The sequence below is a fragment of the Gossypium hirsutum genome, chromosome D01 (genome assembly GCF_007990345.1).
Source record: "Gossypium hirsutum isolate 1008001.06 chromosome D01, Gossypium_hirsutum_v2.1, whole genome shotgun sequence".
NCBI classification, from domain to species: domain Eukaryota; kingdom Viridiplantae; phylum Streptophyta; class Magnoliopsida; order Malvales; family Malvaceae; genus Gossypium; species Gossypium hirsutum.
Window position 1 is genome coordinate 11,031,422 of NC_053437.1, and position 69,584 is coordinate 11,101,005.

The 69,584-nt window shown below is 34.8% G+C and overlaps 8 protein-coding genes across 11 annotated transcripts; 4 read left to right on the forward strand and 4 right to left on the reverse strand.

The window, feature by feature from the left end:
• Positions 1-404: 404 nt before the first annotated feature.
• Positions 405-3,028, reverse strand: LOC107922084 (GDSL esterase/lipase At4g26790). Its single transcript, XM_016851919.2, has 3 exons — positions 2,386-3,028; positions 1,809-2,298; positions 405-1,598 (listed from the first exon to the last, which is right to left on the reverse strand). Exons 1-3 carry the CDS (start codon positions 2,749-2,751, stop codon positions 1,405-1,407), a joined length of 1,050 nt encoding a protein of 349 aa, XP_016707408.1. The 5' UTR covers positions 2,752-3,028; the 3' UTR covers positions 405-1,404.
• A 1,683-nt stretch (positions 3,029-4,711) lies between these two features.
• On the forward strand, positions 4,712-7,237 carry LOC107922085 (grpE protein homolog 2, mitochondrial). The gene is made up of 6 exons (XM_016851920.2): positions 4,712-4,900; positions 5,602-5,816; positions 5,901-6,112; positions 6,200-6,367; positions 6,707-6,835; positions 7,034-7,237. The coding sequence occupies exons 2-6, from the start codon at positions 5,612-5,614 to the stop codon at positions 7,145-7,147; spliced, it is 828 nt and encodes a 275-aa protein (XP_016707409.1). The 5' UTR covers positions 4,712-4,900; positions 5,602-5,611; the 3' UTR covers positions 7,148-7,237.
• An 81-nt stretch (positions 7,238-7,318) lies between these two features.
• On the reverse strand, positions 7,319-9,069 carry LOC107922086 (uncharacterized). Its single transcript, XM_016851922.2, has 3 exons — positions 8,592-9,069; positions 8,025-8,186; positions 7,319-7,725 (listed from the first exon to the last, which is right to left on the reverse strand). The coding sequence occupies exons 1-3, from the start codon at positions 8,868-8,870 to the stop codon at positions 7,597-7,599; spliced, it is 570 nt and encodes a 189-aa protein (XP_016707411.1). The 5' UTR covers positions 8,871-9,069; the 3' UTR covers positions 7,319-7,596.
• A 419-nt stretch (positions 9,070-9,488) lies between these two features.
• Positions 9,489-13,709, forward strand: LOC107922526 (trigger factor-like protein TIG, Chloroplastic). Its single transcript, XM_016852608.2, has 13 exons — positions 9,489-9,905; positions 10,045-10,128; positions 10,421-10,546; positions 10,656-10,744; positions 10,920-11,103; positions 11,288-11,378; positions 11,711-11,865; positions 12,021-12,113; positions 12,210-12,302; positions 12,401-12,481; positions 12,574-12,723; positions 13,106-13,201; positions 13,336-13,709. The coding sequence occupies exons 1-13, from the start codon at positions 9,597-9,599 to the stop codon at positions 13,411-13,413; spliced, it is 1,629 nt and encodes a 542-aa protein (XP_016708097.2). The 5' UTR covers positions 9,489-9,596; the 3' UTR covers positions 13,414-13,709.
• On the reverse strand, positions 13,586-17,825 carry LOC107922527 (phosphatidate cytidylyltransferase 1). Of its 2 annotated transcripts, XM_016852609.2 has the most exons (12): positions 17,630-17,823; positions 17,176-17,304; positions 16,544-16,797; positions 16,309-16,460; positions 15,866-16,007; positions 15,595-15,751; positions 15,169-15,216; positions 15,008-15,082; positions 14,547-14,675; positions 14,387-14,443; positions 14,141-14,224; positions 13,586-13,995 (listed from the first exon to the last, which is right to left on the reverse strand). In XM_016852609.2, exons 2-12 carry the CDS (start codon positions 17,245-17,247, stop codon positions 13,906-13,908), a joined length of 1,260 nt encoding a protein of 419 aa, XP_016708098.1. In that variant the 5' UTR covers positions 17,248-17,304; positions 17,630-17,823; the 3' UTR covers positions 13,586-13,905. The 2 variants fall into 2 exon arrangements, with proteins under 2 accessions (XP_016708098.1, XP_040942958.1); XM_041087024.1 differs by lacking the exons at positions 15,008-15,082; positions 15,169-15,216 and having other exon boundaries at positions 17,630-17,825.
• Positions 17,826-25,664: 7,839 nt separating this feature from the next.
• LOC107922245 (65-kDa microtubule-associated protein 1) lies at positions 25,665-30,433 on the forward strand. 3 transcript variants are annotated; one of them, XM_016852173.2, is made up of 11 exons: positions 25,665-25,820; positions 26,791-26,885; positions 26,985-27,188; positions 27,338-27,425; positions 27,504-27,589; positions 27,663-27,878; positions 28,116-28,271; positions 28,352-28,663; positions 29,033-29,120; positions 29,610-29,758; positions 29,944-30,433. In XM_016852173.2, the coding sequence occupies exons 2-11, from the start codon at positions 26,814-26,816 to the stop codon at positions 30,244-30,246; spliced, it is 1,674 nt and encodes a 557-aa protein (XP_016707662.1). In that variant the 5' UTR covers positions 25,665-25,820; positions 26,791-26,813; the 3' UTR covers positions 30,247-30,433. The 3 variants fall into 3 exon arrangements, with proteins under 3 accessions (XP_016707662.1, XP_016707661.1, XP_040942959.1); XM_016852172.2 differs by having other exon boundaries at positions 27,338-27,589; XM_041087025.1 differs by having other exon boundaries at positions 25,694-25,901; positions 27,338-27,589.
• A 1,001-nt stretch (positions 30,434-31,434) lies between these two features.
• On the forward strand, positions 31,435-33,945 carry LOC107920911 (protein HOMOLOG OF MAMMALIAN LYST-INTERACTING PROTEIN 5). Its single transcript, XM_016850743.2, has 6 exons — positions 31,435-31,594; positions 31,695-31,795; positions 32,219-32,328; positions 32,579-32,654; positions 32,776-32,916; positions 33,053-33,945. The coding sequence occupies exons 1-6, from the start codon at positions 31,501-31,503 to the stop codon at positions 33,791-33,793; spliced, it is 1,263 nt and encodes a 420-aa protein (XP_016706232.1). The 5' UTR covers positions 31,435-31,500; the 3' UTR covers positions 33,794-33,945.
• A 2,417-nt stretch (positions 33,946-36,362) lies between these two features.
• LOC107921728 (indole-3-acetate O-methyltransferase 1) lies at positions 36,363-39,951 on the reverse strand. Its single transcript, XM_041087026.1, has 4 exons — positions 39,794-39,951; positions 39,284-39,703; positions 38,041-38,316; positions 36,363-36,999 (listed from the first exon to the last, which is right to left on the reverse strand). Exons 1-4 carry the CDS (start codon positions 39,902-39,904, stop codon positions 36,646-36,648), a joined length of 1,161 nt encoding a protein of 386 aa, XP_040942960.1. The 5' UTR covers positions 39,905-39,951; the 3' UTR covers positions 36,363-36,645.
• Positions 39,952-69,584: the final 29,633 nt, after the last annotated feature.

Here is a 69,584-nt window from a genome sequence, read left to right on the forward strand (position 1 = left end):
TGCCTGAACAGGTGCAATCAACTAGCCGAGGTAGAGCTCTTTTTTTTGTTAAGGGCTACAAACTTTCAACAAGTTTAGTATGATTTTTAATTGGGGTTTTATCTTTCTACTTTACTGGAAGTTTCGTTGATTTTACAAAATGCTTAAATAGTTAGAATCATGTGCGTAGTAGACTTGTTGAGGGTCTAACCCTTCAATAAAGAAGAATATCCAATATGGATTTTCTCTCCTAATTCTATCGAGAGCCTTTACTAGTTTATAGAGCGAGAGCGTCTCAAAGTGCACAAACTCTTCAATTTATCATGATAAAATTTATTTAGATAATATAAGACTCTCATTTACGATAAAATCAAAAGTAAATCCACAATTATCAACTACACCTGTTGAGGCGATGTCAACAAATCTTACAACAAAGAGAATTCCATTAACTTTATTACTTTGCAAAGAACTTGAAGTGCACTTTAAAAGAAAAAAAAATCAAATCCTGGTCCTGATAAAAAACATACAAGTGAAAGGAAAACCAAGAATAAAAGGGTGAAATTTACATCTGTTTCTTATCAGTATCTCCCTTTCCATGATTCCCTCCACCATTGTTGCAACCGTTGATGTTATTGGCTTTGCTTCCACCATGATCATGACCACCTCCAACCTTCAACGAGAATGTTTTCATTTTGAATAAATTATTTGTCAATTGAGTCCTTTTCTCTGATGAAATACAAGCACAACATGACCTTTCCATAGGAGACTTCTTCTTGCTATTACTGCGCCCAGATTTTCCAATATACTTTTTGATCTTCAGCTTACATGCACACCTCTCTATCATATTCTTTACATAAAACAATGCCTTCTTTGCATACCCATCTCTTTTATTCCCCTTCGAACCATTAATGTTAGCTTCAACTCTTTCTGATGGCTTAGTTGATTTTTCCCTTTCCCCCAAACCGCTGCCATTTTTAACTCTCGGACTAGAGACCTTGGATCCCATTTATTTAACAAAACAGAAAATAAAAAGAAAAAAAAAACCCTGGAAATGAATAGAACTTCGAAATTTTCATTTTGAGCGGCAATAGAACGTGTATGACTTATAGGAGATGAATTTGCAAAGGAGATGAAATTTCAACGAAACTGTGAAGAAGGTTCAGAACTATTTCCCTTGTACATCCAGCCATATATACTATAAATATAATGGCATTTGGATCATAGGAATAAACATTACAAGGTATAGTTATTGTCAACTGAGGGTGTTTGATGGAGACAGGCGATGGAGGCTCCAGTCATTTTCAATCGATAATAATCTTACGTGGTTAAAAGCTTGACCCATTTCTTTGCAATGAAAATAATAATAGTATGTTGAATTCTACAACAATGAAACACTGCTTCTTCTTGTTTTGTGCTTTATAGTAATTATCGGAACACGGTAAGGGTAGTTTTGAAAGCATGATCAGCCAAAATGAAATTGGCTTTCTCTGTTGGGTGAAAGGAGTCCCAGAATATGTATTTATTGGCATCCGAACATGTAAATGGGTTCATCCTATCACACATGTAACTCATCTCGAAGTATCCTGTCCCACAGCATGCTGTTGCCACATTCTCAAATCCTGTCATGTCGTAGAAATTTCATCAGTCGAGAAACACATGCAGGTTTAACTATGATTTCATGTTTCAGACAAATATGGTTGTGTAATTTATGTTGTCCTTCTATGTCTTTACCATTTTAATGCATGAAGTTCAATTAGTAGACATATATCTCCTTGTCCTATGACTTTCCTTTTCTATGCAAGTACTATGAACTATTGCTAAGGACTAACCGAACAGAATTGGATTTTGGATCATTTCTAAGAGCTTATAGTAGGGGTTCGACATCACGAGTTGGATTCCACCGAGCTCCCGGTTCAGCTCCGTGACAGAATCCTGCAACTTTTGATTGAAATCTTTAGCCACGTCGTTATACTCTTCGATACATGCACTTCCGTGCATGATATTCGTCGTTCTTTCCAACGGTAAACATCCCATCGGAGGAAGGCCGCTTATTGCTATCTTCCGAGCTCCCAGATTGTAAAGCTCCCTGATGAAATTGTTGGCAATTCCTATTAGAAAAATCTCGTATTTATCGACAGGGTACACCGAAGATCGGGTTGGAAAAGGATAGTAGTTCTCTAGGAAGTCATTGGTTCCTATGCTTATCAGGTGCAGTGATTCACTCAAGTGATGATTAGCTATATCATTGCCTAGATACCCTCTTAGTTTGTCCTGAAATTCTTTGTAGTACACCATTTCCTTCCAAAATGGTATCACTGACTGCAAAATCAATGGGAAAAAAAAATGAGAAAGTAGCTGAAGAAACCGATAATTTTATAACTATCAGCCATCCATGGCTTGACTTACTAGGACATCAGAAGTTGCTTTGTCGTAACCGGTTCCAGCCGAAGCAAACGAGACTCCGGTAGCGAAATCTCTTATGTCAAACTTGGGATCCAAGTATGCTGGTATGGCTGGCTTGATACCATATGCTTCCGAAATGAAGTCCGTGGCAATCCTACCATTGGAGAAACGTCCGGTTGGCTGACCACCGAAGTAATCCCGACCATAAGGCGCAAAATTGCTCTTCAAAACAGTGGATATCTGGTTGTTGTTCCCTGGATCCACCGTAGAATCTCCGAAGACTATAACAGCAGGCACCATTGCACTTATTTCATGCATTTCCACAAGTAGATAAACAAAGAAGAAGAATGAGAAGACCTTAATTGCCATATTTAATTTCTTTCCAAAATTGCAGGTTTGTATATATAAATAGGCAACAAGGGTTTGGTGAAGCTGGTGCGATATTGATGAAAGTGAAGAGTGAGAGGAAGTTAATAGACAATTAGACAGATGAAGTTTGTTGAGACTTTAAATTTTGCTCAAAGTAGGTGAAAGAGCTTTGTATTATTTAAGACAATGATCATTCATGACAATAACAATGTTTTATTGGCTGGAATGAACCAACTTGTTTTTGAGTTCCCTACATAGTATTTATACCAATTATAATGATGGGTTTGAAGCAAAATTTCTTAATGAAATAAATTGTGATTTTTATTCGGTAATTAATAAATTGGGAAATATTTATATGAAATATTTGGCCTATTTTTTTGTTGATGGTCGGATTCTCTCTGAGTTTGGTATTATTCTTGATCAAATTTTGTTTTTTCTTTTGTAGTGGAGAGTTTTGGTAAATTGATAGATTAGAAATTTTTTTAATCTTTAAACAAACGAAAACTATCGTAAACTAAAGCATTCGCTAATACTCTTTTATTTTTTTGTTGATGTACTTCAGCACACATTTCACAAATCGAATATTGTCTTCTGTTTAAGTTTTGTCTTTCAAATTTATTGAAAACCCTAACAGATTTACATAATGAGAGTATCTCATAGTGCTTGAATAGTGAAGTGATATGCTCCCTCGTCACTGACATAAATGCCAAAGGTCATGAAATCGAGCTAAACCGTATATAAACTCTTTAATTTATTATGGTTTTGCTGGTTCAAGTATTTCAAAATACTTCCATTTTGTAAACCCATCAAAATTCTTGACAAATATCAAAAGGAAAAATACTAATTAAGAAAAATACGAACTTGTTTAAAGTGCGTAGCCCTAAAAAATAAGTGATGAATTTTGAGGGATTAAAATTCAAATGAGCAGTTGAGCCTGCCTACCCACATGAGGAGAGGTAGTGATGAAAAACTTGAAGGGAGGGCCAATTGCTTTAGAAACGTTGCTTCTATAAGGGGATAAGAATCCATGCAGTTATAAGTTTGTAACGCCTACAAGAAACCCAGAAGAAATGATGTTGTTTCTGGTTATTTTGCTTGTAGGATTTAAGAAAGTTGGCATTGCAACGCAACCCTTGAGTCACATGTCAAATGTGACTTCCCATTTCTTTACTTTCCATCTTTCCCAAACTAACTATGTGGTTTTAGGATTCAATCTTAAAATAAGTTATAAAAAAATGTCATCTTTTTTTTATTATTTAATATTTTACTATATTTTTATAAGATGAAAAATTATATTATAGACCCTTCCCATTACATTATTCATGGTTTATTTTCAATTATTTAATGATATTTCAGTAATTTTTTCATATAATTTATACATCATTTTGACATTCTTTTACCTCGAACCATTAGCCCTAAATCCCAAACTTTGAATCTTAAATTTGAACTTGAGTTTAAGGTTCAAAGTTTAGGATTTGAGATTCAAAATTTAATGTTCGAGTTTGGAGTTAAGAATGAAAAAACTATTTAAATTATGTGTCAATGATATAAAAAAATTAGTGAAATATCATTAAATAATTAAAAATAAAGCATAAATAATGTAATGGAAAAGACTCGTAAAATAAAATTTCCCAATACTTGTCAACTTTTACTCTTCCTTCTAAGTAGAGTTTAAAAACTTCGACAGTATAACAAATACTATTTCAAATGTTAATTAAAAATTAAAAACTTGACAAGGCAAAAACATAACATAGGAAATGTCGAAATTCACCAATTCACATATCAAAACAAGGTTGATTTATTTTTACTAAGAGATGATTAAGTCCGGCAACAAAAAACACTTCTCAAAAGTAATAAAGAACTGGCCCAAAATCAACTTCCATCTCTTCACGCGCCTTCTTTGCCTCTAATTCCTTTCGCCCTTGTTTTTTTATTCTCTCTCTAAAAACCCCTCATTTGTCTTTTCATTTCCAAATTTGACCCTCTAAAACCGTCATCCTTCATCTTCAGAGACTTGATGTCTAGGGCTTTGTCACGCGTTTCAAAGAGCGTCGGTGCACGCTCCTTGCTTGTCTCTGCTCCGCAGAAGCTTCAAACGCCAAGCTTTCCCACCCAGTTTCACTCTCTTGTTTGTCAATCTTCGAATAAGGTACTAAACATTTTCAGCAAATGAAGTAAAAAAAGATAAAACCCTTGTATTTTTATGGTTAATTCTGAGAGGGTTTTGATAGGGTTTAGGGTTTCGTTCAATTAGCTCAATTTTGATGATTTTTTTATTATTTTTTTCATAGGGGCATTGGCTTTTTATTGTATATTATTTGTTTTATCATGTTGAAATTCGCTGGTTTTGTTTGCAAGTTAAAAGGTTTAATTTCTTATGCAACTAAGTTCCTTTTAGGATCTTAAGATTCACAGTTCACAGTATCTTTATTTTCCACTTTTCTTTGGTCTTTTTGATCGATTTTGCTGCCTTCTTATTTAAATTGTATGTTTTGATTGTGTAGAAGTTTAACACAAAGGAGTAAAAGATATAATTTTTGTTGTTGCTATGGATGAAACATAACAAAGGAGCAATTTTACTAATTGCCTTAATGCAGTTATTTCATTAGTGATTTAGAACTTGTAAACTCATTCTTCATATGCTTTTGATTAAGATCTTGTTTAGTTTTAAGGTTCTCATGTTTTTTAAGTAATTGAGTGATCATATAGGAATTAGGATCCTAAACCCATATTTTTGGTTCTTGCAAAACATAATCACCCTTACATATTGACATAATTTTTCATTATATTGCTTTTTCTTTGAGGGTTGATGCACTATTATAGGCTGTATGTGCTTTCTTCTCTGTGCAGTTGGTTACAAATGATGTGTTTCTGCTGCATCATTCAAGCCTTAATTTCTCTGCATTCCAACAAAATGGAATCTCTTCGTCTGCCTCGCCGCCTGAGCCTCCAAAAAGGGAGCATGAGAATTCTGCACAAAGTAATGGTGAAGAGCCTGCAAGGCGAAGTGGGGGGGGGGACAAATCCTGGAGGGGCTGAAGTTACCGATCAAACAAAAGAATCAGGTTTTAACCCAGGTTTCCAAGATACAATGCCTTAATCTGATAAAAGAAGAAGAGCTGCTAAACGGACTGTATTTTCTGATTCAGATTCAAGTTCAGATTCTCATTCTGAGAGTGATGGTGACTTATCATTGGCTGACATGATCAAACTTGTGGAGGAAAAAGATGGACTCTTGGAGGAAAAACAAAAGGAGATTGAACAAATGAAGGAAAAAATTGTTCGAACCCTCGCAGAAATGGAGAATGTTATGGCCAGAACACGACGTGAAGCAGACAACTCAAAAAAGTTTGCTGTACAGGTATTGTTGGTGACTCAACATCTCTTGATTTCTATTGTATTCGGGATCCTATGAAAGTGATGAGAATTATTTGTCAATGTGCTGCAGAATTTTGCGAAGGACCTATTAGATGTTGCAGACAATTTAGGAAGGGCTTCTGCCCATGTTAAAGGTAGTTTCTCTAAGATTGACGAATCCAATGATACTGCCGGAGCTGTACCACTCCTTGAGACACTCCTCGAAGGAGTTGAAATGACTGAGAAACAGCTTGGAGAGGTAATTTTTGTGACTCTTAACCAAAACTCAGTAGTTTGTTTCACAGCTTCCTATGGTGTTGTGAGTTCTCGTCCATCCAAGCTAGAGTTGGTAATTTTCTATACTTGAATTAGTAGGTTTGATTTCGGCATTTGTTCTTAGAAAGAGAGCAAAATTAGCAAACTAAAATCAATTCAACCATTGCAGCTTCATCCGAAAGTTTGTTATACACAGCCATTTGTGAAGTTAATTTTGCAACAATTTGTCTCTTTTGTCACTCTTGACAATGTTTGTACTCAACATGTGTTCCATAACATGTTAGAATTGTTACTGACCAGTCAGAAATGTTTTTGCTTTCAGGTGTTTAGAAAGTACGGGGTCAAAAAATTCGACCCTACAAATGAACCATTTGATCCAAACATGCACAATGCAGTATTCCAAGTTCCTGATAACTCCAAGCCTCCGGGCACTGTTGCTCATGTGTTGAAGGTATCTCTTTCTAATCCAGTTTTATTGAAACCATTCCATTTACGTGTCTGTTAGAGTCGATTCAACATTAAATCTGGGTGAAGAAATATGATTGATAACCAAGAAGATTATTCAAGTATAATAATCTTTTACCAGATAGAATTTAACCATGTGCTGCTATTCAAACAGCCTTAAGTGATCTTGCCTCCTTTGTTGCAGGCAGGATACATGCTCTACGATCGAGTTATTCGACCAGCAGAGGTCAGTGTTACTCAAGCACCGGATCCTGATGCAGACAAGAATAACACAAGTAACAAAGACTCTGATGCTTGATGATAAACATGGTAGAGTTGCCATTGGCAAATTTTCAAAAACTTCGCCTATGTCATAAGAATTTATATATCATAGTGAGGTTTTCACTTATGTTAAAGATTCATCTTTGAAAACTTGTTTCCTTATCAAAATTTTTGCCCATCAATATCTTGTTTCACTGCCCAATAAAGATGTCACAATAGGCTAAGCTTTTATGTAATACTTCTGCCTTAGAGCATAATCCACATGATGACAGGAGATATATATATCAAATCTAGGGGTTCTATTCTATGTATAATAGCTACAATGACAAGGTCTGATAAGTTGCAAACGACTGCTAAGGCTTGAATATACACCACACACTGATTATACGATCAAGCATATGTATGTACCTACTACAACTATATGGAGTGACCAAATATACGGATTCTTTTCAGCACATGAACCCTATCCCTTGAACTAATTACAAGTCAACCGATTGCCCAAAATCCTGTCGAGCTTGCTGGCTTCACCTGATCCACCTTCTCGCCAACAGAATTGTGGCTGCCGTCATGGCCTTTCAGACACAAACCTAAGTCCAAATTACCCATGCTTGAATCCTGCAAACCAGGTAGGTCTTTATCTTAATCCAGTCTTGAAAGGGAATTCAATGCTTCATTTTCAACTTTGAGCAACTCAACTATTATTTTAACAATACCAACTACGGGACAAGAATGTTCCTCCATAAACCATGACAAATTTAAGAGGTGCTGTTAGCTCTTGTCATAGTCAAATTTTCCGGACAAGAATTGTCAACCACCATTTTTAATTCTTACTTCCATTTAAAAAGGTCATATTACAGTTAAGTTCAACTTTCAAACGCAATTAAGACAGTTCAAATAAGAATTAAAGGTGATACCTGAGTTTCTTTCTTCAAAATGTTATTCATGTTCAGCTCGTTATCAGTCTTGGAAGACAGCCAATCTGGGGATCGCTTGGTCTTATTCTCATCTGTCTTAGCTTCATTTTCAACCTGTTTCGCAGCAGCTGCCCTTCTACGCTCTTCCTCTAACACAGCAACCTGCAAAAATGACGATCAACAACCATTTTTATGATTACTACTGTTTTTTTTTTAAAGAACAGAAGCCAAAACACCGTGTCAGAATAAAATAAGTACAAATATTCAAGCAGAATAAACAAATTAGTGGAATAACTACAGTGGGGAAAAAAACCCATTTTTAACAATAAAATATATTGGAAATTCAAAGTCTTATGTTTGATTCCATGAAAAAAGGGGTAAACAGGTTATCATTTACTAAAGAAAAGTTAATGGTTTAGCTCCAAATTGAATCAAAAACAAGAAATTTTAAATAACAGTAAGCAAAACCCTAGCTAAAACCACCACAAAAAGGACACGAAGCTTTATACACGGACAGATACGTGTACTTACAAGCATACATACGTATATTCATACACACACACTTACAGGGGTATAGCGGTACTTGCGCTTTGGGGGTTGCTCCTCGTCCTCGCCATCGACGGCGGAGGACCCGGAATCAGCAAAGGAGAGTGGGGTCCACCTACAAAGAAGGATGCTGGAGGCGGCGGAACCGTTCCCGTTGGACTGAGAGAGTTTAGCGGTGGATGAAGGCGACACGTGAACCCACTTCTTCTTCCACTTCCTCACCGGTCCATTGAACACCGCCGTTGAACCACCGTACCTAGCGGAAGCTCGGCCCAGCCTGGTGGAGCCCACTCCTTCCATTTCTATATTCCAAAATTTGAAGATAATTATCAGGAGTTGTAAGCAGAGAGAAGAATTTTTTTTCGAGTGAAAGCGGAAGTGTGTAAAAGTGTTAAGTTCGTTTTGTACAGTTGTAGGTGTTGGGTTCGGTTCAGTAATTAAAAACAGACAGACAAGAGATTAATAAAGACAATAATCAAGCCTGTAAGAGAACAGCTTCGGTTCAGTTTGTACTTGTGGTTAGGCCTGTAATAAATTAATTAAGTCCACGTGTTAAGCAAACATAAAATAAAGTTTAATGAAAAAGGGATAATTTTCAAAATTGTCCATAAACTTTGATCTAATGTGCAATTTTATACATAAAATTTTGATTTGATCCAATTCTCACAAATCATTAACATAATTATTAATATATATATTTATTTATCTAAATATGTATGATTGAGTCAAAATTAAAATTTCATGCATATATTTAAACAGAAATCAAAATTTTATGTGTGTAATTACATCAAATTGTAGTTTATGTATCAAATTATACATTGAATCAAAATTAATATATAATTTTGAAATTTACCCCCAACCGAAAACGACGGAAGGCAATTTATTTGTTCATAATCAAATGGTTAATGAAACGCACCGTTTACTTCAATTGAAAATCCTATCAAAAATAAATATCACACAACAAAGTTGTCAAGTCTTTTTATCTTCAACAGCCAAAGCTTCAAGCTTTACCACAGAGCAGCCACAATGGAGGTCTGTGTGAACTCCACAAAACTCCTCAATTTGAACCAAAACACCCGTCTTTTCGTTCCCAGATACTCCATTTCTCATTCTTTCAAAAACCCAATTCTCCAATTCAATAACAATGTCCAAAAAAGACCCTTAAATTATCCTCTTAACCAACGCTCTTGTTTTTCCCGCCAAATTCGATCGCTTCAACGGCCAATCTCATCTCGGATTAAGGCTTCACCAGCTTCTTCAGGGACTTCTGGAGCCGAGACAGATAAGCTTCCAGCTGATATAATGGTCACTGAGACTCAAGAGCCTAATTCAAGAGTAAGATTTTAGCGGTCTGTTCTATTGATATTTTCATAATTTGAAGTTTGTGTTTCTTAATATTATTTCTTTTTATTTTTATTTTTTTACTGAGACATTTAATAGTTGTTTTCTTTATTTTATTTGACTTCTTTTGTAGGTAAGGTTGAGTGTAGAAGTTCCGGCTGCAGTAGGTGAGGATTGTTACAAAAGGGTCCTAAAGGAGTTTATGAAGCAAGCGAAGGTAATTTCTTGGCCAAAGTTCAGTTTTAAGTAGTGCTGTAGTTTTGTAATTTGTAAGGTCATCTGGTTCATAATAAAGCCTTCTTCGTTTACAGCTTCTTGATCTCATGCCTCAAACTTTTATGGGATTATATGATAATGTCCATAGTTTTGTTGTTTAATTCTCCCCCACTTTGCTATATGTAGTACTAGAACATTCTTTGTTAGTATGCTGAGATGTTCTTATGTTAGCTGTTTGCTTTGTTAGATTCATTTTGAATGCTGAAATTCATTTCCTTTTTAACATGAACCAGATACCCGGATTTCGCCCAGGGAAGATCCCGGAGAGTGTTCTTCTTAATTATGTAGGTGAGGAAAGTGTTCAGAAGGCCACAGTAGAATCCATTCTGAAAAGAACCCTCCCTCATGCGATGTCTACGGTATGTTTACTAATGATTGGGCCGGTCTGGTCTGGTTTTTGTTCCCGAGCTTCGGCCTATACATTGTTAAGAATCAACTTGCTGATATTTGGTTGATCTTATTCTATAGGTAACCGGAAGAGCTCTGAGAGATTCGGTTCGAATAATCACCAAATTTTCCGATATGGAAAAAAGCTATTCTTCTCTTAGCTCTCTTAGGTTGGTAAATATTACATCCATAAATATCACTTTCATATGCTCAAAATCATTCCTGTTAGATACTTGAGAGAGACAGGGAGAGGCTTTTAATAGGTGGCAAGACTTGCATTATTAGTATGCATATGCCTCTACCAGCAATGATACAAATCGATATTAATTTGATTTGTTTTTGCAGTTACGATGTGATTGTAGATGTGGCACCTGAAGTAAAATGGATATCCGAGAATGGATACAAAAGCATGAAGATTGTTGTCGAAATAGACCATGACATAGAAGCTGAAAAAGCCTGTGAACAGGAAATAAAACGCCGCCACAAGTCCTTAGGCACACTGAAAATTGTAACTGATAGAGGACTACAGGTTACTCATTTTTTAGAAAAAACCCTTTCTTTGTTCAAAATAGTATTAACCGTTGACGCTTTAACTTTCCTTGCAATCGATGTTTTCGGTTTCGATTGTCTCATATTTGTTTAGAATACGAGTACGAAAATTAGATGGTTATCATAGAGGTCTTATAACTTATGGAAGGTTCAAATATTTTCAGGTTGGTGATCTTGCAGTCCTTGATATATCAGCAACAACTATTGAGCAAGATGAGTCTAATGTTCAAAAAGTTCCAGCTGCAGAGAGTAAAGGTCTGCCAATACGAGTCCAACTGCCCATTTTTTTCGTTTTTGCTGCACAAAGCATGTTTATGCCTACCCTAGTTTTATTTTATTCAATTCTCTCCAGAATGTCAAAATATATCGATGGTCGGAATTGATATTAGAATGAATATTTGAAAAGAAAAATGCCATTTCTTTCGATTTACAAAGACTTGTTGAAAATTTAGAAAAATGCCATTTCTTTCGATTTACAAAGACTTGTTGAAAATTTCTGGCATTCGATCTCATTATGTCTCTATGTTTCCAATACTGTTTCTGCATATTGCATATCTGTTTACCAGCTGTTTTTCTTCTTTTTTTAGGTTTTCAGTTTGATACAGAAGATGATGATAAAGTACTTCCCGGTTTCCTTGATTCAATAATCGGTATTCGACAAGGTGAAACCAAGTCCTTTCCGTATGTATTTCCAGAAACATGGCAACAAGAAAATCTTCGGGGTGTTGAAGCTCAATTTACTGTGAGTTCCATTTTGTTTTTTGGTTTCCAAGTTGTCATAGATTTTCTCATTTGCTAAGTTTAACGAAAAAGATCAGTTAAAGGAAATTGACACGCAATGGTAATTGATTTGATGTTATATGCAATGGTTTGATACCTTTCTTGGTTTTCTTATAGGTTGAATGCAAAGAACTATTCTACAGGGATTTACCCGAGTTAAATGACTCTATTGCCGATAAGCTTTTTCCTGGTTGCACCGACTTAAACCAGGTTATCGATATGATATGAACTCACTCACCATTATTTTCCAATTCTAAATCCGACAAATGCATTTACACAAACTTTTTCCGCCGCACAAATCTGCAGGTCAAGGAGTCGTTATTGCAAAAGTGCCAAGAAATGGAGCAAGCTGCGAAAGACCAAGCAACGGATAATGCAATTCTAGACCAGCTTTGCAAGGTTATTGATATACCGACGATTATTAGTTTAATGTAATTTGAGGTCTCTTTTTGTCTTTTCCTAGAATACTAAACTTTTACACCATGATGTTGAATCAGATGGTTGAGATCGATATTCCCCAATCCTTGTTTGAGGAACAAGGTAGGCAGCTTTATGGAGCTAGACTTCTAGAGATTCAGGTAAAATACAAAATAAAAATAAAAACCATTTACCTGTTTATGTTCGTCTCTTATCTGCTTTTTTCATTTGTTCATTATTTTGGCATTGGCAGGCGAATGTAAAGCTAAATGAACAACAGTTGGCTACTCTGTCAAGTCCTAAGGCGGTGAATGAGTTTCTGGAGAACCAGAGAGAGAACATAATAAACTTGATAAAGCAGAATCTCGCAGTAGGAGATATTTTCAAACGTGAAAATTTGCAGGTAATGTATATTGCTTCCAACTTTTGATATAATCGATATGTTTGAATGACAATTGAACATCAAAATTCCTTTTCAATATGTTCCTTCTGAAAGTTGTCAAGAGAGCATTTAATAAAACTGGTCTATATTTTATTGACTAAACAACTGAATTTAAATAAAGAAAAGAGTCATAACCTAATTGTGAAAATAATTCCCTTATTCTGATAAACTACTAAAAGATAAGGAAAATAATTCCCTTATTCTAATAAACTACTAAAAGATAAAATAAAATATTCTTAGAATATCTCAAATGATTTATTCTAAGATTTATCTACCTAAATAACTTTAAAATATATCCCAAAGGTTTCATATATTTCAACACCTTCTTGGGTTTTCTATGTAGTTTTCAACTGACGAGCTTGTGAAAGAGGTACAGAATTCGGTTGCCGAATTCAAACGACACAAGCAAGAATACGACGAGGAACGCGTGAGGGAACAGGTCCAGTATTCACTTCTTTTCTTTTACCTCCCTACACATTTTAAACTCAGCGAAACATGCTTCACTCTTCCTTGTTTTCGACTAGAAGATTATTTAGTGCAGTGATGATATGATGTCCTTTTGAAATTGTTTAGGTACAAGATGTGCTAGAGGGTGCAAAAGTGCTTGAATGGCTTAAAGAACATGCAGATATTCAGTATGTAACTAGATAAACATAAAAGAAAGAAGAAAATTCTGCCCTGGACCGAATCAGAGGCACATTTGGATTAGGGGTAACTGTCAAATTGCAGACAAAAAGTAATATCTTCATTTATGCAGAATAGAATCTGCATTTGGTTGAGAGACTATGAGATGTAGGTTCTTTTAAAAGATTAAGCAGTTCAATTTGTGATCAACCTTGTATTAGAACAAACATCTTTCGAAACATCGAGTTTTCCCGAGTACTAAGTTTGCTTAGGTCCTATATTTTTATATTCTTTTTCATCATAAACATGAATATGTAATCCTACTCTTTGGTGTCATAAGACTAAGTTCACCAACTGTACAAGTTTACCTTGTTGAAGATGGAAGGATCATGCAGGAGACATCCGAAGACTGTAATCAAGTCCAACCATAACTGGAGAAGCAAAAAGTGTTAACACTATTCCCCTTCATCCACAAGAAATTTTGATTGCAATCACCTTCAAAATGCATTTGAATAAACTTCAGTTCCGTCCGAACATTCTCTCCTGCAATATCTGTCCTAACTTCATATACAGTATTTGCTGCTCTTCCAAAGTAAGGCTGCTTAATATCTAGAGCAGGGGGGGTGAAAGCAAGACAAACATAAGATCATACTCGGTTCTTGTATGAAAAGACACCTCATTTGTCAGAAACTAGATAGAAAAAGAGAAGAACTGAATCTTTTAATTTCCATATATGATGAGAATAAGTGGTTACCTCGCTCATAATCGTCTCAACTGTATAATCTTGGGGAACAACAAATGATTGATGATAGATGTATGCAAAAACAGCCATTACCATCTGGAATACAACACATTAACCATATTTAACTGAAGCAAAGATACAGAAAACTAGCCAGAGACAATAGAACAGGGAGATAAGTTCAAAAACATGATAATTGATATGTAGAATACAAGGATGCCGTTATGTTTTAGAAATCAAGTCATGCAACTAGCAGCTTGCCTGGCAGTCCATTCGGTCGGTAAGTCCACCATGTCCAGGTATACTATCTCCAAAATCCTGTGTAACCCAACAAGAAGTTGGTCAATGAGGTCGGCAGGGGCATGAAAAAAGTTCTTCAGTTTTACTATTTAGACAGCGCAATAGTAAACAACATGTTCACCTTAATCTTAAAAGCTCTCTTGAAACCACTTGCGAAAAAGCCTCCAAATGGTGCAATAATTGATGCAAATAGGCCCAGCCATAAAGCATGCCACTGAACTGGCAGAATTGCTATCTCTGTCGATGGCAACTGCAACATATTACCGAAAGTAAATTACTGAGCAGCTCATATTTTGTTAGACAGATTAAAAATCATAATTCTAACGTCAAGAACTCGGCCATGGATAGCATTGACTATACTGGGCTATTACAACAAGCGGGGCTTGTTAGTCCATTTTGTTCTTCTACATGCAAATCGTTAGGTATAGATGTTGCTAGTGCCATGTATTGTAACCAGTGAGACAACATCCCGCAGTCAAGGAAAATTTATCAATGACGTAAACATATTTGAAGGGCTTGTTTCATTTTGGTTGCTTATCTAATTTGACCATTCATATCACTGTTTCTAGATGGCTCACTCACCCATGGTAACAACGGATAATACTCTGGCTTAAAAAGTGGACCAGGATCACAGTGAAGCCAACCGGTTGATAAATCCTGCATGCGTTTAAGTCATATTATCATTATCAGAATAGTACGACTTTTTTCTTGATTAAAGATGAATTTGTTCCATGATGTGTTACCTTCCTAGGACATGTCAGCCACTGAAAGCTACCATAGATATTTGCGAGCTGCATAAATGATTGTGAAGAATCTATGTCACCAATACATCACGGAACGTAAGGTTGTTGAGAGATTCAACCCGGTTCCCATTGATAAATTAGATGTTGACAACATTTATTACTAGTTCTATTTTCAACACAATTCAGATAAACGGTTTCCCCCAGATGATAAAAAGCACTTTGTGATTAGACTCAATTGATAGATTTATAAACACCTATTTCAAGCACACACTGCATATCGTTTGCAGCATAAAAGGCTTATATCTCAAGAATCAAACTAACATCAATGGAACAAAAACGAACCAGGAATTAGGAATCTTTTTTTTTTTCAGTTCTATCCAAAACAAGTTGAAGACTTTGTCACACTGGACAAGTAAAAATTCTTACCACAAATGCTGAGATTGTAGTTGCAACCGATGCACCAATGAAACCCTCCCACGTTTTCTTAGGAGATATCTTGATCAAAGGAGTTTTCCCAAAAAAGAAACCGAAGAAATATGCTGCAACATCATTGACAGCAATTAGTGATGCTGGGAGAAGGAACCTGCATAAATGAAACAAATCAATTAATCAGCAATTAATTATGGCCCGTATTATATATGGGAGTGCAAATAAAATTTATTGAGCAACTAAAATGTTATTTCGGTTTGCAAATTACCAGAAGATGCCTTCAAAAATGTTGGCCACAGTAAATGCAGACTGAGTGAAAACAACAATGAGAATCATGTGTGTCCATGCAAATTGCCCAAATTGATACTTGTACATCTTCTTCTTTAGTGTAAGAATGAACCACATGAAACCTGAATCCGAAACAAATTGAAACCCTTTCAATTCCGAAGGGAATATAAGTTCAGTAGTTCACAGATTGTTAAGATAATCAAGGAAATGGAGATAACAAGGGAATGCAGGTTACTATTCTGATTGACTCAAATTCCAGAAAACTGAAAAGCAACACAAGACCTAAATTTCTAGACAGCCAGGCAAGTTAATATACACTATTATAATTAAAAAAAAACAAGCACAGACATCAAGATGAAATTGTTCAGGGGCTTATATGCACAGGGAACGGGTGTTTTGCTCAAAATCGAAATAAATACAAACCTGCTATGTATGAGAAATAACAAATAACCATCTGATACTTGATGAGCCTACTCACAAGCCTGTAGAAAATTTTATCTGAAGTTACAGTATTCACGAGCCGGTGACTAAGAATGCGACCATATACAAAGAGCATAGCCGTAAAGTAAAAGTGCCTGCAAGGACATAAAACGCAACCAGATATCAGTCTTTTTAGGTGCTTACCACAACAAGAAACTTGCATCATAATCATTCTTACCAATTCAAGAGCCTGAACCCCGGCAGGTGTTTATCTTCATGAGCTTTTCTGAGTAGATTGAAGAGCTCCCTTGCCATGAATATTTGGATAATAACAACCATGGCCAATACATAAAGATGACCCAAATAGATAACCAGGAGGAAGAACCCCAGCATCCACAGAGATGAAAAAGCTCGAATCCACATTGACCGGTATTTGTTGTGATCATTTACTAGTAAAAGATGTCCGTTTGTTTTGCTCTCATCAGCCGGAAACTGCTTGCAAAGAACACAATCATCAATCATCATGACACTTTCACCACTCAAGGAGAAAACAGAAAGAAAATGGATCTTAGCACTTAAAAAAGCACAAAAGAAAAAGGGATCTTAGCACTTAAAAAAGCACAAATGGCACAACATAACATGCATCCGAACTCGCCACAGATGTTCAGTTCCCAACCAAGTTCTGAAATTCATGATACGAATAGCACAACACCGTCCAAACTCTGCTTCTAACTTATATGTTTCATTCACTCATTCATATGCAAATCCATACGAAAAGCACCTACAAACATGCCTGAACTATGCCAAGCAACAAAGAGAGAGACAGGACATGAAAATAAGCATATATTTCTGTTGTAATAGAGTACGAACCTCATTGGACCGTCTTCGGTGCCGAGCTCGAGCACTAGTAGGTGTAGATGGTGCACTGTTATCCTTTTGCATGTTTCTTTTATTATTATATAGGCTTATGATAACCTTTGAGACAATATAAACAGACCCCTGCATACCAATCAGGCAAAGAAATGTGAAGCAAACATACACACGAAAGAAACCACTGCAAGAATGCAATTTTTAGGAATAAAATTAGAGTAGCAGGTATTGACCCAGTTACATATTTATTTGATTAGATTTCTTCCTTTGTTTCTTAAAAAACCTGAAAGGGAAATTCAACTCACTGCTCTTTCTTATATCTGTGTTTTCAACTTTCTTTCAAGAATCTCAAAAACGTATACTACTGAAACACAACATCTTCAAGATAATAGAAAATGGAAACAATAAAATGCAAATCGATTACAATACACAAAGAATCAAGGTGAAGCCTTACGGTTGTGATGAATGTGAAAGGTTTAGACGTCCTTGATTGCAGACCCAGAAATTGTGAGGGATCAAAATGGAAAAGAGAAAAAGAAAGAAGGAAGTGAAAGAATGTTATTATGGATTTTGGTTGTTCCACCGATTCATGGGACAGGAAACAAAAGAGAGTGAAGGAAGAAACATGAACAAATTCTACTCTTCTTTACGGGACCCAGATGATTTGCAACTCCCTCCGTTAGACTGCCACGTAGATTCCTCCATTCTAGTGGCCACGTGTAATTTCATCTCTAAACTGTTCTGGCCCAACATCATTCAAATGGGCTCAAATCACCGATCAAGTCTGAAGCTAAATAATATGATTTTTGACTAATCAGAATAGCTTCGTTTTTAAAGGTTCCTTTCGATTGGTGTTTATCTCTAGTGTGATGCGTTACTTTTTTTTATTTTACTTTATAATATTGTTATAGTATTAAATCTCATTATTACCACTACTTTTATATTAACAATAAATAAACACACAACCCATCCAAAAACAACCTACATTTGAATTGTGGGTCCAAAACTTTCTCTTTCTTTGGATTTGAAGAGATGGTGATTCATTGCTTCAACTTTAATAGCCTTATCTTATGTGCCATTATCTGAACTTTGATATTTTGTTGCATTTCCTTTTTGCTTATATATATATATATATATGAATATGATAATTACCGTCCAAATTGAAAGAAAAACAAAAGGGAAAAGCTTCAAACTTTCAAACATATTCGACCATAAATAGGTAAGTAAAATTAGTTTTTTTTTTCTTTAATTTTTATAGATTTGAGTTCATAAGAGTTTGATTTAGCTAGTTTATGTACTAATTTGTAAAAGTGTTAAAGTTTTGAAAAGTTATCATTATTGATTTCTTGAAGAATTAGGTGTGAAATTGATATATTTTAAGCTTGGATTATGAAAATGACTAGATTGTAAATTAATCTAGCTTAATTATTAACTTTGTTACATTAGGGGCCAAATTGAATAAATTAAAATCTATCATGAAATTATGTTAGAAATAGAAAGTATAAAGTCCCTAATGAAAGTATGTGAAATCGGATTCTAATTCGAAGCTAGGAATTAGAAGTTATGGCTATTTCGAATTCAGAGACTAAATTGAATAAAATATAAAATTTTAGGAGTATCATAAAATGAGTTTGTATAGGTTCATTCATGTCATGGCATAATATGAAAAATAGTTAGTATTGATTGAATGTATAAAATAATTGTATAGATCAAGAATCAAATCAAAGCGGAGTTAATTGAGGAAAAACTAAAATTGTTGATTAGTCCCTGAAGAATCAACTTGTTGATGTTTTGATCACGTAAATTCATATGGAACTTACTATTTCACTTTGTATTATATGTGTATGCTTGTGTTTAATTTAGTAAATGAATATTTGTATATAATTTAAATATCATGGAATTTGATATAGCTGACTAATAATGGACTGAATTGGACTACTTGTAATGTCGGTTATTATTTAATAATACAGGATATAAATGTGTAAACATGGATGATTACATGATATGGAAACATCTTATGTGACCCCTTTATAGGGTATGTTATATAAATATAAATGATTACAAGGTTGATATTGAAATATGTGGAAACTTGATGCCCGTGTGAACTTAGTAAAAGTTAGGATACGATTGACATGTCAATAAGGTTTTGTGTGCGCTTGTACGGGATATATCACAGATGTTAATAAGATCCAACATTCATTGTGGATTCTTGGATATTATGTGACACAAGTTTAGCTCGGATGAGTAACCTAATATGTTGTGATATAGGTTTAGCTCGAACGGGTAATCTGATATATATACTCAGCTCAGACGAGCAATTGATATGGTGTATTTTACCCGTGTATCTGAGTCTATTTACTAGGTTTCATAGGGCAAAATGGTATAAATGAGATTGAAAATTGGAAATGTGACTAAATGGACTTGATATTCAAATTGAAAAGTCATTGAATGGATTGAATTATAAATTATATATTCTTATGGTTGCTGATAGCAAAGGTGATTGAATTGAATCATGTAAACTTGATATAATCTTATGATTTATTGAATGAAATTGTCATTTTGATAGGTTACATGAAAGTAACATAAATTGGTATGTTAAGTTACATGTAGCATCTAAAGTCCATGTTATAAATATTTGCTCATCTTGTTGATGTTTTTAGTGCCATGTTCTAACCAAATTTAGGTCAAACTAAGGTAGCTTTAATGCTTTTTGTAAAAATAAAGTGAGCGTAGTATTTTCCATTTGAACTTACTAAGTATTCTAAATGCTTACTCTTGTTGTTTCCTTCCCTTGTAGATTGTCACATTGTGGAACTTGTCAAGCCGAATCAACGAAGAAGTATGCACTGTCAACAGACAGTAGATTTGTGTCTGTTTTGAGTTTAGACATTGCGATATGTATATAGTAGTATCTTCTTGAGTAAATGGTCACAATTGATGCCTTTGTGATTAATGATCATAAGTTTTTGGTGTGGTTTTGAATGCCAAAGGTTTTAGTTGGAATATTTAGTTGGATGAATGAACTTATAAATGGTATATTTATAGTTAAGCATGTTATATAGTTTGGTATGTGCTTGATCATTTCAAGTCAAGTTTATTAAGTTGCTTGGTTCTTAATTGCATATTGAACAGGTTTGAGATGGTAAATGAAATGATTAATGCATGAATGATTGAATTGGAAATTCAATTAGGTCTAAATGATGAATGTGTATTGAATGTCATGTTAAATGATTGATTGAAATTGTAATGAACTTGTTTGGCATGTTTTGGTTAGGTAGGATTGCTAGTTGGTTGTTAATGTTGAAAGGTTTTGGTTTGAAGCTATGGAATAGGTACCAAAATGTGCATTTTCACGTCTCGACAACTAACATCCCACGTCGTAATGTCCGCTAACAGTGAAATGACATCGCGACGTCGATATGCATGAAGTTACGGCATGACTTACTGTGTTGAAGACATCACAACGTGAAAATTGTGAGGTCGTGACATCAGCCCGAGATTTTTCAAATTTTACAATTTGGTGTTATTTAACAAAAGAGCTCTAGTAAGCTCGTATAAGACCCGAAAATGATTGTATAGCATAAATTGAATGTGATTGATACTTAATTACATGTGTAAATGATTAAATATTACCTAAATGACTTAAAACCTTATAAATAAATAAAAATTAAAATGAACTATTTAAATGAGTAATTAAACTAAAAGTACATTAAAACAAAATAAATAAAATCAAAAAATCAAAACTAACACCAATATTTAAAAGGGTAAACTGCATCATAGGTCACCCAACTATTGCTACATTTAAAAATGGAATAATAACAAATTTAGCCCTCAACTCTTACATATTATATCGGTTTAGTCATAATTTTAAAAAATTAACCCTCAAAATTTACAAACAGTCTCAATTTAATCCCCAAAGTTTACCTTCCTCTTATGTTTCTCCCACCACCACTACCATTGTTGCCTCCACCTCCACCCTTCTCCAAAAGAAAAAAAACTTCCTTTTCTCTTTCTATTTAAACCTAATTTATCGTTAAATTTTGAAGAACTAAAGTTTTTTGTGCTCAATATATGTGCTACTATTTAACGATAAATTAAGTTCAAATAGAAAGAAAAAAGAGAAGTATTTTTTTTTTTTGAGAAAGGTGGAGGAACTAGAGGTGGAGGTAACGATGGTAGTGGTGGTGGGAGAAGCGGGAGAAGAAGGTAAATTTTGAGGATCAAATTGAGACAATTTGTAAATTTTTGAGGGTTAACTTTTTAAAATTATAACTAAATCGATATTAGATGTAAAAGTTGAGGGCTAAATTTATTATTATATCGATTTTTTTAACTGTTATGTCACCCTCCCATCAAAGATTTAACGACACTTAATGGAAATGATTAGTTGGGTGACCAAATTAAAAAAATTGATATTTGGTTGACCAAAAAAGAAAATGAACAATAGTTGGATGAGCTGTAATGTAGTTTATCTTTTATGTAAATTTAAAAAGTAAAAACACCTTTCATTGGAGATTGTTTTTATCCACTAAAGCTGAAAGTAACTGGAGCCAAGTTTTCTTCTTTTTGCTTTTTGGATATTTTTGTGTAGGTAATTCAAGAGTATTTTTTAAGCCAATAATGTTGTCCATGCAATTTTGTTTTATTTTTATATATGATTTAATTCTTTGTAACTATATATTACACCATATTAATTTCTTGAAATATGAAAATACCAATTATTGACAACTCTTTTAATTATGATGTAGAAAGAAAATTAGATGGATGCGATGTTTAAAATTATAATTGAAAGAGTTGGTTCAAATAAAAGTTGTGTTGTATGTTATTAAATGTAAAGAGATAGAAATAAGATGTTATTACGTAGGACATCTCTAATCCTATGGCAAAAATATTTGCATCCAAAAAGTTGATAGTTGATTGAAGTTTTGAAAGTGAATTTCATCTCCCAGTAGAAACAATCAATACAAGTCCTGCAAAAATTGACACTAGAGTAACATTTGTTGATTGATTGATTGATTTTTAATATTTAATATTTCATTTTCATTTTATTTACTTTAAATTTATTTTGTTGTTGTTCCTTTTTATCGTCGATAAATCTAATTGTTATCCCTTACTAAAAATTAGATCACGTGGACGAATCAATGATAAAAATTGCTACAAATAGAAAAGTATACTAATGTAAACATGAACGTATATTTAACAATAAATTACTTAAATGAAATTATTTGATATTTAATAATAAATTTTAGAATTCATACGAAATTTAAATTTTAAATAACATTCTTAATATTTTTATTGAAAAATATTTATATTTATATTTTAATAATAAAAATAGAAAGTCTAATATATAAATATTCAGTAACAAATATTTTATAATATAAAGTATGAATATTTTAACAATAGAATCGAATCAAATATAAATATTTTTCAAATGCTGCTTTAATCCCTCTTTAACTTCTATGTGCCACTATAACTCACATACATACGATTAAGTTTTTAATTAGGCATTAAATATCGACATATGTAAGGTAAGATAATTATTATAAAATAAATTTCAATTTACAAAATACAATGTTTTATAATATTTTGTTCTAACAAATATAATTTAAGCCAAGTTTGTTTTATTGAAAATAATTTTTCACAAATGATTTTTAAAAAAAATTATCAAAACAATATAAATAATTACGTAAAACCAACCAAATACTAAAAAGATATCAATTTTATTTTTTGGAAATCAAAATATTTTTCAGAAATTATTTTTAATAAACCCAACTAAAATTTATTGGGAACGTTTGAAAATAATCCAAAATACTCAATTAAACCATCAACTTTATTCATTTTCTTAAATTTTTATTTTTTTAAGTTAAAAAAATAGAATTATAATATAATTATAAAATAGAATTAAATTAATATAAAATAGACGGATAAAATTGGTACATAAGACTAAAAACCGCCTAATAAATGCAAGTACTGAAATCAAATCTTCAACTTTTGCGAATATTATCCGAAGAAGTCATTAAAATGTTAAACGATGGATATATTTGTAATTTTGAGCTGATGTAAACAAGGACAAAAGTCATGTGAGGGATTTGAGTGGTGAAAAATGTCCCCAAAACATTACTCCATCCAAACATCATAGGGTAAACCGTATAAATAATCACTTAATTATGTTTATATTTTTGTTTTAGTTATCTAAATTTTAAATTTTTTTAGTTTGGGCATTAATGTTTAAACTTATTCATTTTTTATCATCTACCGTTAAATTGATAATGAAAAATCTTTTTTTAACTGGTATAATAACACATTATAGTTCTTATTACTTATATATTCTATCAATTTGATTCAATAAATGTAACCCTTCACATTAACAAATTCTATCAATTTGATTCCCAAGCTTTTTAATCAAAGCCTTTAGCTTTTAAAACAAATGCATTTCACGCCTATAATTTTGTGAAACCCAAAAAAGAAAAATACCTTTTTCGATAAAAAAAACTATGATATATGTTTATGTTTTACATTGAACCAAGTATTGAGTGGACATATGACGCTTACGTTTTGGACCAGTAGCTTTTCGGTTTTGAATTTAATGGACTTATATTTGTCTTCGGTTTTAATCTTTAAAGAAGTATAAGCATAATATATATCAGTTAAATTTGTTGTATTTATAGTATAATTTATGTATTATCATTAAATTATACGATAATACATCATTTAGTATTTTCAAAAATAAATTAGTTTACAATTACTTAATTTTATTTTGATTGATGTGTCATCATTTGATTCGTTAGTAATGGATAAAAATAAAATTATATACCCTCGGTGTACCACCGAGTATAAATAAACATATGTAGAAAAATTATTAAAATCATTTAATAAAAAATCCAATTACCCTTGTGGTTTGAAAAATACCAAATCACTCTCCTAAGATTTGATGAAAAATCCACTAGCCCCTAATATATTTATTAAATGAGTTTGAAATAAAAGAACAGTTTTACCCTTTATTAATTAATCATTATTCTATTTATTTTTGCTATCTTCCATCTTTATCTTCAATAATATTCAATTAAAAATTTAATTAGTTACAAAAAATATTTTAATTATTATTAAATTAAAATATAAGATGCACACTATATCCTAACCATTTGTTTTATTGGAGAATGTTTTTTTTTTTGAGTTTTACAAATTGGTAGAATATCTAAGTATTGAGGACTAAATGTATTATTATACCAATTAGACCAAAATAAGAACGAATTCACACGTTAATGCCTAAATTGAAAATTTTAAAAGTTAAGTGACCATCTCTACAATTTACCTAAAGCAAATAACAAAGAAAATAAAGAATCTCTTTTCTCATTTGTCCCCATCTTTTTTTTATATTATAGATTTTTGAGGACAAAACATGATAATGGGTGAAAGATATATATTAAAATATAGTCCACATGTTTTTGAGTCAATCAAATGCTGAACATCCAAAACATGAGTCAAACTTTCATTTCCATTGCTTTTGGTATGGGATTTTCTAAGCACCACTTAATTGATCAAATCATTCTTTTTAAATCTCTAAAATGCACAAGTTTTTCCATTATAAAATGGAAATTATTTAGTCACAAGAAAGTTTAACAATGATTTTATTGTCATTACACAAATTAAATAATGACCAAACAATTCACATGACACATCTTATGTGAATATTTTGTTATTCTAAATAAATCAAAAAAAAAAGAATGTAATATATAGTTTGTCCTCTTTTTTATAATTATAATTTATAAATCCCACTTATTTAACATAATTATAGAGAGGAAGATGTAAAAAAAAATTATAATAATAAAAAAAGTGCATGGATATGTTTGGGAAAATCTAACAACCAAAGCAAAAACACAAAGTAATAATAATCTAAAAGAAGAAACAAGAAAAAAGACCCGTGCAAGAGTTTTAATTATGACAGCAATATGTAGAGCTACTAATAAATACCGATCTCAGCTTTTTGCATGTTAATGATTTATATGTGTAAGCTAGCGGTTAGAGACATCAACTGTCAGTGTTGGATTCGTGATGCCACCTATGCAACTATCACCCTTCTTTGTCCCCTTTCAATGCCCACCCATTTCTTTATTAAACCTTGAAATCAACTTAATTCTAGCTGGAGCTTACTTGTAATGTATAACCAGGATTTTATTTACGACAATTTATTTTATGGATGTTTCTTAGTATATCATTTCTAATTTATTTTTAATTATTTAATAATACTTTAATAAACTTTTTATTATCATTAACACATATTTTTAATAACCTGAAATTCGAAGTAAAATAATTTCACTTCATTAACACTCCTCGTTATCTCTTCTTATTAAAAAACAAAATCCTCAATAGGGGGGCAAACAAGTAAATTCATTACGATAGACATTGATGTAGTGCCATCATCGTAAATAATCCAGAAAACACGGGTACTTATCCATCAAAAGAATTTGTCTGGACATTGGATATATTAGTGGGTCCCACACTCTGCATTTTCCACTCCTCCCCTCTGTATCTAATTCTAAGCTTCTCTCACTCTCACAAACTTGCTCTCTGCAAATATCAAAGCTTTAGATCTGAAGGAGAAAAAAAAAAAACACCCAGAAATCTTTGCTGAAAGGAAGATCTGGGTATGCCTTAATTTTTCTTCTTTCGGCTTCTTTGTTGCCTTTGCTGCATTTTCAGCTGTTCTGATCTTGATGTTAAACAAAGTATGCTTTTTGTTGGTAGCATTAAGGGAGATCTAGAGTGTTTTTGGAGTTGTTCTTGCACTTGTTATTCCTAAATGTGTGTTGTTTTATTTGGAAAATTTTAAGTTTTGGAGCTTGGATTTTGTTAGGTGAATAATGAGAAATGAGTGAATTTGTGAGGTTGGGTTTTTATTGTTTAAGCTGATTGTTTGGTTTTAGTGAATCAAAGTAAGGATTTCTTTGATTGTTGATCGAGGAATGTGGGGATGAAGGAGTTCAACACTTTTTCTAATGCTGAGTTGTTGATGATTTTGCTACAAGTTATTAAAGATTTATTTCTCCACTTTTGTAAATTTTTCAGTGTTTGAGAAGCCAAATTTTCTGAGAAGCCAAATTTGCTACAATGGTTGCACCTTTGTGCAATTTATGTCACTGATTAAGTCTTTTCTTTTAACTTCTTTAGTGTTACCTGAATTGAAAAATACTTCCTATTAGTCAGCTTGTTGCAGTTCCTAAAAAACAATAAATAAGAGGCATTATCTAGTCTGTTTGCTAGATGCCATAGTTGCACCATACGTTGTATACTCCTTTGAGGTTCTTTTATACCAATGCAATATGTCAATGCCTTAGCAATTGATGTCTTTATACATTGTAGATTTAAATCTTTTATTGCCATGATATTCTTTAGTTACTACTGTAATTCTTGAAGCTTCTCCTAACTTAATGGTTTGCCATTCTTTCGATTTTTTCTATTAGGTATTCATGTCATTTAATTTTGTACAGTACTGTTTCTAGCTGGTCAGTGAGATGTACATATTGTTCTTTAGTCCTGGTTTGTTATTTTCACGTGTGCCTCCAGATTCAAAGGAAAATTGTGTTAAATGTCTATTAAATGGTTCCCCTGGTGCAGGCTAGTTTGACGTGGTAGGGTCAATGGCAGTAACGGAGGCAGAAAATCCTCTTGTAGGAGAAATCACTTGCGGTTCTTTACTGCAGAAATTGCAGGTAATGTGGCTTTTAAGTTGGTTCCCTCCCTTCAAATCTTTGTTTCTAGTACTCGTCTGTAGAATATAACTGTTAAAATGTTCTGCAAATTGATTGTAGGAAATTTGGGATGAAGTTGGTGAAAGTGACGAAGAGAGAGACAAGATGCTTCTTCAGATAGAACAAGAATGCTTGGATGTATACAAGAGGAAGGTTGAACAGGCTGCAAAATCAAGAGCGCAACTTCTTCAGGCCTTGTCAGATGCTAAGCTTGAGCTTTCTACTCTTGTATCAGCTCTTGGGGACAAAAGTTTCATTAGCATTGTGAGTGCTCATTTATTTCACCCTATATTCAAAGTTTCTATAGATAATAGGATGTCGTTACTCCTTTATATGCAAATTAATGCTGTTTACAAGTTTCGCATAAAATACTGTTTGCTGCATTCTCATTAGTGCTTTGGGTTTGATTACAGCCTGAGACGACATTGGGAACAATCAATGAACAACTTGCTGCTATTGCACCAGCACTCGAACAGCTGTTGAAACAGAAAGAGGAGAGAGTTAAGGAGTTTTCTGATGTACAGTCTCAGATTCAGAAGATATGTGGGGAAATTGCTGGGAATGCCAGTGAGCAGACAGGTGCTCCAGCAGTGGATGAGTCTGACTTGTCCCTGAAGAAGTTGAATGAATATCAAGTAAAGCTTCAAGAACTTCAAAAGGAGAAGGTACATCTATTTCCCTGGATATCCTGGTTTCTAGTCTTTACATGGATCACTCACTAACTTATTTGCATTGCAGAGTGATCGACTGCATAAAGTCCTTGAATTTGTCAGCACTGTGCATGATCTCTGTGCTGTCCTTGGAATGGACTTCTTTAGTACTGTAACTGAAGTTCATCCGAGCTTAGATGACACTACCGGTGTGCAGTCCAAAAGCATCAGCAATGACACGCTATTGAGGTTGGCCGAGACAGTCTCAGTTCTAAACGAAGATAAGAAACAGAGGCTTCATAAGGTATCTTTGTTGTATGTAGCAGTTCTTTTCATTCCCCTTTTTTTTCCCTGTTCAAAAATGTACTATCCATTTTTCTTCTTGATGCTTTGCTACTTGAACCATTGCACATTGATATAAGGCGTTATGGAATCATCTTTATATTGGACATGGATATATGAGTTAATATATTCTTCTTCACTTCATGCTTTTGTTCCAATAAATGAAATTACAAGGTTAACGTTTTTCCCCTTTTGACAGCTTCAAGAGTTAGCAACTCAGCTAATTGATCTTTGGAATTTGATGGACACTCCTGAAGAAGAAAGAATATTATTTGACCATGTCACCTGCCACACCTCTGCATCAGTTGATGGAGTGACTGTTCCTGGTGCTCTTGCTCTGGATCTGATTGAGCAGGTAAATCAAGTTTCTCAATTGGTGTCCAAGTTTGATAGAGAACAGTTGCTTACTTATTCTCATTTCCTTTTGTACTGAAGGCGGAGGTTGAAGTTGAAAGGCTTGATCAGCTAAAAGCAAGCAGGATGAAGGAAATTGCCTTCAAAAAACAAGTGGAGCTTGAGGAGATATTTGCCCGTGCTCATATAGAGATAGATCCAGAGGCCGCTAGGGAGAAAATTATGGCTCTGATTGATTCTGGGAATGTTGAGCCTACTGAGTTACTAGCTGACATGGATAATCAGATAGCTAAAGCAAAAGAAGAAGTCCTTAGTAGAAAAGAAATATTGGATAGGGTTGAAAAATGGATGTCAGCTTGTGAAGAAGAAAGTTGGCTTGAAGACTACAATCGGGTATTTTTAATCTCTCCTCAACATTTCTCTCTCTGGCTTCTCTTTCCCACCCCTATCTCCCTTGTTGGTGGATTTATCGATTTGGGTTTAAGATTAGGAAATAGAAAAGAATAATCTGGCCATAATATTGTTGTCCAACCTGTTATACTAACATGATACCTTTAAGAATCTTGGCCTGAGTGCTGTGGCCTGAGCCTTAATGCTGATCCTTGAATCCCTCGTCTTATTCCAATGTCCCCTGATAAATGTTTTGGACTCTTAAAATATTAGTGACTGCATGCTCGTCAGCATTCCTAATATTGCTCATATCTTACTACCTCTAATGACATTGAGTGTTACGTTTCTACTGATATTTTCTTGCTGAGACAGGACGAGAACAGGTACAATTCAAGCAGGGGCGCACACTTAAATCTCAAGCGTGCCGAGAAAGCTCGCATTCTGGTCAACAAAATTCCAGGTAGGGCCATCTAGAATCATATTTACAGGATGATGATTCATATGCCATTGGTAGATATTGTTTGCATCTGCATGTGCATTTCACCTTGAACCATCGTTAGCAGTTCATTTTCTGGTCTTAAAGTTTCTTCTAATCTATTTTTGATTAGGTTCAATAGAAAGTATTCCCTACATTTTTCTTTTTACCAATCTAGAATGTGGTAATCAAATAAAAAAAAAGAATCTCAAAGATGAAGGTTCTATTGAGGATAAAATTAATGTGAATTTAGGCGTTCAAAATACAGCAATTGCATGGGATTCCAATATTAAGAGATGAAATTTTCCCTGAAGTCTATAATTCCTAGTTTCCATCCATTGATGGTATGTTTGCCTTAACATTTATGAGATAGGGGAGAATTGCTATAATGCTACCACATTAGATCTGCATATCATGCATGTATGGCCTGAGTTCTTATTTTCCTCTCTAATCGGTTTTATCGGCCTTTGGTAGGTATGGTTGACACTTTGGTTGCCAAAACTCGGGCTTGGGAAGAAGATCGCGGCATATCGTTTTCGTATGACGGTGTTCCCCTCCTTGCTATGCTAGATGAATATGCCATGCTCAGGCAAGAAAGAGAAGAAGAAAAGCGAAGGCTTAGGGTAAGGTTTTGATTCATTTTAGTTCTAACTATATAACTTAAAGCATGACCTAGATCTAAATAGGAAGAAGGTAAACTCAAAAAAGAGATTTCAGCTAAATGTCTCTTGCTTTGCCTGTAGACAGTGTCCTTTTTCTTTTTTTCCTTTTACTCCTGCTAAATATGGTTTAACTTGTGGACTTGCAGGATCAGAAGAAGTACGGTGAGCAGCAAAACACGGAACAAGAAGCCATCTTCGGTTCAAAGCCAAGCCCTGCTCGACCATCTGGTCCAAAGAAGGTGGTGGGTCCTCGAGCAAATGGAGGAACCAATGGAACCCCTAGCAGACGGTTGTCTCTAAATGCTACTCAAAATGGAAGCAGGTCTGCAACTAAAGATGGGAAGAGGGACAGCATGAAACTCGCAGCTCCTGCCAATTTCGTAGCGATATCAAAAGAGGACGCTGCCTCCCATGTATCGGGAACTGATCCAGTTCCAGCATCACCCTAAGAATAAATTGATAGATTTTACACCCTTGTCTTGTTTTTAGTGTTATTACCGGATATTATTAGTGAATTGGCCTGAATCGAAGAGCTGTCGTTGTAGTAGAGGGATATAGTCAGTGACTGGAGAGTATAATGTTATTAGCTGTGTAATATTTGTGATATTTAGCATTTGGAAGGTGGTTTTTGATTCATGTTGTTACCTTTGCATTAGTCAGATCTGTTATTATATTTTCTAATATGAAAGAGGTGAAATGGCAACAAGGTACAAGTTTCTTCCCTATAAATCAGTTTTGGCATTGAAAACCTTTCAAGCACTCACTCAAATCATTCAACTTGAACCTGTTTTTATTCTAATTCAGGATCAACATGCTGTACATTAAAACTCATATTCTCTATTGGAGCGGTTATGTATTGATATTAGAGTTATTATTATTATTATTATTATTTTATTCTCAAATATTGATAGTAGAGTTGCTAATTGAGTTTTTAAATTATCGATATTGTTCTATCAACTTTGTCATTGACATTAAATGTCAACTTAAATATAGTGTGGAACATATTTAAATTATGTAGATTGAGTTGCAAATAGGTGTATATATATCTTATGAACTACTTGGTTTTGACATATTAAAAGGGAAAAGAAATAACTCTCGTGCTTAATACATCATATTCAAGTGGTCTATACTAAGACTTTTAGAACAATGGTTAGAGTTCTTCTTTGACACTTAGATGATAGAGGTTCATGCTTTCTCATCTCTCATTTCCTTTCTCAATATTGAATTGATAAAAATAAATTCAAACTATCTATATATTATGTACACATATATTTACAATTTGATTCATAGGTTTTAAATGCTCCACCTCATGTCAAAACTGAAGACTAGGTCGACGGAGGGAGTTGATTAATATAATACTAATACTCTTAAGGATTTGATTGTAACATTTTCAAATGTAGAGATGTGTAATGCAATTAACCCTTAATATTCGTGGAACATAATTTTGCCTATTTTCCATTAAAACTTCAACAACAATAACAATTGCACTATTATTGTTTGCAAATTATGGAAAAAAGAAAAGTTATTGGGTGTTTTGTTAAAGTCCTCAATCTAAAGAGGCTAAACTAGCAATTCTTCCAACAACTTCCACAGTTGTCATCTAATCTTCAAAAACTTAGCTAAGAAGAGTTGTAACATTATAAACGACGTCATTTCCTCTTAAACTTCTCCACATTGAAAACCATTTCTCCTTCTCAAAGGCAATGGCAAACGAGAATGAGCCAGCAAAACTGCTCTTACCGTACCTTCAACGAGCCGATGAGCTTCAAAAACAAGAGCCTCTTGTCGCTTATTACTGTAAATAAAAATTACATCTTAAACCTTCTTCTTTTTTTTTTTCTCTTTTTAATCTTTTTTGTAGATGCTAATTAGAAATTTTCTTTTTTCTTTTGTAAAGGTCGGTTGTATGCAATGGAAAAAGGATTGAAGATACCCGTCAGTGAGAGAACCAAAACTACCATTGCTCTTCTTGTTTCTCTCATGAAACAGCTTGAAAAGGTCTGTTCTTCTCTCTCTCTCTCTCTCTCTCTTTAATGATTAGCTGATTTTGAATTATGAGTTGTGTTATTTGAGCTGTTTAATGAGTTGGGTCTACTTTACTTTCCTAGAAAATTTAATGGATATGTTGAATTAGATATTGTTATTGATTGATTGATGTGATTTTACAAGAAAATATTTAAATTTAACACCTTGGTATTTCTCTACTGGGTCTAACTTGGATACTGAGAGTTGCTGTTATTTTGTGTATTTGCTCTAGTACTGAAGCTCCAGATTACTAGTTAAACAATCCTCATTAACTAGAATCATATAGTTATTTATTGATCATTGCCATGGCATTGTTTGTTGTATGATATATATGGAGCTTATAGATAAACTATGAATCAACTCTCATCAGTGTCTAAGGGTATTGGTACTTTGCAGGATAAGAAGTCATTGACGTTGGGATCTGAGGATAACTTGTATCTAGAGGGATTTGCCTTGAATGTCTTTGCAAAGGCGGACAAACAAGATCGTGCTGGACGAGCAGACTTGTAAGCAAATCTTCTTTCTCATATATCCATGTTGCACTAAATTGTATTTTGTCTGGAAGATGCAAAAGCAGTTCATTTGATAACCTGAATGGCATGTTTGTAGTTTTAGTTAGTGTGTATTGTGTTACCCTCTAAATTATGAGAAAGTTCTGTTAATTGCTACATTACATGATTACAACCTTTTACTTACCTTAGTACTTTGATATTTCTATAAATGACTTAAGATTTAACTTTTGGGTGCTTGGTACAGGAATACAGCAAAGACATTTTATGCTGCGAGCATTTTCTTTGAGATTATTAGCCAGTTTGGTCCTCTTCAGCCTGATGTGAGTTTCTAGTTGTTATAGAGTCGCATTAAAATTTTGCGCTAATAATGTTGATTTCTTCCTTTTTTGATGCATTACTCAGTTAGTTTTGCTTTGAACTTCTTATGGTTTTATTATACAGCTTGAGCAGAAACAGAAGTATGCCGCCTGGAAAGCTGCTGATATTAGGAAAGCTTTGAAAGAAGGAAGAAAGCCCACCTGTGGCCCTCCTAATGGTGATGAAGATTTGTCTGTTCTATCAAGTACACATAGCGGTTCATATGTATGTTTCTTATCAGAACAGTGCTTTAGTCATTAGCAATATAGGGACAATGGCAATGGCCTTGATTAAATAAACAGAATGGTGTTGATGCATAACTAAAATTCTGGATAACCTTCATCTATGTTTATCCTTGCAGGATCATGGACCTGGTGAACTTCCAGTTACCAGTCCCAGGCAAGATTCTGATCCGTCACCACAGTTCCATGATGAAATAAATAACCAGCACCAAGCTAATATTCCACCGTCAACTCAGTTCCATGATAAGATTGACCGGCAGCATTCTTTCGATATTTTAGCATCACATCCTTCATTTCCTCCTCGCAGTTACCCTTCTCATGGACAATCCTTTCCACAAGATCCCCAAAGACGCTTCCCTTCACCACCTCCCACAAGCAAGTCCGAAGATCCTACATATCCCCATGCATACCACCATCAACCCTATTCACAAGAACCGCAACAACATTTGCCACATAATTTCCCATCCGTTGACATTCCCCCATATTTATATCCTAATTTTCAGTCTTATCCAAGTTTCTCTGAGAGTAGTTTACCCTCTGCCCCATCTCACTATCCTTCTTACTATCAAGGTGCTGAGATTTCTTACACTCCCCAGTCTGCTCCTCCAACAACAAGCTATTCATCAACATCCCAATACTCTTCAACTAGCAGAAATGAGACAGTCTCAGAACCTGCACCAACTATGTCTCAAGAACACCAATATGACATCAATTACCAGCCACCACCGGAGAAAATTGCTGAGGCACACAAGGCTGCACGGTTTGCGGTTGGAGCCTTAGCATTTGATGATGTGTCAGTTGCAATAGATTACTTAAAGAAATCGCTTGAATTGCTGACTAATCCATCAGCCGGTCAGTAAGCTTGTTACCCCTAGTGGACAGATTCACATGGTTTTTCTTTTGAATCATACGATTTGATTTGTATAGGTTTTATTGGAGATTGTGAACATCTGTTACCTGCCATGTAATTTTCATTTGAGGATCAAAATATTTCATGTGGTTTTCCATTAAAGATTCAGCAGGGTTTTGCTTTTTCCTCCCATTTCCTTTCCAGTAAGAAATCAACAAGGTAAATCCAAAAACATAGGAAAAACATAAACAACTCAGATATCAATCACTACACAAATATGATTGCCAGAAATCAATCCTTAATCATATATCTGTTATAAACAAGTTATTCAAACAGATATTAAAAGCTTTAAGAACTTGATTAACTGGAAATAAGCAACACTGCAACAAATGCAGAAGCAAGATGCATGCATGCTTGCTTGCTACTATATCCTGATCATACTAAGTCAATATTGGATACTTATGGGCTTTTTTTTAAAAGTATTTTGGCCTTCATTTACATATATTTATAATCTATTTTTTTTTTCAGAACTAGGGAAAGAAATATCCAAATTCTTAGTTCTTGGCAACTTGGAGATAAATGCAAAGGATCTCTGAACTGCTCCATCACATGGAGCTAACCAGTAATATATTGCTCTTATTATTCAAATCACTCCTTATTTGGGTGTATTGACAACTTTTCTAGCTACTTATGTTGGTTTTCTTGCCTTCTTCACCAAATTTAACAAAGAAAGTTTTTGGCAGCATATACGTGAAGGTGGTTAAGTCAAAGACAGTGCGTTCTAACCTGTTTGTTTTATTGATGGCATTTAAGAGAAAACTTAACTATTACCAAAAATGACAGTTCTGCCCATGGAAATATGGAATCAAATGGTTTTAGCAAGGGGGTTTTGGTCATTTGACAAGGAAATAAGATTCAGATTCCATAATCCTACAACAAAAGTGTAACGCAGACACAAACAAGTTTAAGCTTGGAGCAATCAACTAGTGGATATCGATAAGAATAAAGCTGTTAATTGATGAAAATTCTTATCCTAATCCCTTGGAGAATCCATCTTGGAATCCTCTATATATAACCTTATTGTACCAAGAAGAAATATGACAATTTTTTTATTGGTATCACCCTAGAGGAAAGGAAAAAAATGGGTTCTAGATGCTCTTGTTTGGGACAATCAAGCCCCCAGAGATTGTCTGATCAACAGGAAACAGAACATGAGAATGAGCATAAAGCAAGTTCTTGGTCGGTATTGTCTTTGCTGATGTTGGTTTGCATGTGGAAAAACGAAGCAAAAGAGAGGCAATTGTTGCAGGTGAAAGAGAAACAGCAACAAAAGCAGGTAAACAAGGCAAAAAAGGAACCAACACTGGAGGATTGGCTCATTGCTTCACCAGGGTTGCAAAAGATAAATGGGACCACATCAGGGGGTGAATACCATGTTTTCAAGCATTATTCATCCAAGAGGGTATTCCCATCTTGTGTGGGAGAAAATGAAAATGGAAGCAGCAGCAGCAGAAGCAGCTCTAAAGCAAGGGGGAGCTTCTCAAAGGAGAGGCTTTTGAAAGGTGAAGAAAGTGAGGTTTCATTCAGCATGACCCGAAGTGGGAAGTCAAAGAAAAGGGTGAGCTTTAGGCTACCTGAAGAAGATGATATTTTCATATTTCATTCATCTTCACCAGAAGCAGCAGCACCTGAATAGAAGGAGCTTAAATTATTAATATATAAATTTGTTGCTTGTTATGATCAGTTTGGGTAGTATATGCTTACTGGTTTGTTACATTACATGCTTTTGGTTGTGCAGTTTGGAAAGAATAGATCGAGTGGTTGCTTAAACATCAATTGAACTATCAGATATGTATCAGAATTCTATAATTACCAAAAGGGTAATTTGATTATTTCAAGAATTTGATTCCTGGTGTAAAAATCCTGTCCTTACTTAACAGGCAATGTTGAAAGAATTTGACTGGAGGCCATCTGGTTGCACTCTTGGCTCTCGGTTCGAAGTGGACGGTTTAACTACTCTACAAAGTAAAAAGAATAAATTAATAATAATTAAAAAATCATAAAAATATTATAAATTACATTTAAAAAATCAACTAAAACATAATGAAGAAATTAAAAAAATTCAAACTTGATTAGAAGGATTAAAGGAATGTTTTGGTAGTCAAAGAATAAAAAGAGGGATACAAGGCGTATGCAAGAGCCACAATGGTCTTAAAGTACTTTAGACAAGAATAATATTTGGAAAAATTACTCTGTAATAACATTACAACCAAATTAACTACCATTGAACCCCACCCCTCTTAAAAAGAAAGGGCAAAAAAATATTTTTTTAAGTGAGTTTAATAAGAATTTCAATATTTATTTTTTTTGTTATTGATTTAACTCGAGATCCGACTCAAAATATCCATGATTTAAATAACTCAAAACACTCCATTTAAGGGAGGGTGACAGAAAAAGATCCCATCTTGATTTTCTTTTTCTTCTCTTTTCTTAAATCAACACACTTTTCTTTTTAGATTACTACCGTTGATATTGTGTATCAACCCTTGTTGATTTTATTTGTACCAAAAACCAAAAATAATAAGAACAAGGAATTTATGTGGCTTCATTTAAATAGTTTGGATTCAAGGGAACACAGAGTATTAATATTTATTAACTGTAATCACACACCAAAAAAAAAACACACACACAAAACAAAGTTAACAAGAAAGAAAAAAACAAAAGAAACCCTTTCCCCTCTCTCTTTTGTGTGTGAATTAGTTAATACTATATCCCTTTTCATTACAATGGGAAATGAAATAACACACAAAAGGGAAAGGGGAAAAAAGGATATGAAAGCCTTTTTCATTTTTTCTTTTTACTTTAAGCAAAAGAAAGAGACGCAACAATGTGAAAGAATTGCAACTGTTCTAGCAACTCCTTAGCATGGCTCGTGCCTCGGCTTTCCACCCGTAAGAACAGCTCCTCGCTGAGCTTGTCCCCGATGTGAGCATCGACTAGCACCCCGGAAACAGTCCGGCAGCTGTTGGCTAGCGCTCGACCTACCTCCGATGCATCATCTGGCCGGCTAACGACCAAAGGGCTGCCTCCTTTGAATACCTCAAGCTTGTTTATGGTGAATGAACCATCAGCTTCAACCACTTCCTTGAAGTCTTGTAGGCTTGGGGCATACACTGGGATGTTGAAATTGTCACGCTTCTCGGCACTTATAAGACCCTGTTGCACCATTACAATCAATTATGTATTGGAAATAAATAAAATTATTATTAACTTATGACGATAATCGTTGTGGCAGCTTGAATAGAACAGTTGATTAAAGGAGAGGATGATACGTAAATGTACTATCATCTACTGCATCAATTTTTGCTGCAACAGAATGTTTGGTCCCACGAAACATTTTATGATTAATTTCATCAACAATGATCAAATGTACCCAAATCACTGTTATTGTCGTCTTGTTAAATGCCATGATTATGTCAAACATCCATTTTTTTAAAAGAAATTTGATCCAACGGTGGTGGTCAGTTCGCATATGTGGACCCCCCCAGGACCGCTGCCTTGCGGTTATCATATTGCTGCCGACATGGCAATGGGAGACAAGTGGAGGGCTAGAGCGGATTCTCTTAACCAAGACCATCCAACGGCTGGCGTTAGAACAACTTAATCATGATCAGTGACAATCCATCATAAAGCTCTCACTAAGCCTCAACACACCTAATCATTTCCCCTTTTGCATGGTGTTTCCCTTTGCTTTTTGGTCTGCCAAATTGCAGTAACAGACCATAGGCACAAATTATTATTCCTTATTCTTGGCCAAATATGCCGAAAAAGACTTTAATTGATAAAATAAATTAATTATTTTAAAAAAATAGGTTATTTAAAAAAAAAGTACAAATACGTATCCAATTGAATACATTTTCGTTGATATATTAGCAGGAAAGTACTTTTATGCTACCTAGAACAACTTTTCTGCCAATAATTCTTTAAGATGAATTCTGATATGACGTGTAAATTCTTATGTTAGATTTTTCTTAACTTTAAAATTATATTATATTTTATTGTAAATACCTTAAACCAGAACCGACCAAAAGATAATGCTATGGTGAAATGTAAATAATGGAAAGGATGTGATTGAAAGAATCTAATAATGTGAGATATAATTTAGGGACAATTGGAGAGCACTGTTGACACATGTAAAAATGAAGAGCTTTAAGTAAAGATGGGTGATTAGTGTGAACATTAGTGTTGTGAAGGTACCTCTTGGACAAGATCATCCCAAGCATCCTGAAAGTGGGTCCCAAAGAGGAGACCGGCCCCACCTTGGTCTGTGGGGTCCACGGAAGTCCTGCCTAAGCAGACAAGGAACATGGACCCACCCCTCTTCATCTCTATGGATCTTGCCCTCAGGAACTTAGCCAGGTCTGTCTGGAACTGTTTCTTGTAAGCATTGGCTGAGCTGTCGCTTGCACCGTGGATGAACACCCTCCCTTTGTTGTAAGCCGTTGATCTTCTGTCTAACACACTTTCAGGCATCTGGGTCCCATGTTACATACCACAACAACATTTGTCTGGTCTTAATTTTGTGTTGCACATTCAAATATATATAATAGAATTGAAGCCAGACTGTAACAGTACTTTTGGATTTCCTTATGTTCTATATAAATAGTCTTTTTTAAAAAAAAAAAAGATAGACTAACCCAAGTCTAGAATGGGAAAAGTTAAAGATACATCTCTCAACTAACCACTACAAATGACTGGAAATTCAAATTTCGGTTCTCTAGAAACCACCTTATTTAATGCATTATTTTATCAGATTCACAAGACAACACATTAATTATTTAAAGCAAAATCATACGAGTCACTAACAATATTCTAGGCCCAATTAGAAAAACAGCACAATCTAGTTCCAATCTAAACATATAGTCAAAACATCTTGAAGGAAATTAGGGTTCCAATTGTTTTCAAGTTTCGAAAAGAGGGAATAGGACAAATATATATGTATATATGTATACGCACCTACTATTATCATTTTGTGCACTCACTTTTGACCGACTCAATGCCGGCCAAAATGGGATGGTTAAAGATCATTCAAAATCACTTCAACTTTTGTATCATGAAATGACATTAACTTGAAGATTATGTTTTTTCTCCTATTGTTTTCACCTTAGAAATCATCCTCGGGAATAAACTCTCTCTCTCTTATATGTGCAATAGTTTAGAGACAGGCAATGCTAGAAAACCTTTTAGAATTATAATTTTTACAATAATAAAAATATAATTTTATTTTCTAATTTTAAAAAATTAAATTAAATTTTTATTTTTTTAAGAGCTAAAATGTAATTCAACTTTTATTAATAAGAAATTTTAAAATGACTAAATAAGAAATTTTCATTTACGGGCTGGATACGCGCCTGCTTAGAGACTTGGTATTATACAGCGGCATGACCAACAAACTAGTACAGTTGAAAGTAGAAGGAATGAGAGAAGAAAAATAATAAACCTGTGATAGCCAGTGCAATGAAAACGCGGAATGGAAGACATCGATGGATCTAGCCGGAAAAAGGCGTCGGTAAAAGGATCCAGGAACTCCGGCAGCGAAATAGGAGCGGTGTCCATTCGAGGCTAAGCACTCTTCCATGCTACTACCGCCGTTATTTGCTAACGGAGGTAGGAGTTGGAAAAGGGTGTTGAAATCATTGCTAGGAAGATCGGAGAAAAACGCAGAGAATTCCGGCGGTTCGTACCCCGACGACTCGTACCGCTTCACCATGTGCTTGATAATGACGTCGACGATGTAGATGGTGTTGCTGCCGCAGGAACACCCCAAATCGACCACCACGAAGGGTACCTCTGGGGAGCTTAAATGAACACTGTCTAGGGCTTCTTCAAGAAGGTGAAGCATCGAACGAGCATGTAAAGCCTGCATGGATAATATTAAACACATAGTTTAAGTGTTTTAAGTTTCAGTAATCAAAAAAAGAAAAAAGAAAAAGGAGAAGAAGAAGAAGACCTGAGCTTGGGAATTATTGGCGTAGCTGGCTTCACCTTGGCCTCCTTTCATGCTAAGAAGCTTCTCAAGGTTTACGTTAGAAACAACAACATTGTCTCCCATGGGAGCCATTTTTGAATGCCCTGTAGCTTTCTTGGTGGAAAGTTTTGAGTGAAGGTATGTATATATAGAGAAAAACCAAATTGCCTAGGATTGGAAGGACAAAATTGGACTAAAAATGTAAATTACGGGTATGGTAAATCAAATAAATATTTATATATTAGATAATGCCAGGCCATGTAAATACATGATTTAAATTAATTAATATTTCATGTGATGGCATGATAGTTAAGAGTGTTTACTGTCCCAGATGGATTTAGGTTTGAATTCCGTGTTTGTTATTTGAGTTTTACCATTGTTATTCACCAAAAAGAGGAAATAGGTTTTAAATTAATTTTGAGTTGGTATTACTTGGTACATTAACACCAAATTTTAATAGGGGTTTCAAAAAGTAAAGATAATAATGTATATAATAAAAATATTTAAATTAAGATTTTTTATTTTTTTATTTACTTCCTTTCATATGAGTGAAGCATCACGATTTTTAATTTTTATTTTTTTGATAAAATGTTTAGAGTTACCTATAGCCCCTCCCCAATCCTTAAAGAAGAGTATAATGTGTTTTAGTAAACTCAAACCCATTACACTGACAACAATATCAATGCCAGCTGAATTAAGACTCAATTAGCATATAAATTAAAAATTTTGAATTAGTATTAATTTTTCAAAAATTTAAAATGATTTTGAATTTAAAACTTGAACCATGCAAATCCTATATTAGAATCAAATTACTGATTACAAAATAATAAAGGAGGTGAAATTGTATGGAAATAAAATCCACACTTACGGGACTCACATGCAAGTAATAGCGAGGGTGTATAAGTAGCCCAAGATTGTCGCCGGATTTTCTTGTTTCCGGTCTCCGATGCCGGCGAATTCAACTCAAGGTATAGCACTAATTAAGCTATATATGGATTTAGCGGTAATAATATACTATGAAATACGAACCTGTTATATATTTGTCTTTATTCATTAATAAAAAAGATCATTCTAATAAAATAATTGGAAACAAAATCATATTATTAGATGAATAAATCATGAATTTTTCCATAAGGACCTTTTCTTTCTAATTCTATAATTACTATTCATATAAATTATTCATGAAATAAAATTATTCCAAACTAATAAGGTAAGAAAAAGTATTATTTCATACCTTGTTAATAATTCTAATAAATTTTTAAAAATTATAGTTTTCCCTTTTTTTTAAAAAAAATTAACTTTCCCTTAATTAAGGGCCATTAATTAAGTCGTGGGTATAAGGAAAAAAAATGCGTTGACTGCAAAGTTATCAATTCACAGTAAGTACAAATATTCCAAGTGGAAATTAAATTACCTAGATAATTAAGTAAACATTTTGAAATATATACAAACCGAACATATACATATATAAATACTTATTCTTTTTGACACAATACTTAGAATTATTTATAACATTTTCTTAACTTATAAATAGGAGGATAATATGCTTCAACGAACTCGAACACACGTTCTCCTGTATTGACAACAATGCTCACACTAATCGAATTATTTTTTTAAAGGATAGAAATAGTCTACTAAAAGTAAAACTTATATATATATATATTTGCTTTTCGTTTTTTACCTTTAATCTTTAGGGCAGAGTTTTATTTTGTTTTTCATATTTTCCTCCACTTGTTATAATCAATATGGATAAGGTTAAAACCTTAAAGCCATTAATTGGGTAAATAATAATAATAATAACAACAACAGTAATTAAGCTGCTCCCACTATGAATTGTATTGTCATTTTTAGCATGCTTTTGAGTACATTCTGTTCCCCTTTTAAGAAAGAAAAGGTTAGATATATATACATGCAAAAGTTTTTTATGTGTAGACGACACAACTCAGCTGGTATAGAAAAGTAGAAATTATTATTTATATAAACCAGGATTAGATTAAAATGAAGAAATTATTGAGTAATAATCTGATTAGGATGCAAACCGATAAGTAAAACACAACATACAATTATGTTCTTTAATCCATTCTCTTGTATCATAATATTTGGCTTTTTAACTGTATATGTTTAGGTGAATGATTAGGTGGTTTCTGTTACAACAGTTTAAACTCGGATTAATTAGTGCAAACTCCAACTTTCATTTTTTTTATTTACTTTTGAGAAATCCAAGAGATCCCATAAAAGCCAAATGATGGTGACTAATTTAGTGATATATTATGGCAGAAATGAAGGTTCATTACTTTTGGACCTAACCTTTTTTTTAACCGCTAATTAGACTACTAGTGTTTGTGGCCTTTTTTTTCTTCTAAGATATAACTTTGAGAGATTTTATTATTTATAAAATTTTTTCAAATTTAAAATCTATAACGAAAATGATCTGAAATCTATAGTGTCGGTATCCCGATGGTCGATACCAAAGTGAATCATTGTGTAATCATTTCAATATGATTGAGTCGGGATAAAAAATACATTTTTGGTACCGACACTGCAATGGCCAGTACCCGTATGTATTTTCTAGTGTACTTTTTGAAAAATAAGGGTATTACTAAGTTAAAATATTTTTTATTAGGTGCCAGCGTCTAGGTGGCCGGCATTGAAAAAAATTCAAAAAAATTGATATTTTTTTGTGTTGGCACTGTGGTGGCTGGCACCCGTGCCAAACAAAAACAATTTGTCGACACTAGCAGGCTATATATATTAAATTTTCTGTGTTTTGCTTGAGTTCTTTTTTTTTTTACTTTAACAGTTTAAGAGAAAAAAAAAACAAAGAAATATCTGTGTTTTGTTGAGGAGGAAACAAATTTTGTTGGAGATGAATAACCAGATGTTGTTACTATATGTTCATTTCAATGGAGAAATGGTAAATACAATTGAAGAATGTTGTGTATTTCAAAGTTCCCAAAAAATGAGGATGAGATTCAATAAGCTTGTAATGCTGGTGGAACTGAAACGGAAGATCAGTGCAAAGATAGCTATCCATTGTGTGAAGCAAATGTCAAGATTGTTCTACAAATTTCCAGTTTCAACAGATCCATTGAAATTTTCGGATATGGAACTTGTAAATGATGATGTGGCCACAATGATCGCAATTTATTGCCCGCTTGAGATTAAGAACACTCGACTAGTTGAGTTATTCACAGAGTTAGCCAATCCCAAACTTGTTCAGATTGCCCCTTTAGTAAGTCAACATCATGGACTTGACTTTGATCTTAGTGTCTGTTGGGAAGATCATTTGGGTTGTGGAGGGACATCGCAACGCTCGAAAATCCAAAGTAAGGTGGATGTTCGTATAACCCAATCCCGGGTCCCCATTTAGAGATACATCCAGAGGTGTTGGGCACCATAATAGACGATGATGAAGGGTCCGATAATGAAGATAAATCCACCATGATGTTGAAGAATTTAGTGACCCCGATTTAGATAAAGTCTTAGAAGATATCGACGATGAAGGTGCGGTAGAAGGTCAAGATGTACACCTCCCTTCGAACGAGAACAGGAGTCGTGGTATAATTATACATAATAATCCTTGTGCCTACATGCTGAGTGTAGACCCCGATATGATGCTTGCACGCAATTTTCCTAAATACCTAGATATAATACATGCTCATCCGATGGGGGTAGATTCGGAGTTGCATGCGATAATAAGGCGGACTGCGTATTTACCATAAAGCGATACAACATGAAGTTGTCAGTGGACTATAAAGTATCGAAGTCTACATCGACTTTATATGTTGGGTAATGTTGGAGGGTTGAAGATAAGTGCAACTAGCGGGTTCAACCTGCATTAATGCAAAGGACTTAAATGTGGACAATCAAAAAATTAGAAGGGCCTCATACATGCACAACTGAACGTATGATGCAAGACCACCACAAACTAGATTCAAAAATAATCTGTAATTGCACCATGCTGTTGGTAAAAAACATGCCCACCGTTCTTGTATTAGTCTTTATTGCCGACATACAAGCTTGATTCAATTACAGGGTGTCCTACAAAAAAGCATGGTGGGCGAAACAAATGGCGATAGAATAGTTGTATGATGATTGGGATGCGTCATACAATGAAGTTCAAGGGTGGATAATCACGATGAAAGAATACGTGCCGGGTACTATGGCTGATTTGCAAACAATGCCTTCCAAAGGCCTAGACGAGGAACTACAATCAGGGAGACGAATTTTCCACTGATTGTTTTGGATGTTTGATCCATGTGTTAGGGCCTTCTCCCACTGTAAGTCGTTGGTACAAGTTGATGGTGCCTGATTTTATGGTAATATACTCAAATAATCTTGATTGTGGTTGCACAAGATGACAACCGAAACATACTGTCGACCATTTTTGCTATTGTGGAGTCCGAGAACTTCAAATTATAGGAATTTTTCCTGAGGAACTTGTGGAGGCATTTTGTCAAGAAAGACAACATTTGCATTATCTCCGACGGATCAAATGGACTACTTGCTACAATTAAGCATTCCAGGATTTCGTGGAGGTCCATCTACTGTATCCGACACATCACTGAAAGGAGTACAAAAATAAAGATTGATGCAAAGAAGTTATGAACATGGGTAAAAAATCTCGTTTCTAAATTTATTTGTAGATATTTTTTTAATATTTTATTTTTAATCTCGAATATTTTATTTCCCTCTACTAACTTTCCTTTGGTACCTGTGACTAATAGTTTTCTCTCTTATATTAAATGCATGTCCTTTCATTTTTAGAAACTATTGTCCAATCCTGACTAGTCCTCATTAGGCCAACTAAATGGTTTAATCAGAGAATAAGATAACAATATATTCATCGTTCCTATTAGACTAGGGGTTTAACAATAGGACTCATTTTTTTCAACTATCCGCTGGGACGTATACTCTATCGAAGTGTTTGCCAAACCTCAGAGCTCGTCTTAATCAGGACTTCGCCCAATGGCACATTCACAGTCCTTAAATAATTGATAAGTTTCTAACATTTTCCTTACTTGGGGGTCACGTTACAAGTCTTAGTTCAATTAACAATACTTGAGTACTACACTTCGTCAGGCGGGATGTTACACCAAACCTCCTGATTCTTGGAGTCGTCACCCATCTAAAAATAAATCGCAATTTTTAGCAAGTGCGCATACATAAAATAAATTTATGTTGCAACCAAATTTTCATTTTTTTTACATATTTACAAGTGGTTACACGGATGGTTGGTGACTTACTGATGCTAGAAATGACATCCTGTACAAAGCCCAAGATTCCAACAGCAAAAGACAATCACTTATATTTTGTGCCTCATGCTTTGTCGCTCGGCAAAGCTCACGGTACAATGTCACTAATACTGCTAAGCCCAAGGATTAGCCACTTTCCTTGGCCCCGTGACCGCAACTCCATCAACTGGGAGCCCGAGTTGAACCGATATGTCCTCCAGTATAATCGTGCACTCCCCACATGACAGATGAAAAGTATAGGTTTTTGAGTGCCATCGCTCAACCAAGGCAGATATTAAGTCTGACCTCAAGTTGAACATCCAAATGAATGCCGATGTGCCAAATCCAACGACATCCAAGTACATTATAATTTGATTGTTGGGAATATGTCCCGAACCATGGAGTGAAGGCCTCAAGACCCAGTACTCATCCAATACACATAATAAAATTGATATATGTTAATTTTGACCACTTGAATATTCACAAGTAATGAATAATAATTTTTTATTATTAAAAAAAAGACTCCAACATTTTTCAAAAAATAAAATAAATGATTTTTATTGACTATTCAAGTGCTTGTATGAATATATCAAATTTCCAGTTGAATCCACTTCAATCTAAGGATAATAAAGAAAGATAACAAAACTAATTAAAGAATAAAAAAGAAAAAAGTAAGGGATAAATTGTTTGACCTACAAACTAACCGACACTAAATTGTAAACATAAAAGCTATGGAAAACGTGATAGAGAGTAAATTAAAACAAAAACAAATATCCATTAGCTAAGTCAATTTTGTAATTAACCGCCAATTTATAATTATAATTTTTGACAATGTAGTGATTTTTTCATTTTACCCGCTCATTAATCATCCGCGTTGTTGGTCGGAAGCTCGGATAAGAGAACTCATTGTGATTTTTGCGTAATTAATAATAACGTTATCAACCACCATTCAAATTAACAAAATATAATTAAACGAATTGTTATAAAAAAAACATATTAGCTTACCTTAATGCTTCAAACTTAATACATGTAAAAATAAATTCAAAAATAAAATTTTCGGTGAGGGGGGAGTCGGTCGACTAGTGTGGTGGTGGAGGGGGACCATTGAAGCTATTTAAAGGGAGGGAAGAAAAAAAATAGGAAAAAAAAAGAACAAAAAAGGAAACAGTAGCCGTGTGACGATCATGCGGCTACTGTTTCCTTTTTTTTTTCCCTTATCATAAAACTTTTTTTATAATACTTTAAAATTTTAAATTACTTAATAGATTGATTTAGTTTTGTTTGATACTAAATTCTTTTATTATAATACTGGATTTTAGTTTTATCATTTTTAGTTAAATTTTTCATTCTTAAATTTTTAGCACTTTTTTTTTACTTTTTAATTACTTGAATATGTGTTTATGATTATGATTCATACTTATAAAGAATAAAAACATTGTGTTTATGATTAATTTTCTAACCGATTTTTTTCAATTTTTAAAACATTGCATCCCGACTTCTTTTATTATTTTTGATTTTATTTCAGTTCGGCTGCGGATAAAATTTTCGACCTTAAGAACAATCAATTTTGTTTCTAATTTAAAAACCTTTTTATTTCTTTTTTATCATACTAATATTTACATTAAAAATTGCTCGAAAACATATTTATCTCTACTATTATCGGCTTTTTACAAAATTGACCCAACTAATTTCATAATTTACGAAAATTCTCCATGTGCAATAATACTATCTAAATTTGGAGTAAACACACAACACAGTTGCTAATATATTTTAAAAAGTATTTTCTTTCATTCATCTTTTGCTTGAATTAGGTCCATTAAGAATCTCGTAATATTCAACTTTGCTTAATTTCGGTCCATCGTGAATCCGGTGACCCAATGATGCATTTAGTGAGACTAGGTTCGGTTGCCCTCAATCAAATACACCGATGTTGCTTAATTTTATTATTACTTACGCAGAAATAGCAATGAGTTCTCTTATCCAAGCTTCCAACCACACAACGTTGATCTGAGTCAATCATCAATTTAGTGCCCTAAGGTTCATTGCCTCACCTGAAAGATTTTGCTTCAATTGGCTCCATCGAGAATCCTGTGCCCCAAGGGTGGGTTTTCATGATACAAGGTTCGGTTGGAGAAAACTATCACTAGCTCGTGTAAACCATAATCGACACCTCCGCCCCTTAACAACATAAACTTTGTGGTACTCGTGACAATATATACTTCAACCCCGTTACCGCATAACTATCATTAGATAGATGAAATCTCTAGGTGATGGTACACTCTCCAAACAATGAATTATTCCTGCCGATGTCCAAATTTTGTCGGATCACCGTTAAATAAAACATTCTTTCAACCACTCTCCCCATTTCTCAAGACTTACATTTTTTTCTCTGTTCTCTCCCTCTCCCTTATCTCTTCATCAGGAAAATTTGCAATTTTTTTCTCTCTTTCTGTTTTCTCAAAACCAATGTTCAACCACGGTTGGTATATATAGCATATTGGTGCCGATAATGAGAAAGCTGAGACCAAAAAAAATATTTTTTGAACACTGGTGCCAACATAGGGAATCTCAAGACCATAAAAATTAATTTTCAGACGGGTCCCGACCTAGAGAAACACGAGATCAAATTTTTTTCTGACACGAGTGCCGACCACCACAGTGTCGACACCAAAAAATACAATTTTTTTTAAATTATTTTCTGTGCCACCCACATAGACACCGACACCTAATAAAAAAATATTTTTTAACTGAAAAATACTCGTATTTTTCAGAAAGTACACCAAAAAATACACACGGGTGTTGGCACAAAAAAAATATTTTTTTATCCCCAACCCAGTCATATTGCAATGATTATATGATGATTCACTTTGGTGTTGGCCATCGGTGTGCCATCACCGTCTGGCATTGTAGATTTCAGTTAATTTTTGTTTTAGATTTTGAACCTGAGCCATTTTCGTAAATAATAAAATCTTTCGGAATATTTCTGAAAAAAGCCAATGTTTGTTGGATTAGTGTTTAATTAGTGCCTACTTTAACTCTCTCCTTTAGTGCGTGGCTCTCAACAAACTTAAAATCACTTTACCATCTTTATTAATTAATAGGATCTCCCCCTAATTGTTTCTTTCAAAAAGAAATTGATTGTTTATATCAGATTATAGATGAAAAAATTGGAAAAATAAATTGTTGTATGCGACTCAATCTTGATCATATATATAACTAAAAAATATAGTTTATTATAAAAAACAATTACTGAATTTTTCAATTCTATAAACGATATTAAAAATGTACTAATTTGTGAGTTAAAAAGGATTAACATGTTAATGTTATCTATAAAGAGATGTTACATTTGTGGGTCAAATTATGATTTTCGCCTCTCAATTATGTTTAAATATATGAGATTTAGGCTTTAATTTGTAATGATTTAGTTCCACTTTTGTAATATTATTAACTATTTTTGCGACATTGATGACGGGAACTTCTTTTAAAAAACACTGCTCTAACTTGTTAGGCTGCCGTGAAACTTTTTGTGTTTGGAGGGGGTGTTTTTTTATTTTTTATTTTTAAAATTCATATTAATTTTAACAATAATAACTATTTGATTAACCAATGACATTAAAAAAAATTCTTTTCATGTTGATTGAGTTCTAGCTCTCTTGGTGCGTTGAAGCTCATTTATCCTCCTATTTAAGGGTTAAAGAGGGACTATGGGTGATTGTAGACATTTGTATTGAAAAAATTCCTATTCAAGTCATTGTTTTAACAGGAATAGTTATCAATTTAAGTTATAGAATCTTGCTAAGTATGGGTTCGGTTAAAAGTTATTCTGATTTAAGTTATATTTGCTTTGTGCGAGTATATTTACTTGTAATGATTTTGATATATTGTCTTTATATTTGTCATATGGTGTAATTGTACTTATACCCCTTAAAAAAACGTGAAAAGGAATTAAATTATACTAAATCAAAATATAATGATTAAATCTTAAATTTAAGTATACTAAATATTTGACCTAAATTTGTGATGTTGATAAATATAAAATACTTTTGGACTTATATTAAAGACATGTGATGTACTATAGCATAGACACACATGACTAATAATAGGATTGATATTGAAATGTCACAAAAAATCCATTTAATCATGGTGTACACATGCATGCATGAATAGTTGTTATTACATATATTACTTTACATGGCTAAAAACTTTGCCTTTTTGCAAGTGTGCCAACTATCTGTATCCCCATTGGAGGACTCATGCAAAACAAAAATTACACTATAATTAGAGGTAATAAACACATAATTAGTTAAACTCCAATGTGTATATGATGTATCCTTAAATGCTTTAAGACGAAAGTAAAAGAGGTACATCTTTTGACAATTCAACTTCATTTTATTTACCAACTATATATATATATACATACAAGATGGGTTGTTGTTGTTTTTACTTGATTAAAAGTTTTTAAAAAGGGTCAAGGAATCTTGTTATGATTTTCTTCCTTGTGATCCCTTTTAGGGCAATTATCCTTTAAAGTCTAAACCATGGGCGTGATGGTCGGAAGTTCACGTGAAACAAGGTCGGACCAGTTTTTGTTCTTTCTTTCCGAAATGTGAGCTTACCTATATGGCTTAACTTCCAACTATGAGCTTACCTATGTGGCTTAGGTCTTTGCTTCTATTACACAATTCTATAATGGTTAATTATCAAATACAATAACCCCCATGCACAAAAGTTAACAACATGCAATTTTCCCCATTATTTTATTGTTTTCATTTAGCCCCCTACCCTAGCTTTGAATTTTTGCTTGCCATTCTTCATTTTTTAGATATAATCAAAGATTGATGGGCAGTTGATTAACTTTTTAACTTGTTGGTTCTTTAAGAGGAAAAAATAAATAAAGGGTTTGGAGTTTGGTTAAAAGTGAAGTTGGAATGGTCAAAAAAGATGGTAGTTAAATTTATGTTATGGAATTGAGTCATAACTCATGGGTTTTTTGTCCAACTTTTTTCAATTTTTCTTTCACCTACATAGATTTGAATTTATCCTCGTTAACCAAAAAAGAAAGAAGAAAAAGAGCTAAAAGATAAAGGTTTTGGACAAGAAAATGGTCCCTGCACCGCCCTGATCGTTACCTTGGTCAAATGAACTTGGAATTTAGCTACTTTTATAATTTCTCCTACATGGAAGCTGGATTTTCATCAACTTTTTTTAGTGTTTAAAATTAAGTTTTGTTGATATACCTCCATTAAGTTGAGGTTCCATTCACCAAGCGAGAGTATATTAATAAGTTCAATATTATTTTCGATTGGAATTTTTTCTTCCGACTGTGTTAAAAGTCTTAACGGGAGGTTCATAAAGTAGGATTATCTTGAAGGAATAGGCAAAATCAGTTTACACATTCTAACTCGACCCTATGACCTATAGATCATTGATGGGAGAGCATGCTACCAGTTGAGCTAACACCCCTTGGCAAGTTCTAATCCTTGGAAATCGCCAACTTCCAACATATTATGTTATATATATACATTACTTTGAATATACTTATTGGGAGTAATTAACCAAAAATGTTTGATAGTTTGCAGCAGGTAATGAAATTCAATGGTGAGATCACAGAAACCTAATCATCATAACTTTGAGTATTTTGTACACCAAAACTCTTTAGCTTCTTTCAGGCCGAAAAGTTGAACATTTGTTATCCAAAAGCATGAGCTTGCAATGTGAATCATTCATGGATTGGGAATTGTTATTGGTTTTGGATTTATCAGGCAAATTCCCAACACAAGGTTGGGATCTGTATGGACAAAACAAGTCAAGAGTCAAAATACCCTACAACGAAACACTTACCAGGTTTATAGATTCTACCTTAATTTATATATATATATATTAATTAATGCTTTCTTTTCTTATATTTCTCTCTTTGTCATGGGGATTTGATTTGAGTTACAATTCACAAGGTTTGATAGAGATTCAAATAAATGCTAATTAATGTTTAGAAACTTATTTTGTGCCTTTAAGTCCTATGAATTTATGCCTATTAATAGTGGATTAAAAAACATATATACATATTCTTACCCTTTACATGTAGCTTAAAATTTTGGATAAATCAGAAGCTACCAAAAGGCTTTAAATGCAGATGTCTGTTTGCTCCCCTGCTTGCATATAGCAGCATGAATTGAATTAGGGGTATTGGGAATAGTAGCTATGATTTGCATGAAATTTAGGGTTTTTTTTTTTTTTCATATTTCAATTTTCAAATGAGAATTAAGTGATTGGATCCCAGAACTTAAGTACAAAAGATTTTGGTCAATGCTATCCATATATATGTATAATTTTAATTTTTCTTGCTAGGAAAAAGCTCTGCAAGTTGCTGCAGTGTTCATTAATCCTTTTTCTTTTTCCCTCTCGTTCTAATCTATCAAACTTCCAAGATGTCATGCTTGCTTGCGATACAAGATAAGTGACTTAATTAACTACTGCTAAAAGAATAATGAATTATTGTTGTTCATATTTCCTAATAAGGTTATAAATTTATATAAATATATAATATCTTTTATATAATTAAAAATTATTTATACGGACACGTCTGCCACTGCCATTTTAGTTTAACTTAAGTAGTACATATAATTATCATTTAGTTTTTATCTTAAGATTTAAGATTTTTTTTCAGCTTTGATCGAGTCTTAGTTTAATTGTCATCTATATTATTGTCAATGCAAGAGAATGCAAATTTGGGTGCACTAAAGCATGTTTATCCTTATATTTAAATGTGTGAAATTATGACTAATTTTAAGCATTATATATAAAAAAATCTAAGAAATTACTATCTAAAAAATAATCACTTAATTACAAATAATGGCATAAAATGATTACTATAGGATATATAGATAGGGTTTTACTGTCTTGAGGCTTGGTTTATTTCATTTTCTTCGGCTTGTAGTGATAGTTATTTTTTATGTTCTACATGATTGCTCATACTTATGTCTCAAATAGAGGTAAGCAAAAAAATGGGTTAATTAAATAAACTGAAGTGAATTGAACCGATTAAATTAAAATAAGTTGGTTTAGTTAATTTATTCAGTATGATTAATCGATTTTAGTAGTTTATTTGGTTGATTTTTAATTTTAAATCTTCAAATCAATTAATTTTATAATTACTAATTTCTAAACCCATATCCATGTCAAAGCCGAAGTAACTAAATACCTAATCTCTAATATTAATACCCAATCAAACCCGATCCAACAAAAAAAAAAACATGATACTCACTGTTTTCAAGGGCCCATAGATGAGCAATAGTCATTGGCAAATCACTAGGAACAACCACCCACCCATTTCGACCTAGTTTTAGCATCCTCCCACATATCATGAAGTGAAGATCCAAAATTTATCAAGTCTGTTTTTACAAGAAACTAAGACAAATAACCTCAATATAAAAATTTTCAAGCGTGCTATCACCTGAAGCATTGAAGGTATCAATTTATCTTGGCTAAAATGAACAAGAGCATGGTCTTGTGTTACGTCCCGACTGAATTTGACATCCATAAGGGCCACCAAAGAGCTCAAAGCACCATCAAGAGGCCTAACTATACGCTGTTGAGAACTGACTCGTATAAACAACGAAAAAGAAAGAATAGAGAAAATTAGACACACAAATTTATGTGAAAAAACTCCTCCCATCAAGAGGAAAAAAAAGACTGGAAAATGAGACTTCACTAATGAGCAAATAATCAAAAAGTACAAGATGGAGATATTCAAAACAAACTTTAAACCTTGAATACAAAGCTTTCTCAAAACTCTCTCTTGATCTTCTCTCTAATGTTGTGTTATGTTACTTTATTCTAGGGTTACTAAGGCTCTTTTTATAGGCTAAGATTAGAGGTCTAATCATACTAAAATATTTTGGGTATAATTAGAGTTTAATTGGGAAAAATAACGCTGCTAAGAGTCTAATTACGGGGCCATTTTACGTTAGAATTCGTTGCGTTGTCACCTCTGCTTTGTCTTTGTTTTAAACATTGTTGCGTCGTTGCGACGTTGCGTGATTCCTCATTGCAACATCGCCACTATTTTGACTTTGGTTTGACTGAAATGGTGATATATACTCCACAAATCTCCACATTGACTTGTATTTTAACATGCCTCCTTTGTCGAGCCCTGTCATGGTCCTAACTTGTTTTTTTTTTGCAGGATACTAACCAAATCCAAGCAGTACTTAAACTTGAAAACTGGAAGGCTCTTATTCAAAACGGTCATGCCTTTCTCGCTCATATGACCAAGTCACATATGCCACAACCAAGTTGACTACAACTCCATAATAGTCGAGGAAATTATTGTTTCACGAGCCACTATTGAACCCTACAGAATATATAGACAGTCGATTTTTTAACCTTTCATTAAGACGAGAGCTCCATGAGATACCTTAATGCTACTTGACTCGATGATGATTCTACAATCATTCAAGTCTAACATACTCAGAGAGATGAGATTTTTCTTTAAATCAGGTACATGCCTAACACCTAACAGTGTCCTGATAATCTTGTTATGCATCCTGATCTGGACGGTACCAATGTCGATCATCTTATAGGATGAATTATTCCACATGAGCACAACTCCACCTTCAATTGGACTATATGTGGAGAACGAGTCCTTGTTGGGACATATATGGTAAGAACGCCCCGAATCTAGGATCTATTCGGGCATAAGCTTAGACCTTTCGATCGTATACACTAACAACCGTCATCACCCTTATCCTCGACCACACTAGCATCAGCTACCTCAACCTTCTCCTTCCCTTTCTCTTCATTTTCAGTAACTTTCCTGTTTTTATTTTGTAACTTATAACATTCTTCCTTAATATGACCTAACTTTTTGCAGTATCCACATGTCTTGTCTTGATTTCTCGATTTCAATCTAGTCCTGCTTCTCGCAACCAAAATCAGGGCTTGCCCATCTGACTTGCTATTTAAACCTAACTCATTGGCGTGTCTTTACTCAACAAGTTTCCCTTCATATCCTTGAACGAGAGTTTATCTCTACCATAAATTAGAGTTTCCTTAAAAGTCTTATATGAAAGGGCAAAGAGCACAATAATGCATAGCTTAATCTTCATAATCTATATTAGCCTTGACATTCTTTAGAACATTAAAGAGAGTAACAAATTCACTAATGTGAGCCATAATGGAACCATACCGAACGTGTACAGACACTATTTCAACACCAATCGATTAGTCAGGGACTTTGTCATGTAAAGGGTTTTTAACTTCTTCCATAAGACAGATGTCGTTTTCTCCATAAGCACTTCTTATAACACATTGTTTGTAAGGCATAACTGGATTGTTGACAAGACTTTCTTATCAAGCTCATCCCATTCCGACTGATCCGAATTCGCGAGATTTTACCCTGTAACGACCTTCTTTAGGCCGTTTTGGACCAATATTATAGACATTCGAACTTGCCATAAACCAAAATTTTTGATCCCATCAAACTTCTCGATATCGAATCTCATCATCGCCATATTTAAACGGGTTGATTGTTGAATCCTAGCAAAGCTATGATACCAATTTGTAGATGATCGACCTATATAAACAACGAACAAGAAAGAATAGAGAAAATTGGACACACAAATTTACATAGAAAAACTTCTCCGTTTAAGAGGATAAAAAACCACAGAAAAAAGAGACTTCATTAATGAGAAAATAATCAAAAAGTACAAGATGGTGATTGTAACAGGTTAATTTTGATCTAGGTCTAAAGACCCAAAACAAATAAAAATAAAGTCCAGGTACGACAGGCCAAAACGGCCCAAATCTAAAACCCTAAATGGCCCAATAAGGCCCAAAAATTAAACAGAATCAGGGAACCCTAAGGTTTCCTCCTTCTCTCTCGCACCGCAACTGTCCCATGTGCGTCCTCGGCATGCACCACGCCCGATAACAACGCCTCCACCAAGATTTGCACCAAAATGGCAAGTTGACCTTGCCACAGACCTGCAAACAAGGAAAACAAACGCGAGAATAGCAACGCAAGTAACAGAAAAATAAACAGTAGTAGAAAAATGTAAAGTAGTGGCTATAAAGCCACAACAATCAGTTTTGTAATGTTTACAGAGAAAAAAATACAATAGAGAACCAAGAATATCAATTAGAAAAATCAAAAGTTGACATTTTTGATCTTATTGCTTTGTTTCGTTATTTATCTTTATTTTTTATTTTTATTTTTTTCTTACAAACGGAAATAAGAGAAAAAGGAAGGGACTCACCTGTGTTTGGCTTCTAACGCCGCCAGGACAACCGAGGTAGCCACCTCCGAGGATAGGTGGCCGGAAACCGAAAGGTTTCTTGGGGTTTTGGGCCCTTTTGGTTAATATTTTGAGGATTTTAAAAGCAGATTCGGGCTTAGGAGGTTAAGAGGGGCCAAATATGAAGTTTTCACCTTTTTCGGCCACCGCATACGGAGGCGCCGACGCCGGTGACCGACGACCGGCACGGTGGCCCACAGTCAGGCCCTTAGCCGGAGAAGAGAGGGGTGGGGAGAGTGTTTTTGAAGTTTTTTTTTTGAAAAGAAGAGAAGAATGAAATTTTTTTAAAACAACTGACTTAAATAGACACCCTAAACGGTGTCATTTAGGGCTGGCACCAATAGTCCCAAAACGACATCATTTTGACTTGATCGGACCGACCTGACCCGACCTGCCAAAGGATTTGCAATTTGACCCTTTTTTCTTTCTTTTCTTTTACTTTAAATTAGGTGCATAGTTTTATTTTTATTTCATTTTAGTCCATTGCGGCGCAGCGTTTTGGGGACTTGGTTTATTACCTGTTTTGGTCCTCCTCCTTTTGCGCGTGTCACGATTTAATCCTTTATGTTTTTTTATTTCAAATTCCCCCCACATTTTCGTTTTTATTTCAATTTAGTCTGTATTTTAGCAATTTTATTATTTGGTTAATTATTTTAATGTTATTATCATTATCATATTATATCATTATTATTGTTATTATTATTAATATTATTTATATATTTTTAGATTTTAGATTTGATTATATATATACATACGTATCTTTGATTTATATATATATGCATACTTTTATACTTTATATACTTTTTAATTCGTATATATATTATATGCATTTTTATGATACATATACATATATATACGTACATATTTTTTATAACTTATATATGTGCATATACATACTTATATATTTATATATATATTTTATAATTGGTTTACATATCTATTATATATATCTATATGTATTTTTTATTTTCATAAACATATTAATACATACTTATATATCTTTTTACACTTGCTATAATTTTATTCACTTTCTTTATTTATTTCCTTATTTACATTTTCATTATTATTTGGGAAGAATGTTTTAGTTTTATTTATTCATATGCTTGTATTTTGCGTGATATTAACTTGTCCTTTTATTTTACTTTGTTGCTATTGTTCGTATTATCTATGCTCGCATTATTGCATTCATTAACATTTTATTACGCATTTTAATATCCTTTTAAAAAAAATTTAAAATAAGGTAATGTTTTGGGTTTGAAAATTCGAGGAAACGTGCCCTAATGTGTTGGGTTTCGATTTTCTCGTTCGATCAAATAGCCAAATATCCTTTTAAAATTTCAAAATAAGGTAATGTTTTGCGTTTGGAAATTCGAGAAAACGTGCCCTAATGTGCCGGGTTTCGATTTTTCTCGTTCGATCAAATAGCCAAATATCCTTTTAAAATTTTCAAAAATAAGGCAATGTTTTGCGTTTGGAAATTCGAGAAAACGTGCCCTAATGTGCTGGGTTTCGATTTTTCTCGTTTGACCAAATAGCCGAATATCCTTTTAAAATTTTAAAATAAGGCAATGTTTTGAGTTTGGAAATTCGAGGAAATGTGCCCTAATGTGTTGGGTTTCAATTTCTCGTTGGACCAAATAGCCAAATATCCTCTTATATTTTAATCCATGTTATTCAAGTTTTTTAAGAATCGTATTTTTAAAATTCTTCAAAGTTTTCAATTTTCGACATTAAGACATTAACTAATCAACTAGGTACTAATTTTGGGCGTTATGAGGATGTTAACCCTTCCTCATACGTAACCGACTCCCGAATCCGTCTTTTCTGAATTTTGCGGACCAAACTCGTTGTTTTAATAAAATTTAATTGTTTATTAAAAATAACCATTTTTACGAGGTGACCCGATCACACCTCATCAAAAAAGATTGGTGGCAACTCCCGTTTTCGTTTTCGTTTTCGTCTTTAAAATCCAAGTCGACCCCGTTTTGTCAAAAAAATGGTGTCAACAGCTTCGTGACTCTGCTGGGGACTTAAAAAGAGAATCAAGCCATGAGTTGATTATTTTTTGTCTTTTTTGTCGAAAATCGAGAATTTGATTTAAATTTACGGTCCTTTCATTGCATTTCATTCGTCTTTATTACAATCATTGTGGTTTTATAATTGTAATGTTGGTTTAAGTTTTGATATATTTCTGCATATTACATTGCATGACCGTTGGTCACACCTTTTTAAGTGGGAGTGAAAAATTAGTCCTTCGTGAGGTTTTCACCTCCGTGTAGGATAGTGGATCGCTTTCGGGATACATTCGTACCTATGTCTTCGTGAGATTTTCATCTTCGTGCAGCCATAGGGAAATGTATTCCCCTGAACCGAACTCGGTCCATATGAGCCTATAATGGGTGAGGATCGAGGAATCTGCTGGTTCGGGTACCTTTACTTTAGAACCAAACCACATATAGTGAGCCTTAGGAACCCACTCTAGGTAAGAACCACTTCGAACCCCTAGTAGATACCCAAATAGGTGCTTTATTATTTCTTGCTTGTATTGAGTTTTATTTTGATACTAACTTGTTGTTTTGTTTTGACTGCATGGCATTTTGACTACATGACATTTCATTAAAAGGCGTTGATTCACATTCGGTTACTAGATAGAAAAGCCAATCATAGAAAGTGAATTTCTTGATAAAGTGGAAGATAATACGGTTATCCGGATATGGTCAGAAAAAATGCAACTCGAGAAAGGTGATAGTCTGACGAGGGGGTACACATTAGAATTATGGTGAAGTCAAACAGTTGTTTTGCTATAATTATGGTGATTTTCCCTACTTATTCGACATCAAGGTGGATGAGCATTTATTTCGAGCTCTGGCCCAATTTTGGAATTCCGCTTATAGCTGCTTCACCTTCGGGGAGGTAGACATGGTGCCTACTATGGAGGAGTATACAGCTTTACTTCGTTGTCTGAGAATCCAAGTGGACAAAGTTTATTCTAGAGCTGCCAATGTTCTGAATTTTACAAAGAAGTTAACGAAAATCACCGGAATGAGCGAGCAATGGGTCACGGCACGAATCAAACAAAAGGGAGAAAATAGATGTATCCCTTGGAAAAGTTTGCGAGATCAGATTTTGGAACACCCTGATACGAAGAAGAGGGTCGATGTTCTTGCTTTGAGTATCTACAGGCTAGTTAATTTTCCTAAAGCGTTAGGGCATATAGACGAAGCAGTTACAGATTTGTTCGATCAACTTGATAGGTGGGTCACACCCGTCTCAACAATTTTGGCTGTAACATTCAGATCTTTGAGCGCATGTCGAAGAACGGGAGAGGGAAGATTTATTGGTTGTGCACAGCTCCTATTAGTTTGGTTCCATAGCCACTTTTGGAAGGTGGATAAGGTTTCTTATCAAGTTTTCTCAGAAAATTATTCTCCTTTGAAGGAACTGGCAGCGACACCGAGACGCGATGACATTACAGAGGAAAGATGGATGACGATCCTTCAAAATCTCCAAGATGAAAAAGTTGAATGGAGATCTTCTTGGATGGTGTCCGACGAGATTTGGTATCGATGTGGGGACTTCGACTAGGTCCCCTTACCTGGAATTTGGGAAGCTGTTGGATATACCCCTCTGCTCGTGTTAAAACAATATAGATCAAGACAGTTCATACCGACAACGCAAGGGCTAGCCGAGTGTGAGTTTTCTTATAAGGGTAATAATTACAAGAGAAAGATTCGAGAGATGTTTAACGCTTGGAAACAAATTCACTGGGTGAAAAGAATTGCCGTAGGAGCAATGACAACTCCTGAATATCATGGGTGGCAGAGTAAGAGGATTAATGATAACATCCCTAGGCCAAGAGAAGAATGCGTTCGATCTATAGAGGAGCATTTACGAGTAGTTCCATCAGAATTATAGATCATCAAACAAGACTTCGAAAGAAGAAGTTCAGAGTTTGGAAAGAATATAGAGCAGCTAGAAGAGGAAAAGATGCATTTGGGACTAGATGTTGATATCCACAAGTTGGAAGCTGAAAAGTTAAGGAAAGGGAAGAACAAGGCTGAAGAGGATTTAGATAGTCTAAAAATAGATTATAAAAAGCTGCGTCTGTCAATAAGAACTGCGGGTTTGGGTAAAATGTCAGAGCAATGGCAGCAGGAGATCAAGGAAGAAAAGACTGAAGCTGATCAATAGGAAAAGAAATTTCAAGACGCCCAAGCTTGAGAGAGCGCTTTCGAGAAAATTTTGCTGGAATACCGAAATGAAGAAGTAAGATTAAAAGCTCGGGTAGCTGAGTTAGAAAAGTCACTTCACTTGTGTCGTAGCCATAACTCTATGATCGAGCTAAGAGCAAGTTTGAGTAAAATTGAAGAATTGAAGGAAAAGATAGGAGAGCTTGAAAAAGAATTGCAAAGTTCTAAATTACGAGTAGAACTTTTTGAAAGATGCAATGAACAGTGCCAAGAGCAACTCTATCATTTTTAAAGTCAAATTAGAGATAGAGATTACATTATGGGCGAAGCTGTGACTCAAGTGCGGGAAGTGGCTGATCATTTGCAAACCTTAGCGGTTCAGGCAGATATGCTGAGTTTGAAATATGAATCAGAATCGAGTCAGGGTCGAGAGTTAGCTTGGCTCCTTAGGAGAGTCAAGGCTTTAAGCATAAAGGCAAAGCCGTATATGTAATCCACTTTATGTAAAGAAATTTGTTTTCTAGTCAAGTATTTCTAATAAAATTGAATTAGAATCAATGCTTTTTTGCATCCATTTATTTACACCGCATCATTCGTATTAAAGCTTTAAAATAAGGGCCCTAATTTATTAAAAATATGACAGTTATCCTGGAACATCCTTACGGCACAAGAAAGAAGACAAAAACAATGGATCAAAGGTTAGAAAGGTTGGAACAAATGCAAAAAGAAATGCAGGATAAGATGCAAGAACAATTGGATACGCTGGAATCTCAAAGAATTATGATGAGCCAACTGGCACAATTATTGGCTGATAAAGGAAAGAGCCCTGTAATCAATTCGGGAGTTGATCAGGAGGACCCTGTTTATCCTCCATGTTTTGCCCCAATGAACAATCAAGCGCAATCGGATATGTGTCCACATGGAGTGCGTGATCACATTAGACCTCAATGCCAAGTCGGTGCCTCAGCACCGATGAATTTCCAGACAGGCTCAGGTTCTAACCCAGGAGATAATCCAACAAACCCTGTTGTCCCTGATCTAGACGACGTAGCGAAAGTAGAGAAGGCAAAGGTGGATTTACCGAAGCAACTTGAAGATAGGTATAGGTGGTTAGCGAAAAATTTCAAAGCAATGGAAAGTGCTAATTACCGTTGCAAGATCGATGCGAAAGACCTGAGTTTGGTCCCTGATTTAGTTCTCCTGCCTAACTTTAAAATGCCCGAATTTGAGAAGTATAACGGGACTAGCTGTCCTGAAGCCCATATCACTATGTTCTATCGGAGGATGACGAGATATATTGACAATGATCAATTGTTAATTCACTGTTTCTAGGACTGTTTGATCGGAGCTGCGGCTAAATGGTACAACCAGCTGGGTCGTGCCCAAATTTGCTCATGGAAAGATTTGACTCGAGCTTTCATGAGACAATCTAGCCATGTAGCAGACATGACGCTCGATAGGATCACGCTAGAAAACATGGAGAAGAAACAGAACGAAAGCTTCAGGTAGTACGCCTAGAGATGGAGAGAAGTGGCAACTCAAGTCCAGCCGCCTCTTCTAGAAAAAGAAACCACAATGCTTTTCATCAATACTTTAAAGGCCACGTTCATCACCCATATGTTGGGAAGCGCCACTAAGAGCTTCTCTGATATAGGGATGATCGGTGAAATGATTAAAAATGCGGTGAGAAACGGAAAAATAGATGCGGAAGAAAACTTTAAGAGATCAGCCTCGAGGAAGAAAGAAGGCGAGATAAATATTGTATATTCAAAGCCAATCACCGTTGGCTCGCCAAAGACTGTAGCTACCAGTCATCAGGGTCCTCCGAGGCAAGAAACCAATTCGAGGTCAGAAAGACCCCAGTTTACACCTATTCCGATAACGTATAGAGAGCTGTACTAAAATCTATTTAATACAAATGTGGTAGCTCCTTTTTATCTAAAACCCATACAACCCCCGTTCCCTAAGTGGTATGATGCAAACGCTCAATGCGAATATCATGCAGGGATAACGGGGTATTCGATTGAGAATTGTACTGTGTTCAAGAAGGTGGTCGAAAGACTAATCAAAATGGGTATTGTAAAGTTAGATGACCCTTTCGGACCAAATGTAGCAGGAAACCCGTTGCCTGATCATACAGATAAAGGGGTAAATACGATAGCCGAGGGTAGAAGTAAAAGAATTAAGGCAGACGTGATGGAGGTAAGAACCCCATTGAAATGTGTTTGGGAACAGATGGTATGTAGGGGTCTAATCACTCAAGATTTAGACGAAAGGCCTGAAGGGGCAGGAATATACTATGAGTTCCATGCCAAGAAAGGTCATAATATCCAAGAATACGCAGAGTTCAAGACCATAGTACAAAATCTGATGGACAATAAAGAGATAGAGTTTTATGAAGAATTTAAGGAATTTGAAGAAAGAGAGATCTGCGCCTCAGAGGAAGGACCCATAGAAAGGTTCCATAAGGTCAATCACGCAGTAGTGATTATTTCACGGCCAATGAGTAATGAAGTAGGGATACAAATACCACCGAAAGTTATAATCCAAAAACCAATACCCTTTTTCTATAAGGATAACAAAAAGGTTCCTTGGAATTATGACTGTAAAGTGACAATACTAGAAGAGGAGAACCCGATAAATGTTTTAGAAGAGAGTAATGATGATGGCTTCTACACACGTAGTGGAAAGCGTTACGATCCAGCAACTTAAAAAACAGAGCCTGCAAAAGGAAAAGCCTTGGTGGTCGAAGGGAAGAAGGAAAAGACGGTCCGAATTGAATCATCTGTCAACGAGCCAGTAACAGAGAATGAAGCTAGGGAGTTTCTAAAGTTCTTAAAACACAGCGAATACAATGTCTTAGAGCAGTTACATAAACAACCATCTCGTATCTTGATACTAGCGTTACTCTTAAGCTCGGAGGTACATCGCAGCGCGTTAATGAAAGTATTAAATGGAACTTACGTCACTAATGTCATCTCTGTGAACAAGTTAGACTGTCTGGTTGGTAACATAAGCACTGATAACTTTATTATCTTTAATGATGATGAAATACCGCCGGGAGGCATGGGATCGACCAAAGCTCTGCACATTACAACCCGCTGCAAGGGGTATACGTTGCTAGGGGTACTAATTGATAATGGATCAACCCTAAACGTCTTACCCTTATCTACTCTGAATAGGTTGCCCGTGGACAGCTCACACATAAAAATATGCCAGAACATAATGAGGGCGTTCGATGGTACTAAAAGAAAAGTAATGGGAAGGATTGAAATACCCCTCCTAATCGGCCCAAGCACGTATGAGGTAGATTTCCTGGTAATGGACATCAAGCCTTCTTACAATTGTTTGTCAGGAAGACCTTGGATTTATTCAGCAGGAGCAGTACCTTCATCGTTGCACCAAAAGTTGAAGTTGGTAACAGAGGATCGGCTGGTGACAATCAATGCAGAGGAGGACATCACTGCAGCTATAACTAGTGATGCACCTTATATAGGGACAGAGGAAGAAGCAATTGAATGTTCATTCCGATCTTTGGAATTTGTAAACGCAACTTTCATTGTTGAAGGGAATAAGATCCCCACACTTAGAATATCCAAAACAACGAGGATGGGCTTGCAAATGATGGCTAGAAGAGGGGCTCTACCTGGAAAAGGACTTGGGAAATACCTTCAAGGGAGGGTGGAGATACCCAGATTGATGGAAAAACGAGACCGCTTTGTCCTGGGATATAGGCCAGATGCAAAGCAAAAGAGGAAAGATTTGGAGAAGAAGCAGGAAAAAAGAATAACACGCTTGAGTGGGGAGGAAACAAAATGGGAACCCATGACATTCCCCCACATATCCAAAACATTCGTTTCAGGGGAAACTATTCACCCTGAACGAAGGATGCCAAGAAAAGGAACTGCAGAAGGGATGTTAGAGGATCTAAGCATTAATGCCATATCTAAGAAAGAAATTGGAGAAGAGAATTCATCAGGCATTCGCCCTTATGAGCCGGGAAGCGTTCTAAATAATTGGACTGCCGAGGAGATCCCTGTAACTTTTAAAGTCAATTCAGAGTAATATTCAGAACACACTTGTTGCTCTGAGCCTGAGAGTAACAAGAATCTTTTGTAAAAGGTATATGTCTAAAATCTTATTTCAATGAAATATATCATTGAGTCTCATTTTGAGCAAATATTCTTTTATTCTTTCCATTCCATTCATAAACATACTGTGCATATAATTATTCTTAGATTCTTTCTTTGAATCTACTTTTCACCTCAATAATAGGTACCCAGATATTAATGATATGAGCGACACTACTACTAACTCAGAGTCCCCTTTTGAGCAAGACATGGGTATAGAGGATTCTCAGGATTTTGAAGATGATCGAGGCTGTAAATTATCTCCTGATTTGTTAAGAATGGTAGAACAAGAAGAAAAATAGATCCTACCTTATAAAGAGTTGGTAGAAGTTGTGAGCTTAAGGGACGGAAAAGAAGTGAAAATTGGAGTTTGCATTGACGCGGAGACTAAATGAGATCTTATTGAGTTGCTCCAAGAATTTAAGGATGTCTTTGCATGGTCCTATCAAGACATGCCCGGGTTAAACACTGATATAGTGATACACCGACTCCCCATAAAGAAAGAATGTAAACTGGTTCAACAAAAACTCTAAAGGATGAGACCTGATGTCTTGTTGAAAATAAATGAAGTTATGAAGCAGTTCGATGCTGGTTTCTTACAGGTGATCAAGTATTCTGAATGGGTAGCCAACATAGTCCCTGTTCCTAAGAAAGACGGGAAAGTGCGAATGTGTGTGGACTACAAAGATTTGAAGAAAGCCAGACCCAAAGATAATTTCCTGTTACCCCATATTGATACCTGAGTAGACAACACTGTTGGTTACTCGCTGTTCTCCTTCATGGATGGTTTCTCCGGGTATAACCAAATTAGAATGCATCCTGAAGATATGGAGAAGACCACCTTCATAACGATGTGTGGAACATTCTGCTAAAAAGTGATGCCGTTTGGACTAAAAATGTGGGAGCAACGTATCAGAGAGCCATGGTAACCTTGTTTCACGACATGATGCATAAAGAGATAGAAGTCTATGTTGATGACATGATCGCGAAGTCTAGAACAGAATGGGAACATGTGCGAGTCCTTAAAAAATTATTCGTAAGGTTAAGTAAATTCCAGCTAAAGCTAAATCCAGCGAAATGCACCTTCGAGGTTAGATTAGGAAAATTACTGGGGTTTGTGGTCAGTGAGAGAGGAATTGAGATTGATCCAGACAAAGTAAAGGCTATACAAGAACTACCTCTGCCGCGTACTCAAAAAGAAATGTAACCCCATATTTCGTCTCCTTAAGAAACACAATCCAGATGTATGGGATGAAGAGTGTCAGAAAACTTTTGAAAAAGTCACACATTACTTGTCCAATGCCCAGTGCTAATGGCACATTGCTCAAATAAACCACTAATACTGTATTTGGTAGATTTTAAAAATTTCATGGGATGCGTGCTTGGCCAACATGATGAGTCAGGACGAAAAGAAAGAGTTATCTACTTTCTCAGTAAGAAGTTCACTGAATACGAGATGAGATATTCACCAATTGAGAAACTATGTTACGCTCTGATTTGGACGACTCAGAGATTGAGACAATACATGTTGTATCATACAACCTGGTTAATTTCTAAACAGGACCTTCTGAAATATATGATGGAGTCGACTACTCTGAATGGATGGATGGCTCGATGGCAAATTCTACTGTCTGAATTTGATATAGTCTATGTGAACCGGAAAGCAATAAAAGGGAGTGCAATAGTAGACTTTCTGGCCAGTAGAGCACTGGATGATTATGAACCACTAAACTTTGATTTCCCGAATGAGGATTTAATGTATGTTGCAACCGTAAAAAAAGACTTTCAAAAAAACGATCCTTGAGAGCTGAATTTTGACAGAGCCTTGAATGCTGTGTGCAATGGGATTGGGACAATCTTGATATCTCCCGATAGTGATCATTACCCATTCACTAGCAAATTAAATTTTGATTGCATAAACAACATGGCAGAATATGAAACATGTATCATGGGAATTCGTGCAATTATTGAACGCAAAATCAAAGTGTTAGAGGTGTATGGGGATTCTGCATTGGTAATTTATCAACTCAAAGATGAATGGAAGACAAGAGACTCCAAGTTGATTAATTATCGAAAGCTGGTCCTTGAATTGATTGAGGAGTTTGATGACATTACCTTCTGTTATCTTCCACGGATGAAAACCAGATGGCCGATGCATTAGCTACATTAGCATCTATGATCAAAGTAAATAAACAAGAGGACATGAAGCCTATCTAAATGAGTATTTATGAGGTTCCAGCCCATTGCTGCAACATTGACGATGGAGAAGAAAAGGACGATAATCCTTAGCATCAAGACATATTGCGATATGTAAAGAATCGCGAGTATCCCGGTCAAACAACTGAAAATGAAAAAAGAACATTGAGAAGGTTGGCCAACAATTATGTCTTAGATGGAGAGATCTTGTATAGAAGAGGAAAAGATCAGGTGCTGCTAAGATGTGTAGACGCTGTGGAGGCCAAGCAAATTTTGGAAGAGGTGCATGAAGGAGTTTGTGGAACACATACTAATGGCTTCACAATGGCCAAGCAAATCATAAGATTCGGATATTATTGGTCCACCATGGAAGGAAATTGCCTCAAATATGCCAAGAAATGCCATAAGTGCCAAATTTATGGAGACAAGATTCACGTGCCCCCTTCACCTCTCCATGTTATGACTTCTCCATGGCCTTTCTCTATGTGGGGTATGAATGTCATTGGGCCGACCTCACCAAAAGCTTCAAATGGGCATCGATTCGTATTTATAGTTATTGACTACTTTACTAAGTGGGTAGAGGCCACTTCTTACGCCAATATTACAAAGTCAGCAGTCAGTAGATTCCTAAAGAAGGAGATCATATGTTGGTACGGGATGCCGGAAAGGATTATCTCCGAAAATGCATTAAACTTGAACAACAACACAGTAGCGGAGGTCTGTAATCAATTCAAGATCAAACACCACAACTCACCGCCATAGTGCCCAAAAATGAATGGCGCAGTAGAAGCGACCAGTAAAAACATCAAGAAGATCGTAGGAAAGATGATTGAGACTTATAAGGATTGGCACGAGAAGTTACCATTTTCTCTTTTTGCCTATCAAATGTCTATCAGAACCTCTACCGGGGCAACACCTTTCTCATTGGTGTATGGAATGGAGGCAATTTTGCCCATTGAAGTAGAGATCCCTTCCCTCCGAGTTTTATTAGAACTGAAACTAGATGAAGCGGAATGGATTCAATCCCGATATGATCAACTGAATTTGATTGAAGAAAAGAGTCTACGAGTTATACGCCATGGTCAAATGTACCAAAGGAGAATGATGCGATCTTACAACAAAACGGTTCGTCCTAGGGAATTCCACGAAGGAGACTTGGTACTGAAGAAAATTCTTCCCATACAAAAAGACTTTAGAGGAAAGTGGATGACAAATTGGGAATGACCTTATGTGGTAAAGAAAGCCTTTTCTGGAGGAGTGTTGATTTTGACCGAGATGGATGGCAAGAACATGCCTAATCCTGTAAATTCAGATTCAGTCAAGAAGTACTTCACCTAAATAAAAAAATAAGAGGCCAATGTGGGGCAGTTCAAATTTTGATCGAAGGTGGGGCGTGTAATGGTTTTTTCCTCTCCGAATTAATAAGAAGGAAAGATGTCACATCTTGGGGTATCAACAAAGCATTCTAGGACTTCTAAACACATATCAAGTTCAAAAGGGTCCTCAAGAAGTTTGTACGGAGAAGCTCATGCTGGGATATCTGGGGCACCTATATTCATCTTTGTATCTTAACGAAATTTGCTATCTTGATTAATTTGTTCATTTAGAGTTTTGCTCTCAATAAATTCTCATCTTATTCATTGCGATAACCTTGTATATCTTATTCATTTCGTATCTGAGCAAAATTTGCTATCTTGATTGATTTATTTGTTTAGAGATCTGCTCTCAACAAAATTTCATCGTGTCCATTTTGATAATCCTTTTCAAGCATCTTTCATTGAAATAACAATTAATAGGCTAATAATATTCAAGCAAAAGAAGTTTTGCATATTACTCTGAAAGCTTCTAAATAGTACGAAGACCTAAAATAGGGCTATTGTTTAGAACTAACCAACTTAAGGGTCAGATGCATTGGAGAAAGAATAGTCTAAATTGCAACTATTTATTTAGTTTTTTCTGTCAAAGATACCGGCTGAACAAAATGGCATCAATGATGGACCCTTGATGAACAACGAGCAATGACAACCTAAGCATTAAAAAAAGGGATCATTCTCATAACATTATACAAATATCATACATACACATCTAGTTAGGAGCATTTGGTTCATCTTGATCATGACATCCTAAACACTAGGCATCAATAGGTCCGTAAAATGGATTATGCAGGTCATGTTTCCCAAAGAACAGATTAGCGAAGTTACAAACCTCATCTTTCTGAAGTTGTAGCAAAGTAGGTCATGTCAAACCTTATTCCTATGGAATTACAGTGGGGTAGGTTGAACACTCAAGTCTTACCTCCCTGAAGTTACAAGTGGAGTAAATAAGCTATGAATCCTATTTCCCTGAAGTTGCAGTGGAACATGTTAAAGCCACAAACCTTATCTCTTTGAAGTTGAAATAGAGCAGGTCGCATCCAGTCGTATCTTCCTAAAGACGCAGTGGAGCAGATCAGCTTCGAATCCTATTTTCCTGAAATTGCAATGGAGCAGGTTGAAGATACAAGTCTTATTTCCCTGAAGATGCAGTGGAGTAGACTGAAAATAACAAGTCCTATCTCCCTAAATAGTAGTGGAGTAGGTTGAAGATTGTAGATCTTATCTCCCTAAGCAGTAGTGGAGCAGATCGAAGATAACGAATCTTATTTCCCTAAAGTTACAGTGGAATAGATTGAAGCTATAAATTTTAAATCTTGTCTCTCTGAAGTTGCAGTAGAGTAGATCATGACAAACCTGATCTCCCTGAAGTTGCAGTGGAGTAGGTTGAAGTTACAAGTCTTATCTCTCCAAAGTTGCGGTGGAGCAGACTGAAATCACAAATTATTCCCCTGAAGTTACAGCGGGGCAGGTCAAAATCATGAATCTTATCTCCTTGAAATTACAGTGGAACATACTAAAACCACATATCTCATCCCCACGGAGTGGATCGAAGCAGCAAGACACAGTGGACTAGAAAGAGGGTACCCGAAGAAGAAAAGCACCCAAAGAGACCAAGATTCGACAAAACCAGGCAAAATTGACTTTTCAAAAGTCTTTGCTCCATTCTCGTTACACGACAACGAGTAAAGAGGGGCAGCTGTAACAAGTCAATTTTGACCTAGGTCTAAAGACCCAAAACAAATAAAAATAAAGTCCAGGTACAACAGGCCAAAATAGCCTAAATCCAAAACCCTAAACGGCCCAATAGGGCCCAAAAATTAAACAGCATCAGGGTTCCCTCCCTCTCTCTCGCGCCGCAGCTGTCCCATGTGCGCCTTTGGCACGCACCACACCCGATAACGACGCCTCCACCAAGATTTGCACCAAAATGGCAAGTTGACCTTGCCACAAACCTGCAAACAAGGAAAACAAACTCGGGAATAGCAACGCAAGTAACAGATAAATAAACAGTAGTAAAAAAATGTAAAGTAGTGGCTATAAAGCCACAACAATCAGTTTTGTAATGTTTACGGAGAAAAAAAATACAATAGAGAACCAAGAATATCAATTAGAAAAATCGAAGGTTGACATTTTTGATCTTATTGCTTCGTTTCGTTATTTATCTTTATTTTTTTTCTTACAAACGGAAATAAGAGAAAAAGGAAGGGACTCACCTGTGTTTGGCTTCTAACGCCGTCGGGACAACCGAGGTAGCCACCTCCGAGGATAGGTGGGCGGAAATCGAAAGGTTTCTTCGGTTTTTGGGCCATTTTGGTTAATATTTTGAGGATTTTAAAAGCGGATTCGGGCTTAGGA

Excerpts from the sequence above, each read along its gene's own strand:
- LOC107922245 (XM_016852172.2), top strand. The coding sequence starts at position 26,814 with ATGGCAGTAACGGAGGCAGAAAATCCTCTTGTAGGAGAAATCACTTGC. Across the intron at positions 26,886-26,984 it reads CTTTACTGCAGAAATTGCAG|GAAATTTGGGATGAAGTTGG; the intron begins GTAATGTGGCTT and ends AATTGATTGTAG. Across the intron at positions 29,759-29,943 it reads AAGAAAAGCGAAGGCTTAGG|GATCAGAAGAAGTACGGTGA; the intron begins GTAAGGTTTTGA and ends GTGGACTTGCAG.
- LOC107921728 (XM_041087026.1), bottom strand. The coding sequence starts at position 39,904 with ATGGCTCCCATGGGAGACAATGTTGTTGTTTCTAACGTAAACCTTGAG. Across the intron at positions 39,704-39,793 it reads CCAATAATTCCCAAGCTCAG|GCTTTACATGCTCGTTCGAT; the intron begins GTCTTCTTCTTC and ends TTATCCATGCAG. Across the intron at positions 37,000-38,040 it reads GGGATGATCTTGTCCAAGAG|GGTCTTATAAGTGCCGAGAA; the intron begins GTACCTTCACAA and ends ATGGTGCAACAG.
- LOC107922085 (XM_016851920.2), top strand. The coding sequence starts at position 5,612 with ATGATGTGTTTCTGCTGCATCATTCAAGCCTTAATTTCTCTGCATTCC. Across the intron at positions 6,113-6,199 it reads CAAAAAAGTTTGCTGTACAG|AATTTTGCGAAGGACCTATT; the intron begins GTATTGTTGGTG and ends AATGTGCTGCAG. Across the intron at positions 6,836-7,033 it reads CTGTTGCTCATGTGTTGAAG|GCAGGATACATGCTCTACGA; the intron begins GTATCTCTTTCT and ends CCTTTGTTGCAG.
- LOC107922086 (XM_016851922.2), bottom strand. The coding sequence starts at position 8,870 with ATGGAAGGAGTGGGCTCCACCAGGCTGGGCCGAGCTTCCGCTAGGTAC. Across the intron at positions 8,187-8,591 it reads GCAAGTACCGCTATACCCCT|GTTGCTGTGTTAGAGGAAGA; the intron begins GTAAGTGTGTGT and ends TCATTTTTGCAG. Across the intron at positions 7,726-8,024 it reads TTTTGAAGAAAGAAACTCAG|GATTCAAGCATGGGTAATTT; the intron begins GTATCACCTTTA and ends CCTGGTTTGCAG.
- LOC107922526 (XM_016852608.2), top strand. The coding sequence starts at position 9,597 with ATGGAGGTCTGTGTGAACTCCACAAAACTCCTCAATTTGAACCAAAAC. Across the intron at positions 10,129-10,420 it reads AGTTTATGAAGCAAGCGAAG|ATACCCGGATTTCGCCCAGG; the intron begins GTAATTTCTTGG and ends AACATGAACCAG. Across the intron at positions 12,482-12,573 it reads CTAGACTTCTAGAGATTCAG|GCGAATGTAAAGCTAAATGA; the intron begins GTAAAATACAAA and ends TGGCATTGGCAG.
- LOC107922527 (XM_016852609.2), bottom strand. The coding sequence starts at position 17,247 with ATGCAAAAGGATAACAGTGCACCATCTACACCTACTAGTGCTCGAGCT. Across the intron at positions 15,083-15,168 it reads GGCTGACATGTCCTAGGAAG|GATTTATCAACCGGTTGGCT; the intron begins GTAACACATCAT and ends AAACGCATGCAG. Across the intron at positions 13,996-14,140 it reads TTGAGACGATTATGAGCGAG|ATATTAAGCAGCCTTACTTT; the intron begins GTAACCACTTAT and ends CCCCTGCTCTAG.
- LOC107922084 (XM_016851919.2), bottom strand. The coding sequence starts at position 2,751 with ATGGCAATTAAGGTCTTCTCATTCTTCTTCTTTGTTTATCTACTTGTG. Across the intron at positions 2,299-2,385 it reads AAGCAACTTCTGATGTCCTA|TCAGTGATACCATTTTGGAA; the intron begins GTAAGTCAAGCC and ends TTGATTTTGCAG. Across the intron at positions 1,599-1,808 it reads CCAAAATCCAATTCTGTTCG|GATTTGAGAATGTGGCAACA; the intron begins GTTAGTCCTTAG and ends ACGACATGACAG.
- LOC107920911 (XM_016850743.2), top strand. The coding sequence starts at position 31,501 with ATGGCAAACGAGAATGAGCCAGCAAAACTGCTCTTACCGTACCTTCAA. Across the intron at positions 31,595-31,694 it reads GCCTCTTGTCGCTTATTACT|GTCGGTTGTATGCAATGGAA; the intron begins GTAAATAAAAAT and ends TCTTTTGTAAAG. Across the intron at positions 32,917-33,052 it reads GTACACATAGCGGTTCATAT|GATCATGGACCTGGTGAACT; the intron begins GTATGTTTCTTA and ends TTATCCTTGCAG.